Below are 71,670 nucleotides of genomic sequence, written 5' to 3'. Positions count from 1 at the left end.
AACATACCGCTGCCACGGTCCTCCTATTCGTTTTCACGTCCCAATCAGCAAGCTGCATTACATTGCCAATGAAATAGATGGGGTAACTGGCGGCGACAACACTGTCATAGTTGTTGGCATCTGGTCTCACTTCAGTACTTTCCCAGTTGAGCTCTACATCCGACGCCTTCAGAGCATCCGCAGGGCAGTGGTGCGTCTGCTGAACAGGGCTCCAGGCACACTGGTTGTCATCAGGACTCCAAACCTTAAAGCTCTGACGCTTTACGAGACCCTTACCAACAGTGACTGGTACTCTCTTCAGGAAAACAAGGTGCTCAGAGCCATGTTCAAGGGACTTGAGGTTCGTCTGGTGGATGCCTGGGAGATGACTCTGGCTCACCACCTGCCTCATAGCCTTCATCCACAACCTCCCATTATTAAGAATATGATTGACGTTCTCTTGTCCTACGTATGCCCCAAAAAGGGCAGCTAGATTTAGGTTCAAGGAGAGAGTTTGGGGAAATTCAAGCAAACATCCATTTCTTTAATTGAAAGTTTTTTTGTTCTCCTGTGTTTCTACTAAGTGCTAGATTTTCCTTCAGCAGTCCATACATAAACTAAGTAGGTATGAATATTTTATTCTATTTTTAACCAGTGAATGTTGAGCACAAAAGTGACAAGGGCTGAAGACAGCTACAAGTTAACTTGGTTTTCATAAAAAACACTGGTGAATGTGAAGGAAATTTTTATCTTAACCTGTTTGATCACGTGTTAAAATTTCTTTAATATTATAGAGTTAATAATCATGGTATAATCAGCTAAGGTTCATTTTAAGGATATGTATTGTCTGCTCCTCTCCAGGGTCTTGTGCATGATTTACTGTTGCTCCTTCTGTCTTAGAGAGATAGTTGGTGGCCTTGTCTGGGCTGAGAGCTCCAGGGCAAGGGGTAAACTCTAGATAGTCAGGCGCTTCAGCTAAAGTCATAACAATAACACCTTACTTTGTTTGTGTGAGAGGAGTTCTTTCTGTAATGTATAACATACTCTGTGAACCTTGAGTCTGTGTCAGTCAGTCAGACAGCTGCGTTCTGTGTAGTACTGGTCTGGCCCAGCTCGAGTTGTTAATTGCTTTTACTCATCTTTTAATATTCTTCAATTAAATGACATCAAAAGACAACTTTGTTTCCCTAAGAACTTTATTGGTCTCGTCATCAGAACATTGCCACCACAACTTGGCGACGAGGATGGGATTCGACGCCTGATCGGACTCCGTCGGACTGGCAGAAAAGCGCAGCTGACCGACCGGCGGAGCCCGGCCAGCGCTCGGATCCTATCAAAAGGGAAAAGAACCAACCCAAAACCCATGTGCAAAGAAACAATTCAACGGTGAGAGAAAATTTTAATTAAATTTGAAATTTTCCAATGATGTCTAGTTGTTGAGTATTGATTTTTGAGTAGGCTAAAGGTTTAACGGTAAAAGAAGAAAAAGCTTAAAATCCCACGGACCGTGTCGCCAAGGCGAGAGTCCGGCTGACTCGTAAATGACTGATACCAAGGTCGTTTATTAAAGTAGAGAGAGGGCTTCATGGGGTCGGTGATAGACGTGTCATAGTACTTAACAGTAGTTGGGAGTCCAGAGACTCATAGATAACTGATACCAAGGTTGTTTATTCAAAGAGGAGGTAAGTTAAGGCTAGGGATAGGATGGGTAGGGCTCAGAGCAAGCAGTCTCGCGAACCGGACCCAGGTCCGAAACCTAAATTCCAATCAGACATGATTAAAGTGATGGAGTCAAAGCACACAGGAAGTGGTGATCAGTTATCAAAACGGGTAGAATTGGGTTTCCCTCAACAGGGCAGTTTCAGTCTCCGCCAACTGGACCAGTTACGTGAAATATTAGAGAGAATATGTTCATGCCAAGAACAGGAGGACAGAAAGAAAGTAGAAAAAAGTCTAAATCTAAAAGAAAAAAGTTTTTGCCATTTCAGGCTAACTGAAGGCAACTAATGATTGGAGAACAGAAGCATGTAGATAAAGCTGAAAAAAGGAACAAGACAATTCAGAAAAACACACACTAACCCAACCCTTATATCCTGTGTTACATGGGCCCTCTGGGAGAGGAATGGATCACCACCTGGACTCCGCTCCACCACCAGCCTACAACCCAGCACCTCCAGGCCAGGCACCCCCTCCCCACCAAGACAGGATCACCTGGGGCCTCCGCCCCTACACCAACAGAGGATCGGACATATGACCTCAGTGGAAACACCCGGAGAACCAGTGGACACTTTCCTACAGCCCAGTTTGACCAACACAGCAGCATACAGAATCCAGGAGGAGGACTGGGCGAACATCCACTCCGCCCTGATAAATCGAACCTCATCACTCCTTGATGCTGTTTTGCTCCCCTCAGCAGTTTCTGTAATCAAGAGTGAAGCACACACACGACGTGATTATGCTGCTTCTCGTGGAAATGCGTCAGCGGACGCAGCTGCAAAGGCAGCAGCCCGCTCTGGTGATGTATTTAACATGTTCTCATCCTCACATTTGTCTGACACTCCACCTGATCTAACAGCCATCACTCACATGGCTACACAATCTGAAAAACACTTTGGTCAAAATCTGGTGCTAAATTCACAAATGACATTTGGATTGGTCCTGATGACAAACCCTGTTTACCACGTGCTCTTTTCACTTTGTATGCGCGCCTGGCTCACGGAAAAGATCACATGGGTGAAGGGGGGATGTGTGCTGCCATTAATTCATGCTGGTATACACAATGTTCTTCTGTTGTTGCTAAACATTTCTGCAAAAACTGTGTTATCTGTGCAGCTCACAATGCAGTGGGCGCTCCAAAAGTCCCACAGCACAGTCATCCGCCCCTACAGGCCCAGGACAACATTGGATGATGGATTTTATTGAACTCTCTGTCTGTGAAGGTAAAAAGTGCTGTTTGGTCATGGTGGACATGTTCAGTAAATGGGTTGAAGTTTTCCTCTCCAGCAAACAGGATTCAACAGCAGTGGCAAAAGCACTGTTAATGGAAATGATTCCCCGGTGGGGGATCCCTGGTACTATAAGCTGTGGTAATGGTCTTGCTGTCATTCATCAAGCCATCTGCGTCCATCTCCATCCACAATGTGTATTTTTATTACATTTATTAAGTATCTTTTAATGTGTCAGTTGTGATTTTTAGTTTTGTTTAGAAACAGATTTTGGTAATTTTATGTGCCTGATTGTGTTGTAGTGTTACATGTGGTGTCTTGACGGTGATTCAAGCTGCTGTAGCAGTGAAATTTCCTGTAAAGGATTAATAAAGTATCTAACTAATTTACTAACCAACTAACTAACATCAAAGAAATGTCTGAAGTTTTGGGGGTTTGATTTAGAACACCACTGCTCCTATCAGCCACAGAGTACAGGTGCAGTAGAGCGTGAAAATGGTTCCTTTAAAGCTAAAGCTAAATGCTAAAGCTGAGGATGCTGAACTTATATGGTTAAAGATGTATCTGCTCGTACTGTTTCACATGTGGACGTGCATGTGAGATAAGCGCGGGCTGAGCCCTTTCCAGATATTACTGGGTACACTTAACAGCTTCCCTTTCAGCCCTTCACCTCCAAGTGAAGGCTGCACTGCCTAAACAGGCCACTGGTCCTCAACACAACACCCAGCCTGGTGACTGGGTGCTCAAAGATTTCAGGAGGAAGCAATGGAAGCAAAGGTGTTTCACTGGCCCTTTCCAGGTCCTCCTAACACCACACAACCCTCTCAAAGTCCATGGGAGGGCCACTTGGGTCCACACCAGCCACTGCAAACTGGCTCCTTCTCCAACAGGGGAGCCTCTGAGGAAATGATTTACAACCTTTGGAATATACAAGTTTTGTCTCCCTTTGGAGAGAACCTGAAAGAAATAAAAAGGCTGAAAAGCCAAAATTTGAGACGCTGAGGAAGACAACTGGGAAGTGAGCCTAGCACCACCCTACCCTACAGCTGCGTTGGAACCTAAAGTAAGAGGCAGGGGTGAAATAAGCGCCCTCCTCCAACAGTAGCGTGCCAAGCGTGGTGACCATTCCGGCAGCCTGGATATGTTGTTTAACTTTAGTAACATTGATTGTCATTTTTCCTTTGTTATGGTTTGAAATGCAGCAGCAGACAACCAGAGTTGATAACCTGACTACCAGTGTGACCTACCAACATGATCTGATAAATAAAAAACACTCCACACAAACTTGACTTGACTAAACACCTGACATTTAAAGCGCTGATCCAAACTGTCGTGAGCTCTCCAAATCTGACCCGGCCTAAAAGATCTCTGGAAACAACCTTGGCTGATCTCCAAGCTTTGCAGCACAACAATTTGACGGGGTGGCTGGACAGAAATCTGTGGTTTGGTAAAGCTAATTTCACAGCAAGACAGCACACAAACAAATCCTGTTTTTTTTTTGTGTGTAGCAGCATAGAAATATATTTATTTCTTTATGCAGTGTGCGGTTGCAATTAATGGAGCGCCACTGTTGGCCAATCATTGAACTAGGGGGAAGCATTTAAGCAGCGACTTCCCCCCCTGCCTCTTTCTTTTGCACTCCTGTCTGTCACTTCCGGCTGCGACAGAGCGACTGGTGTGCCTCTGGCGCGTGCGTGTCTCTCTCCGGGTTGCTCATCTCTCTCTGCGTTATTGTGCATGCTCATAGCTGGCTAATGCTAGTGTGGTCGCAGGTGAGATGCCGGTAGCTGCCTGGGTCTCTCTCTTCTGCCCTCCTCTTGTGTGCGTGTGTGGGTCTGCTACTGCTGAGAGGTATGTAGATCCATCATTCTAGGTCGCAACCGCATCATTGTCAGCTAGATGGTAAATGTTAGTATTTCTGACAGGTGAAGTTGAATTGAGCAGCTGTAAATATTTCGCCACTATCCGTTACCATCAGCTGACGAGGAAACACTGCTGCTTTGTGTTCGAGGATCCTACTGACTGTTCGGAAGTTGTTTGGTTGTCTGTCTCTTGCCCTGCATGCTGCTTGTCACAACTGAACAAGGACTTGAACCCAAATGCACGACTCAGGAGGCAAAAGTAGAAAATAAACAAATCTTTAATTATTAAAGTGCAACAGAAAATCACTCACAAGGAGGAAAAAGATAACTATTAAAGTACAACAGAAAATCACTCACAAGGAGGAAAAACCTACTAACAAAACCAAGGGCTTGACAAAGTATCAAAATAAAAGTACAAAACCTGACAAGACGGGCATGGAGCAAATGCTGACAATTCCTGAAGTGATGACGGCACGGAGCTGGTTTACTGGCACACGAGACAAGACGAACTGGCAACAGACAAAGGGAGACACAGACCATATATACACAGGGTAATGGGGAACAGGTGGAAACAATCAGGGCAGGGAAGACAATCAGACTGGCGGGAAAAACACAAGGGGCAGGGCAAGTTACCTGAAACGAGAGGAGAGTAGAATTTCAAAATAAAGCAGGAAACCATAAGACAACATAGACACAAGACATTTAAACACCGCCAGCTTTCTTGGCCATGACACTGCTCGTCTGGCCACCTGCTAGAGTTGGCTGCTTCACCTCCTCCTGCAGAGGGAGACGGACGCCAGCCACACCGCTTTATATCAATTAATGGACATTTTAATGGTGTGATCGTGTGGTGGGAATTTATATCCCTTTTCGTTTAGATTAATTTGTATAAGTGTACTCCTGTTGTTTTGATTATTTTGATTTAGTTAGATTACCTGTTCCTTAGTTCCTTTATTTGAATTTGGGTAGTTTGTGGGTTTTCCTTTGGGTGTGAACTTAAGTTGTTTGTTTTGTTTCATTTGGGTAGTTAATTTGTATAGTTTGTGTAATTTGCAACCTACCGATTAGTTAGTATAGTTTTGTTATATTGTTTGTTTGTTGTTTTGTTTCAATTTCACTAAATGTGTTATTCCTTTTCAGTTGCTGAGGGCCGGTGGTGGTACTGGTGATCCGGGTGGCGATATTCCCCCCCTTTTTGTGTGCTGTGCTCCCCTGGGATTTAGTTACTTCACCATCGTGTGTGTGTCACGTGTGCCTGGGTGATTTGTTTGGTTTGTTTTGGTGGATCCCTCCCCCCTTCACTAGTCCCTCGTCCATCTGGTAAGCCTCAGCACCTGATTAGGTCTTTCTTTATTTTCCTCTCCCCCCCTTTTTGTGTGAATGGTGTGTTTTAAGTACTTTTAAAGAAACTGATTTAAAAATAAAGTATTTGTATTGTAAGTATTTGAACCACGTCTCTGGCCTCCTGAGTATCCGAATCTGTGTGTCCTAAGTGTGGGTAAACTAAATACTTCTCTGGGTGAAACTCCCAGAGTGGCGTTGTCTGGCAGCTAAATATTGATCTTCAAATATTGAACAATTGATCTGATAACCATAATATAATTAGACAGATATTGTTCCAATGCGCTTCCACTCGCTTTCACTGCCACATTTGCATGGGGGGAGGCTATAAATTGAAATTGGCCGTGCCTCTCCCTTTCACCCAACAGGGGTGTGACGCCTATCACAAAGCCGAATAGAAGCCGAGCAACCAGCAAGCAGTGATTACGGACAGATCTTCTGTCCCATAACTTGTCTTCTTGCCATGGCAAGCAGTCAGCTCAGAGATAAAATGCCTGCTGATGTTTGCCCACACCCATTCATGCGACAGATATTTCCAATAAAGGTTCAGACCCTTGTGTTCGACTACAAGCTCTCTAGTCCAGCACCATACCAGTGTACACTAGAACTAAAGAACATAAACTAAATGGTGCATTTGTGGGACATTTTCCAAACCGCTGCGATGTTACGTGGTACGTTACGGACGCCGACATGACTGACAATGACAATGACTGGGATTGGAAAACCGGTCCTAACCTGGTGACAGTGGGGGACACAGCTCTGTCAGACATCTGGTGGTGTTGCGGTAAGAAACACCTTTTCCAGAAGCTCCCTCAGGGCTGGTATGGTACGTGCGCAATGGTCATGTTAGTGGAGGACGTCTCCTATATCACACAGCATTCAGGTACTGACAGGATTAAGAGAGACCTTACTGATACAGATCCAAATGTCTACATTGATGCAATCGGAGTCCCCAGAGGGGTTCCCGAAGAGTTCAAAGCCCGCTATCAGATTGCTGCCGGGTTTGAGTCTTCACTTTTCTGGTGGGTAACAATAAGTAAGAATGTGGATTGCATAAATTATGTTTTTTACAATCAGCAGAGAATGGCAAACCTCACTAAAGGTGCACTCAGAGCCTTAGGCACACAGATACATGCTACATCTCAAATGGCCTGGCAGAATAGACTAGCACTGGACATGATGCTAGCTGACAGAGGAGGTGTGTGTACTATGTTTGGGGATGTTTGTTGTACCTTCATTCCTAACAATACATCTCCAGATGGCACTTTCACAAAGGCCCTCACAAGATTGGAAACACTAGCTGCAGAGTTGAAGGGAAATGCTGGTACTGACACCTGGATGGTGGACTGGTTTCAGTCCATGTTTGGCAAATGGAAAGGTATGATTGTGACAGCTTTCACTGTCATGTCAGTGGTACTGGTAATGCTTGTTGTTTTGGGCTGTTGCATCATTCCCTGTGTTAGAGGCCTCATTGTCCGTGCCATTGACAGGTCCGTTGCCTTTCAAATGACTGTCCTAGATAAGAATCCACTTTTGGCCTCTGACCCAAATTCCGACTTGAATCCTATTCATGACTGGATTCCCCCCTTTCATGACGAAGACATTGACATGCCTGTGTAAATAACCTAATCTTCTGCCCCACAGCAGGTATCACGATGATTTTTGCCATGATTCTTTTACTCCCCTTCTGTGTGACGAGTGTAATTAAACTGTAAAACAGGGTTTACATTCTGATGTTGCTGAAGGCTTATATACTCATATACTCAAATTTAATTATCAGTGAATGATAAAAAGTGGGGAGTTGTGAAGGAAATTTTTATGTTAACCTGTTTGATCATGTGTTTGTTTTCTTTATTACTCTTGAATCAATAATCATGGTATAATCAGCTAAGATTAATTTTAAGGATGTGTATTGTCTGCTCCTCTCCAGGGTCTTGTGCATGATTTACTGTTGCTCCTTCCGTCTTAGAGAGATAGTTGGTGGCCTTGTCTGGGCTGAGAGCTCCAGGGCAAGGGGTAAACTCTAGATAGTCAGGCGCCTCAGCTAATGTCATAACAATAACACCTTACTTTGTCTCTGTGAGAGGGAGTTCTTTCTGTAATGTATAACATACTCTGTGAACCTTGAGTCTGTGTCAGTCAGTCAGACAGCTGCGTTCTGTGTAGTACTGGTCTGGCCCAGCTCGAGTTGTTAATTGCTTTTACTCATCTTTTAATATTCTTCAATTAAATGGCATCAAAAGAGAACTTTGTTTCCGTAAGAACTTTATTGGTCTCGTCATCAGAAAATTGCCACCACAATGACCACATTGAACATGCACGGGATGAAATGTTCACATAATTTCAAAACAAACACTGAGAGAACCCAGGTAGTAGCAGTAAATAGGACCTGTGTCTATAACTAATAAAGCATGCTTTAAAATAGGTTAAAGGAGAAAGTGCTAAAGTCTAATACCACTCTCGCTGTGCTACAAGAAAAGCCAGCATGGAGTAAAACTTGGATCCTCTCACACAGACTTGATCGTCATTCTGGTGGCCTTCATGGAGTAAGGCGCAGGGGTTTTCCAGGTTTTCCAGTGGAGGCCTGACGCCCAACCCATGTGGTCACCTGCACGATGCCAGTCACCGTTCAGACTGGCAGAGCCACAGCGGATGTACCACCAACCACCACCTCCTGTAAGCATACACTCCATCTGAGCGATATCACCAAAGATGCATGGGGAGCAACCATCATTGTCACGGTCGCTGGTGCTGAAGCCGTAGTTGTTCTGGTCAGGGAGGGCATCACCTTTGGACAAATGTGTTAATATTTAAGGAAGTCTGACTTTAAGAAATCAGCGCTCATCATTGGCCAATGTGATTATATAGAATTTTAAAACAGAAAAAAACTACATGGTTGAAATTCATTCTCAAATTGTCAGAATTTCAGTGACACTGTTCTTTGCTTTTCAGGTTTGAAATCTTGTAGTTTTGAGTTTGAGTTTTGACAGGGTGAATCTTTTTCTGACCTGTAATCCCGGACTTCCACTGGTTGCGTGTCTGTTGCGTAACAGCTGCGCTGTGGTTTGACTCCGCCTCTGCAGCATCGCCAGACAGCTGGAGTACTTACAGAATCACGCGCGATTGTGCGAGATAATACGACATATGTGCTATAAAAACAATTACAAACAAAAATATAATACACACATGAGGTAATTGTTGGGGTATTACGGAGTAGGTTATATGTGTGCAGTACATGTATGCAGTATATGTACGGAGTATACTGTATATACAGAGTATTTTATTCTGAAAATTAACCAGATGTTTCAATGTGGTTTCGGTGTCTGATTTCCTGTCTCACTTGATCTGCTTCGTGCTAAATTGATGCGCAGTGCTCCGGGCAGCCGGAGCTGTGACGCAGCTGAGGTGCAGCGCAGTGGAGCAGGTGGAAGCACTCTCATTGACTAAAGTGAAACCTATCAGCTCCGCTGCCGTTACGGAGCGGTGACACACCGAACATGCATCTGGTGGAATTTACCAGTTAGGCAAGCAATGGACAACTCATTTCTTTGACATTCCATCTGTACACAAACATAATTTGCAGTAAAACAACAAGCTAGGCTAACTGAATTTTAGCTCCAACGCAAAATTTCATACACATACATTCATACAGATATGAGTGATATTAGTCTCATTATCAAACTGAAAAAAAGCAGATGAACATATTTCCCAAACTGTGAAACCACGATAACCATAAAAAACTGTAAAGTTGTAAAAGACTCGATGCAATATGAAACACCTCTTGCTCTTTAACCTTTACATTTATGAACCTTTAAATTCAGTTTGAGTAAAATAAACTTCCCGCCCTTTAGCATATGAGAGCCCTGAGCTGAGCTGGGTCACCATTCTGGAAGGCTTCATGAACCAGAAAAGAGCCTGCTGAGGACAAAATCGAAGGCCAGAGGCAAGCCGAGCTGGCTCATCAGTCTGCTGCTCTTTATGAAGCAGAGAGAGCAGCAAAGAGGGAACATTGCTCTTTGGTCTTCTGTCAGAGAGAAGCCGAGGAACCTTGTTGCCTGTTATAGAATAACTGCCCTTGGCCGCGTTTCCCAGATTCGATCGTTCTTAAGGACTTAAGAAGGCTCTTAAGAAGGGTTCGGCTAAGAAGGAGCGCTAAGATAGGGGTGTTTCCCAGACGCGTTCTTAACTGCCTTCTTAAGATCCCGCCAAAGAAGCTTCTTAAGAAGCTCTTAGTGGGAGCTGTCCACCGCTGTGGTGCTGAAACTAAATCAATCGATGCCAGGCAAATCGATCACCCACCACTTTATCAGCGCATAAATCACACACAACACCCTCTGGTCCCCACACACAGGTGCAATTAGGCTGCGCGCGCGCGTGTGTGTGTGTGTGATCACAGCTAACAGGTGTATCCAAGTAGTAATCAAGCCCATTAACGCATATATACCCCCCTGTGGCTAGGCACACATATGTGAGAATGGAAAAAGCAGCCAGCAAACGAAACAAGAGGTCACCCTCGTTTACTGCAGAGGAGATGGCCGTATTAGTGGACGAGGTCTGGCAGCACCTTGATGTGTTATTTGGGGGAACAAAGGGCAAAAAAAACATCGCATTAAAGAACCGAATTTGGCAGGCCATAGCCCAAAAGATGTCCCCCTCTAGTCCCTGTGGCCTGCGAGACTGGGGTGCTGTAAGAAAGAAGTGGCAGGAGTTCCAAAGCCAAACCAAAAAAAAAGTGCAAAGGTGAGGCGAGAGAGCATGGGCACGGGTGGTGGCGCACCTGGTGCTACAACCCTCACTCCGGACGAGAAAAAAGTCCTTTCCATAATTGGAAAGACGGCCTCTGAAGGCATTAGTGGGGGCATCGATCTTCTGGGGGACGAGGTCCTCTCAGAAAACAGCGAGGGCAAGGAGGAGGAGGAGGAGGAGGAGCCATCTGGGAGCAGAGCGGCGACATACACGTCCCCAGGAGAGGACGACCCCCCACAACCGAGCCCTGTCCCCGCGCGCCAACCAGCAGGGCCCGGTGTCCGCATGCGGGGAGGCTTAACAGGGCGGCCCCCCATAACGACCTGCACCTGCAGCGAGACGCCGGTGCGTCTCGAGAGGGAGAAACTGGCGGTGCTGCGGGGGATAGAGGGCCAACTGGAGAGACAGACTGCCCTCCAGGAGGAGATGGTGCAGATCCAACGCCAGAAGTTGGAGCTGCACCGGAGACAGCTGGCACTTGCCGAGGCACAGTTCAACTGTCCCTCCATCTCGGTCCCAATAATTCTCCCCCAGGATGGAGGTAAGGGGCATTTCTATTTTTTTTTCTCCGCATTGCACAATGTATCCCGTTCAATTTCACTAATCAATCTCCCTTCATTGCAGGTGATGCAGATGCAGACGCCCAGTAACGACAGCGGTGCCACTGCTTTTTGTTTCTCTTTGTTTTTTTTAATAAACTACTTTTCCTTTTCAACCATGTGTTGTGTGGATCATTTTGCGTCATTTCCTAGCTTTCAAGCCCTATACATGATAGTTGATATGGGTTGTGTGATGGTAGTGGGTTTAATGTTGGGAGTAGGGTGGTGCTGATATCAGTGCTTGGTGACTGGTGGTGACGGGGTAGGGGCTGATAGACATCAAAAGAGATTCACAAGCTCCTCTCTGGTCTGGACACCAGCTTGGTGGAGTGCTGCTCGGGATTCGCGGGGGGCGGGGTTGGGGGCTTCGTCTTCCGATGTTTCCCCATCTTCATCCACAGGAGGCGGCTCATCTGCTCCAACGCGCACTGCTATGTTGTGCAGCATGGCTCTGACAACAATCACGCGGCAACATTTCACAGGTGACAAGCGCAGCCCCCCCGACGAACGATGGATACATCGGTAACAAGACTTCCACCTGCCAAACACCCGTTCAATGTGGGTCCTGGTGTGTGTGTGGGCCTCATTGAACCTCTCCTCCTGTGGTGTTGCTGGGTTGGTTATCGGTGTCACGAGGTAACTCCGGAGAGGGTAGCCACTGTCCCCGAGGAAGATGCTCCTGCTGAACTCTCCTCTGCCAGCCTTCTGCCCCACAGCTGAGTTGGCCCACACGAAGCTGTCTTGTGTGCCTCCTGGCCACCTGGCAACGATGTCTGTGATGAGGCCATCGTGGTCCACCGCCACCTGAGTGTTGATGGCAGCGTAATGTTTCCTCCCAATCCAGCACGGATCCACCAGGGAGGGATTGTGGATTGGGATCAGTGTGCCATCCACGACACCAATCACCCGGGGGATCCCAGCCATGGCATGAAATCCACGGTGGACCTGGCGGACCTCGTCCCGTGTGGTGGGCATTCTGATGTGTGTCCGGGCATGGCGCAGGAAGATCGGTGTCACGGCTGCCACACTCCGTGAAACCGATGCCTTGCTGAGGCCGGTGCCGTCCCCCACCACCTCCAGGAAGTTCCCCACTGCGTAAAAACGCAGCGCGGCCAGAAGCTGCACCTCCGGGCTGAGGGAAAAATTGCAGCGGGTTGCCCTCTGGATGTGTGGTGACACTAGCGTGACGAGGCATTGGATCTCCACACAGGGAAGCCGGTACTTGGACTGGACAGCCCGGTCCGACAGCACATTAAGTGGGGAGAAGTGCTGACGCACATAGGCATTTATGTAAACCATCTGGCTTCGCGCACGGCGACGCTGTTGGTTAGCAGCGAGAATATGCTGTATTGCAGCCATGGTGTCTCACACGCGTGGACTTCAGCAACGCCTTTATATAGACTAGCAGGTGGAGCCTCTCTTGATGAGGTTCCAGCCGAGTTCAGTTACACCTGTCAGTTTCCCTGATATCTGTGAAATACCACAGGGTTGTTGATGTTTTTATAGCTAATGTAAACTCATATGCAGATGACGAATGTGTGTGAAAACGTAATGAGTGATAGTAATGATGATTCATTTTATTTATGTAGCTACAGGAACACATGGGCAATTCTTTATTTTTATATCGTTATTTTTCTTCTTATGCTATTATTTTTCTTGCGTCAGTGTTCTGCAGCTGTGGGCGCACATTCATCATTACGCATGGTTTTAGTATTCCTTTGAGTGTCAGATATAACTTTCCCTGACGCGGCTGCAGTGAGCGTTCTGTCGCTAAGAAGGCTGTTAAGAGTGGGTCAGGCTGATCTTACATTTCCTTCTTAGTGAAAGATCTTCTTAAGCTAAGAACGACTCTGGGAAACACGTCCTTCTTTCACAACGCTCTTAAGAGCGCTCCTAAGAAGCTCTTAGCGCTCAAGAGCTTCTTAACGAATCTGGGAAACGCGGCCCTTATTGTTTTCACCTGCTCCCTTGATTGTCTCACCTGTGCCCGATTAGTCTCACCTCCCCAGTGTATTTAGTCCGTGTCTTCCCATGTCCCTCTCCCAGTTCATTGCATCTATGCTCGTGGAACCCTGGTTACCTGTTGCCTGTGCTCTGTTAGATTTTCCTCATTGCTCCTATTTCTGTTGGATTATTGGTTGTACCTTTTGTTTCCTGGACTCTGGCAAGAGGGGGTCAGGTGACGTGGATAATTATTAAAGACAAACTACCTGTGAGGTGGCTGATCACAGCATCTATAGATAGATTCTTTTTTTATTTAGTTGTTTTTTTATCGTCTGCACAAAAATCCAGCACAGAGCTGCGAGTTTATTGATTTCATTGTAAAGTAAATAATAAATAATAAAATTATAGGCCTACTGCTGCTGTGTCTGATGCCTCTGTTGTGGCAAAAAAAGTTCCCCGAACCCTCTTGTCAGCCACTTAATTTCAATCTCCAATAGATAATAAAACTTGGTTAAAAAAAACTCTTAAAAATATAGTCAAAGTCTTCAAAAATTTCAGACAAGCAAACACTAGAGACTGGCAGAATCTGATGCAAAAAGAGTTTGTTCCCGTATAAATACAAACAAATAAACCTGAGTCCATCCGGATGAGACTGCACACAGGTTAGCCGCTTGGTCTTATATACTTTAAACCCCTCCCTCGCTGGGCTTCGGCAAGTTTTTTCCCATTTTCAGGTCTCCTAATTAGTTAAAGTGTGTCGCAAGTGGCAGACTTGTGCCACCACCTGCTGGAGCCCCCCTTCCCCCAACTCTGGCTCTCTGCCCTCAGCTTGTGTCCCTTCAGTTTCGTCCGACCCATTTCAAACTTTTCCATAGGACTCTTCCTCACTCCGGCCAATTAGGCACGCTCATGCACTGTACACCTGTGTTTTTTTCTACTAGATCAGATAAGGCGGCCAGTTTCCCACCCTTTGATTTGCACCTGGCTTTTATAATGAGCCCAGAGAGTTTCTCAGCTTAGGATTCTATTTTAGAGCTTTAAAGCATTGGATTATAAGAATTTACTTTAAAACATTTGACTGTAAAACCTTCACTATAAAACATTTGACTGTTGAACTTTAACTTTAAGACATTTGACAATAAAAACTTTAACTTTAAGACATTTCATTATAAGAACTTTAACTTTTAAACCATTTGACTATAAAATTTCAACAAAAACATTTCACTATGAAACTTTTGATTATATAACTTTAACTCTAAAACATTTAATTATAAAGTTTCACATTTTTTTCCAACACCTCAACACTTTGTAATATAATTATTCTGTATCTAGGTATGTAGCTGTAATATGTGATCATATATTTTGCCATCATGGCACATCAAACTGTTATATTTTCTGTAGATCTGCGCTGTGAGAATAAAGAGCGAACTGTGTGGAGATGCGGCATCTGAAATGCGGCACCGCTACACCAAACATGTCACGTCTTTGGTTAAAACATTTCAGCGTAGGATCCACCTGTGTATCCTCGCTCTGAGCTCCTTCTGAAGCCTCCTCTCTCCTCTGTCCTCCAAGTGCATTCAATACATTGGAAGATCCTCCATCATGGCCGAGGGGGAATGATTTCCGGGTCAGCTGAGGAGACAGGGTGTGATGATATGCAAATTCATGTAAAGAGAAGCGCCCACGCTTGTTTAATTTTCCACTCCGCCCTTGATGTTTTCACCTGCCTCTTGTTGTCTCACCTGTGTTTGATTAGCTTCACCTCCCCAGTGTATATAATCTTTGTCTTCCCATGTCTCTGTGCAAGTTTATCATAATTCTAATGTCTATCCTTCTGAAACTATTTGTCGCCTGTTAGCTGAAATTTGTTGGATTTTCTTCGTAGCTCCCTACGTGTTTCCCGTTTCTGTTGGATTTTTGGTTGCACCTTTTACCTGGACTGAACAGTAAGCCTTTGTCTATCTATCTATCCATCCATCCATCATTACACACTGTTGCTTTAGCTGAGCTTGCTACATTTCTCTGGGGGGTAGCTTCAGTGCTGCTAGATGTAATGTAGAGTAACTGGTGGCTTAGCTCACTACATTTATAGCTTGTCCAACACAGGTTGTTTCACAAGTTTTATCTTTCTTTGGTGTTATAAAAACCCAGCCCTCTGACTGACTCTGACACATAATATTCCTTTGAGTGTAATAGAAGTTTCATTTTATAGACATTGTGAAAACTAAAAGTTTCCAACAACCCTTCTCGTAAACTCTTCACGTATTTGTATTTCAGTTTTTCTGTACCAATTTGCTGCTTTGTACTGCTCCAATACATTTCAGAAGGAAAATTGTAATTTGTACTCCATTACATCTACAATATTTGAGTAAATGTAATTAGTGACCTTAATCCCTGTATTTGTAGAAGAAAACACAACTCTAACTCTTTTAAAACCTGTCATACAAACTACTATTAAAACACCTGGGTGTCACTTGACATACCAGTCTGACAAGTTTGTTTGTTTTTCTGCAAGTCAAGCAATCAAGCATGTCAAAGTTTCTTCGATTTACAGTCTTGTGCACACGAGATCATAAATTGTGGCCTCATTTTAAGAATTCATCCTCTCCTTTTAATTAATTGTCATAGATTCTCGAAGTTGCAGCTTCGCTCTCATCCTGACTGAGCTCAATTCTGTCACATAGGCAACAGATGATGAGCTGGATGGGGAGGGGGCACGTCTCACCAGTTTATTGTGAAGTCATAAAGACATTACTTTTACTGTTATTACTAGGGGTTAAATCAGTTTGGGGCTGTCTAAGGCTGAACCTCGGCATATAGGCTACTGGCACACTTTCACCTCAAGACGGTCTGGACCATTACACACGACGCAGAAGAGTGTCTGTATGAGGAGCTGTTCTTGCTAACTCACTCCAAGGAGGAAGCTTTGTCATAAATTAGGGGTGTCAAAGATACGGCTGAGGAGTTTGTGACGCTCCAGTGCGATGCTCTTTTATACGAATACAATATTATACAACATATTTATGCCCACAAAGAGGGGCGTTCATATGGACCTTAACAATTAAGTTAAAATTTTAGCAAATAAAAATCGTATTATTAGCTTAACAATGAGTGAGTTACCAAATGGTTTTTTGTTGTATGTTTTAATTCAGCCAGAGGAGGACTGATCCCCAAACATGGAGGTCAAAGGTTGTATAAGACACAAGTTCTGCAAAAACCTTCCAAAGTGCTGCTTCCTCTTCCTGGTTGTCTTTGTCTTCATCTCTATTCTTGGTTACCTGGACCTACTGAAGGTGAGAACTTGGTTTTCCTGGGAACACTTTAAAAGTGGACCCTGTATGAAATGTTGAATATTGGTCAGATTTCAGGCTACTCTTTTTAACTGTCTTTTAACGTGTCTCAGATAACGGTCACGTTTATGTTGCAAATAAATGCAATATGAGTTTCTGGGTAATTTTCTTTAAAAAAATCTTTTGTTGCAATTTTAAAACCATCGATGTGTTCCAAACTACTGGTTCCCATTTCTTCCCACTGAAGACACAAAATGAACAAATAGGTGACAAATATTGAAACTATTTACTAAAACCAAATGATGCCCAAAACACACTTCAGTCAAGTCAAGTCAAATGTATTTGTATAGCACATTAAAACAATGTGAGCTGACCAAAGTGCTTCACAGGCAGTGGCAGATAAAACTGTAAAAACACACAACAAATGATCACCAACAAATATAAAAATGAAATAAAAAATAAGAGTTCCGATAAATATGAGAGAGCCGATCCATGAAGTGACTTCATAACAAGAAATACAATTTTAAAAATGAATTCAAAAATTGACAGGGAGCCAGTAGAGGGAGGCGAGTATGGGGGAGTAATGCTCGCGCTTTTATGTACCTGTTAAAGATCTGGCAGGTTTTATGCAGAGGTTTTTACACATGTTGACAGTGGGCACAAGTTCATGACAGATCTGACTGGTGGAGTCAGAAGGGCCAAACAGAACTACTTCAGTAGTTTGGGATAACTAAATGTGATTTCTGTTGGACTTTAAGATACTCGTGAATTTGAATTTACTCTATTTGATAGAAATGATGAAATTGAACATAGTTCCAGTACAGAGCACGAAACTGATGTGTTGCATGAAGAGTTTATAGCTTTAGCTAATTTGAACTTTTGTCCCTAGTTGGGCCTTTACATATACAGTGTCATAAAAAAATAAAGCAGTCAGTATCATAAAAACACATAAAACTACGGATTTGAAAGTACAGTTAAAAGTATCTGGAGGATATATTTAAATATGACTTTTGACTCTGCATCTAACTGCCCTGTTGTATTCAAAGCTTATAATCCCTCCTGAACTATTTGCGTCACTTTACCTCAATCTCCCCCGCTGTGATCTGCAAAGATTCATTGGGGGAATCAGTGAGATGTACTGGCTTTACTTAATGCTCCCCTGATCGTCAGAAAAACAAAGTGACATGTAGGGGATCAGCTGGAGGTTATGATCAAAATATACGACTTCCAAGGTCAAGCCAAGAAGTCTGGAGGAGATGTCTTAATTGCACGGTTGCACAACAAGACACTTGGAGCAGGTGTGGCCGGGCAAGTGGTGGATCACCTCAATGGCTCCTACTCTGCTGTATTCTCTTTACTCTGGGAAGGAAGTGCACAGGTTGAGGTAATGCTAAAGGCTATCTCTTTAAATGTAATTGTTCTATAGGTGTTTAAAATATGTTATATAAACCTCTCCCCACTGACTTACTGTTGCTAACAAGTGTCAACTTCCAGAACCAATAAATTAAGTCATTGTGAAAATGCCAAAAACTGCAGTACCTCTAATGACCACTGGAGGCTGCCTCTACTAGCGAGCCAATCTCCACTGATCTCCATGTTAAATGCCCAACTTTACTACCCAATTAAATATGTTTACAGCTTGTTTCTTATGTTTTTAGACTCTTGACGATATTTCTTTAAACTATAGAGACTTAAAACAGGGTTTTAATATTTAGGCTTTAATTAAGCGTATTCTTGTTTTTTTTCATGCAAATATCAATCAATTAATTGGCTAGTTGTGTAGTTAATGCACTATATGACTGCCCAAGAAGTCCTTGCTCCATTTTTTTTGGTGAGTGAATATCTAGTATAATTTTATTCAACTGTTAGCACTTACTAGGAGGTAACTGTGTCTGCACTTGCTTTACCTGGCTTGTTAGCTAGTCGAGTGTTTGTCACTGATTGATTTGTGGTGCCCGTACATAAATGTCAGGATTGTTTTTTGTCACTTAGAATGGCTGGCTGTAGTGGTAAGAGGACCAATTGTACTCGCTAACAAGAGGGTGCCAGGTTCATTTCTGTTGTGTTTAAGAACGTGCGGACCGCATCTCCAATTCACACACTTTACTTTATTGTGCTCTGCACATCACAACTCTGAAAAACCATTTTTTTCAACACTTGTTTCTGGCAGACTGTTGTGACTGCCATTAAACTACAGCCACGACCGGTGCCAATGTGGCTCATACACAACAATTTCATTCTGTGCTTAACTATTTAGTTTGTTAATCTATGAATTATCCTTGGCCAGACAGTTTGTAATATAACTGTGATAACTCCTCGCTCCTCACTACTGACTCAAAAACAACAGCAACAAAAAACATTTATGCTATTTCTTCTTATTTCTAATCACCAGCTGTAGTTTTTCTCACCTTAAAACTGTCAGTAGCACGTTAACAACTGTTGCTAGCTTCATGTAGCTAATCAGTAAACATTTGCACTATGAAGTAAGCTGCCGGGTAACTTGACACGACTGAGTGAAAACTCTTGTTCTCTGTACTATCAGGTGACGCTGGTTCACCCTAGTGAGGCTGTCACAGTGCTGCGCAGGCTGACCAAAGAACAGCCTGACAGGATTTCCTTCAAGAGCCTCTTCCGCTCAGGCTCAATTTCTCAAACTACCACCTGTAACGTCTGCCTACATGAAACCGGGCAGCCGCTGTGCAACTTCACAGACCTCCATACGGGTGAGCCTTGGTTCTGCTACAAGCCAAAGAAGCTGAGCTGTGATGACAGTATTAGCCACACGTTTGGAGGATTCACCCAAAAACTCAAGGCCACAGAGGATAAGCTTTTCCAAAGGTGAGGGAGGAGAGAGAAAAAACTTTTGTTTAGTTTCAATTATAATAAATATGTATATAATATTTACCAGCGTAAGAATAACAAACAAAATATTGTGAATCAATTCGTTGACTGTCAGTAACAAAGTAGATAGCGAATCTTGAAAGTCCAACTAAGAAGCAGAATAATTGAATATTAAATAATTTTCTTTAGATTAATAACATGACGGTGGTTTTACATATTGAATGTGTGTATGAGATACTTTATTATGTGAGCTTTTCTTCAGGGGTGTCAACATGAAAGTCTTCATTCAGGCTTCAGGACCTGCTAACATCGCTGTTTTGCCACAAAGGAAAGGTAAAATAGGATCTTTCCTACCTTTACCTATGATAACAATTCAAAACCTTATGTGCTTAAGACCATGAAAGTAAAAGTGTCAGTGGAAAAATTGCATACAACCTATCTCTGTATTGACACCAGCGCAAAGTGTTGGCAGAAAAGAGTAGCTGTGTATCTAGTTACTCCGGAGTAATGATATCCCATAAAACCATAAAAACACAGCTCAAGAGCTATAACTTTTTAGTACAAGTTAACAACTGCCAATGTTCTGCTTAAATGATGAACATTTTCATGTTAGCTTCAGTGCAGTGGTAACCAACCTTTTCCAAGCCAAGATCACTTCTCGTGTCCAAATATAGAACAAGATGTACCGTTCAGAAATATAGGAAATAAAAGTCCACACGTTTAAGTGCTGAATAATACTGCCTCGTTTCTTTATTTATTTTACAACAACTAGCGCTCTGTAGTTGGGCTCATAGTTAGAGACACCTAGTCTCGCACAGTCATTAAGGTGTCTTTTTCCCTGCTCACAAGTTCCCAGAAGTTGCCGTGCTTTGCCCTGGCTGGCAATTTAATATCACTTCGCAGTTCAAATATTTACATATCCTCTCCATTCGCTAAGTAAAATGCATCCTGCAACTTCACAGACACCGTGTTGATGTCAACGGAAAGAAATAGATTCGTGATTAATCTGACAACGTCCTCCATGACATGCACTTCCTGAAAACACCTGTCAAATTCAGCTGTCACTTTATGTCACTTTATGTCACTTTATGGCCACAGAATTGTTCATGTTTAGCTTCTCTCACATTCCTTGACAGCCTTTCTAAGTTTGGGAAGTGTGTCAGTCTCACATCTCTAAACTGAGAGGTCCACAGACCAACTCTGGCTTTGAAAGTATTGAAACTGACACTTATCATGTGTAGCACCTTCTTGTCTTTACTCTGCAGTTCATAGTTAAGCTCATTTAGTTTGGTCATCAGGTCTGTCAGAAATCCCACATGTCGTCTGACAGTTCTTTGTGCTGCTCAATCCGTAACTCCAAAAAGGAGCGGATCTCTGGCAGCAGGTAAATAAGTCACTGACGTGCTTCACCGCGCCATCAGTTGTATGTTGTTGTCATGCACATACTGTTGGAACTCATTATAGATGTCCTCTCCTCTCCTCCTCCCCTTTAATGGCAAAAGTATGAGGAAATCTTCCTAAGATTCGTCAAATGGCAGTGAGAAGCATTTACACGTTTAAATCCTTGAGCACTTGTTGAGACACATCCTCCGATACCAATTCTATCCTTATGGCCACAGTAGCTGGGCCGAGAGGCACACTTGCGATCGCATTTTTAATACAATATGATGATCCCTCCACCTGGCCACTGGGTGTCTCTGTTTGGTGCTGGTTGTGTACGTGGCCTGTGTTGCAGGAGAGGTGTGTCCACTTTGGAGGGTTCATTAGCGTCATGAGTTGCAAGTGGGCCCGGTGCGCTCTGCCTGATAAAGACCTCCAAGATCTCTCTCTCGGTCTCTCTCTGGTTATCTGATGGGGCCGGTGGCAAGACACTGTTCCTTTGTCGTCTGGAGTTTTGTTTTGCATATCTACATTTACACGCATCCACAGACGCTCTACATACTGATAACACGTTATGTTATGTTTCTTCTCAGTAAAATATAAAATAACTCTTCCCACATCCTTTTCTCTCAGGTCAACCTGAGGTCAAGGAAAGCATTGGGAAGTCTGGAGTTTCTGGCTATTACTACCAGGGCGTGTGGAGAGCACTAGGTGGAATCAAAGTTCGCCAATTCAACACCACCTCTGCCGTCAATCAATGTCTGAAGGGCAAGATTGTCCACCTGTATGGAGACTCCACCATCAGGCAGTGGTTTGAATACCTCAATGCTTTCCTACCAGGTAGCTGATCCACAGAGATTTCTGGAAACAGTTTTATTTTGTTTAGACCTCTGCTTAACCTCTCCCCTCTGTACTACTTTCAGATGCCAAGGAGTTTAACCTGTACAGCATTAAGCAAGTAGGACCTTTCATGATGTTGGACAATGCAAACAAATTCTTGGTAACATACCGCTGCCACGGTCCTCCTATTCGTTTTCTCAACGTCCCAATCAGCAAGCTGCATTACATTGCCAATGAAATAGATGGGGTAACTGGTGGCGACAACACTGTCATAGTTGTTGGCATCTGGTCTCACTTCAGTACTTTCCCAGTTGAGCTCTACATCCGACGGCTTCAGAGCATCCGCAGGGCAGTGGTGCGTCTGCTGAACAGGGCTCCAGGCACACTGGTTGTCATCAGGACTCCAAACCTTAAAGCTCTGACGCTTTACGAGACGCTTACCAACAGTGACTGGTACTCGCTTCAGGAAAACAAGGTGCTCAGAGCCATGTTCAAGGGACTTGAGGTTCGTCTGGTGGATGCCTGGGAGATGACTCTGGCTCACCACCTGCCTCATAGCCTTCATCCACAACCTCCCATTATTAAGAATATGATTGACATTCTCTTGTCCTACGTATGCCCCAAAAAGGGCAGCTAGATTTAGGTTCAAGGAGAGAGTTTGGGGAAATTCAAGCAAACATCCATTTCTTTAATTGAAAGTTTTTTTGTTCTCCTGTGTTTCTACTAAGTGCTAGATTTATCTTCAGCAGTCCATGCATAGACTAAGTAGGTATGATTATTTTATTCTATTTTTAACCAGTGGATGTTGAGAACAAAAGTGACGAAACAGGGCTGAGACAGCTCCAAGTTAACTTGACTTTCATAAAAAACACTGGTGAATGCTTGTTGTGTGTGGCCCGTTTTGGTTTTGCCCTGTTCTCATTTTCCCTGTTTCTCTGGTCTCCCTCCTCCTTCTGACTGCTGCGCACCTGAGTACAATGAGCACTAGGGTTGGGTATCGTTTTGCTAGGGTATTGATTTTAACGATTCTGCTTCAGATTCTGCTTATCAATTCCGGTTCTTAAAGCCCCTGGAAACCCAAATCCGCAAAATCCTTCTCACTATGCAATTTAAAGTCTTATGTACATACTTGTAAGCATGTTAGAAGTTTTAGAAATGACTTTCAATCCAAACTGGAGTTATTGTCATTCTTACTTTGTGAACTTCCCTGACGCTGGGGTTAAATTGGGCGTGGTCAGTGAAGATATTTATGTCGTCATAAATTTTTCTCGAACCAATCGTGAAATAATCAACAGCAGTTGCCCCGCCCTCACAGGTGCAATAACACTTCTGGGCTCGCGATCAATCCCTCTCTCTGAGTCTGCATTAACTCGTGTCCACATACCTTGAACATCTCTGCACATACCTGTTGCAGTTACCTACCTAATGATCGCCTTTTTTCCCCATCATGCCTGTGTGTGCCGTCCCCAGGCGCACATCCACCACCTGAGATGACAGCGTGTCATTCTTTTATTTTCTAAATGCGGCGGACTTGGAGAAGCAGCAGTGTTTCTAACAGCAAAAGAGGGTCCGCTCCACATCGCTGACATCGGCATACATACGCAGTTCTAATACGCAATGTAAACAATCCACGTGCCCATATCAGCTGTGCGCTCAGTATCAAACTTTCAGCTCCCTGGCGATCTCCCTCCAGCAAGCTGCACAATATTATACTGAAATGAGGAGATATTGTCTGTCTAACTCCGTACGTCCCTACTGTAAATACATTGATTTTATAAAGCTTATAAAAGGAGATGTCATTTGGTAACGATCGATCGTTTAGATCACTCCGTCATTAATAACGTCCCTCGTGCACACGCGACTCACGTGCTGTGAGAACTGAATTGCAAAAGAGAAAATATGTAACTTTTGTGACTTAATTAAACAGACTGCTGATGAAGACAGTCAACACAGCAGACAGAGAGACAGACAGAAGCGGGGGGGTGGTGCGGGGCCAGTAGTGGTGCAGGGAGCGGAGGTGCAGGTGTGTTGGGGGACTGAAGTAAAGTGATCAGATTAAAGTAGTTTGTGAATTAAAACTTAATGAGGTGAAGAAGAAAGTACAATTAAAGTGTGGAAGTAAGAAATAACCATCTAGAAAGAGGGTAAGTCTACATGTGATGTGCTTCTCACAGAAATCATTGATATATGAGATTAATTGAAATCAATTAATTACAAAGCCTGTAATTAATTAGATTAATTTTTTGAATCACCTGACAGCAATAGTTTTGATATGATGTGCACATGCGCACCTGGGTGGTACAACACCCTCTACCCTGCTGCTGAAAAAAATCCTAGAGGAAACACTGCTTTCCCATGCGCCATTGTTGTGTTGACAGTTGCCATGAGAACTCAGACCCCGGCAGGTGTCAATCAACACGGGAGCTGCCACGCCTACACAGTCCTGAGAAATTGTCTGCACAGCCAAACGAGCTGTTTTTCCAAGAAGATTTTCTAGTGGTTCTGAACGTTTATTTGCACTCAGATTTTTGTGGATGCTTTATGACACACTCACAACTGATATCATATATGCATTTTTGCTATTTCAAGCTGAGTTTTCAGGGGCTTTAACGATTCTCGATTCCAATTCTTTGAAGTGCAGGTTCAAAACAGGTCACTTGAATATTTGAATGAGGCTTTGAATCCTGCATTTTTTTTTTTACTACATATAATATTTTCAAGACTGTGGTTGACTCAAATGATTCTGGAATGAAATTCCTGTTGGTCAATTCCATTATGCATCGTAATAAGACTTTAAAACACATCATACTATAATACAAAAAAATGTGAAGCAGACTCGCAGCACAAAGACGGGTAGAGTTGCTGCGCAAGAGCACAGAGGGAGGGAGGGAGGGAGGGATCGGGTGAGTACAGACTGAAGTGATGACATGATATAAAATTGCCTGATGCACCTCTACAGCTCTGTGTTTATCAGTGAAATTTATTAATTACACAGCATATGGACATATGACAGCATGTGGAGAGGTAGCTTATACTTTATAGTAACTGTGCACGGAATAGGTTAGGGTCGGGTCCGGCATTTCTCGGTTGTGCAAAGTTCAGGTCCCAGCTTTCAAATGATAGACATGTCCGGTTCGGTTCCGGATCGCACAATATCGGGTCTCTTAGGGTTCGGGCACGAAATTTTGGACCTGTGAAGACCTCTTCTTTAGAGGAGCGAGGCCTTGCACGTTTTTTTCTTCAAAGACTTGACTTGAGAATTGTTAAGAACCGGAATCAGTAAGCAGAATCAGAATCCATAAAATCCAAACGATACCCAACCCTAATAATAATCTCATTTACAGCATGTGGAGATGTAGTTTATCCTTTATAAAGCTGGTTCACAGAAATACAGGACAGATCGCAACCCTATTGAGTCAGGGGCAGAGCATGAGAAACACACACAGATAGGTGTCATCACTGCGCTGCATGATTACAGTATTGCCGCTGTCTCTCCCTCTAGTCCAGTGATCGTCAACTGGCGGCCCGCGGGCCACATCCGGCCTGCCAAAGCTTCCCATACGGCCCGCAAAATAATACCTGGGTTTCCGTTATCCGGTAATTGCCGTTTTTTTATTGGTTAGACTTAGATGAGACTTAAATAAAAGGGTGTTAAAATGAGAGTGTCATCCGTGATCAGGCAGTAAGTTGATCGACAGGTTTCGTTCTGTCAGACAAGTCCTGTTGGAAAGAATTAAAGAGCTCTCCCCTCAGCTGCAGCATGTGTTGGACAGAAATGCGGCGCTGTCCCCGCCCTGCAGGTGCTGATTGAGCTCAGATTTTGTGCCAGTAGGGCCTTTGAAAAACAAAAGAGGGAGATAAGAAAAATGTACATTGGACAACTGCATGCTTAATTATTTATGTTGCCTCATCTTCATTGCTTGGTAACAGTCACCGCTTTTCGAGTGTTCACGTGGACGCACATCATGAGACCGGGCGCAGCTACGATCGGCGCCAGTTAGACTTGCTGCACTCCATATGAATTCCAATCAAGAAGTTGGTCATAGCTATGTCTGACGTAAGAGATTAGACCTATTTTTTACGCCCAGCTGGTGCACTGGGCTCCTGTGAACTGTAGACGGGAGTCCTTGTTAACAGTGACGGACAGACAGAGTGATGGCTGTCTCATGCACGACTCCTCCGCAGGTTGAAAGTGCAACATTAGGCGTATCATATATTAATTTTTGAACAAAATTATAGTTCAGTCAAACAACTCACGTTGTTTTAGTTTGAAATGTTTATTGCAGCAGAACATAGCTTGTTTGGCGTCTAGGCTCCGACCTCATCACTCCTCGCTGATTTATTCTACATGCAGAAATTGAGGAGTGATGAGATAATATCTTAAACCCCCCAAAACTGCAGATATGCGGAGCCTGACACTAAAGCTGTGAGGATCTTCTATGTGCTGGCCTAGGCACCCCGCCTTGTGGCCATTCCTCATAAGCACCGCGGCTACATGAGAAATATACTACCTAGTGAACCTCTATGTGTGAGACTAGGCACCTGCCTTGTGGCCATTCCCCATAAGCACCGCGGCTACATGAGGAATATACTACCTAGTGACAGTGCTAAGTTTGGGCCTCAGACCCCGCCTAGTGGCAATTCTCATGAGCACCGCGCTGCATGATAAATATAATTCCTAGAGAAAATTGTTATCCTACCAGCATATTAGCAATTGTTAGTAAAGATATGACTGCTCTAAACCCAGCAAACCACCTGAAATGCAATGACTGAATTATGCAGCAAAGCTGTTACAGATATTAGTCAAGCATCAAGGACTGTAGGAACTTTGGGCAGCCAAGATTTCCTTATTGGGGCAGGCCACAGCTCAGGTATAGATCGTACAGCTTTCGGGGGAACCAGGATCTCGTCGTTTCTTTGCAACCATCAATGAAGGGGGTAGCCAACCCAAGGGTCAGGGAGCGGTGACATTGGAATTTCATCATGGAAGAAAAGGTCAGAAAGAGGCGTTAAACGACAAAGCACAGAAGAAAAAGGGGCTCCTGAGGAATTAAGGTATTTACACATACCCTTTAGTAACCTCTTGCTAGGAACTCATCTACGACTTCTAGGTCTTTAGACTGCAGGTTTGACAGCATAGACTTGCTAAAATCCTTACTCTAAGCCAGTGATGATGAGCAGATAATATTTGACCGTAATTTCACCCATTTGTCAGGAACATTGAAAACTTCCAGGACACGTGGACCGGCACAGATTCATTTCTAACGGAAACCCTGCTAATTAGGCCTAAATATTATTTTTTTTATTTTTTGAGAGTTTGGCCCCCACAGTGTCTGTTTAGAAAAAATCTGGCCATTGGACAAATCTAGTTGATGACCCCTGCCCTAGTCGTTTCAGGATTGTCCCGTATTAAAAACTTAGATACAGTTTGCTTACCACCCACTTAATTTCTCTGTAAAGAAACAGAGAGATAGAGAAAGAGACATATTGAATTGAAGGTGGCTTAGGGCTGACCCGCATGCTTCAAAGCTTCAGTCGTTGCCATGGTAATAGACGGTAAAAATCAGAATTCAGTTATTTTTTTCCTTTTTAACCACAGACGTCAGAGCATGAGAAACACACAGATCTGTGTTAGCTCTGCTCCTCTTCTGTCTTTGGCTCAATAAGATCGAATCAATAATATAAAAATAAATCCGTATAGCAACCAGACATGGAGGCTATGGTTATTTCAGAAGGTTAACTTGGGCGGGGGGGTGGGACATTCAACTGTTTTGAGCACCCACCGGTAGAAACATAAATCGGCGCCTATGCGCACAGGGCCTCACACACCCCCTGCGACTGCTCGGCCTGAGTGAAATTTGTTTGATTGCTTGGTTTTGTTGTGGGTGTTTGTTGTTTTAGTTTGGGCTGAAGATCTCTGGTAGTCCTGTCATGAGTTTCTAGTTTAGTTCTGGTTTTGTCTTGTATTTCTGTGTTCAGTTATTATTGTTTCACATTGTCACTTTGTCTAATGTCATGAGTTCTCGTCGTTTAGTTTTGTATTTAGTTTATTCTGTGTTCTTGTCAGTAGTTAGTCTTGTTTAGTTTAGTATTTCACTTGTGTCTCTTTGGTTAGATCATTTCCTGTTTTACTTTGTCACCTTGTCTCTCGTGTTGATCCACTTCCTGCCTTTGTGTTTCCTGCTTGTTTGATTGTTTTCACCTGCCCTTGATTGTCTCACCTGTGTCTGATTAGCCTCACCTCCTAGGTTTATTTAGTCTTTGTGCTCCCCTGTCTCTGTGCTGGTTCATTGTCTTTGTCTGTGAAAACGCTACACATGTCTTCCTGTGTTTGCCGATGTATCATTTGGGATTTGGGATTTTGGATTACCCGGCTCCTTGTGGTTTTGCCTGTTTTTGTTGGCTCTTCAGTTGGATTTTTGTTTTATTAAATCATTTAATTCTGGGTCCTCACCTTTTTGGGAACAATGAACCCTGACAAGTCCAGTTTTTCGTCTTTTGTTTTATGTTAGTCTTCCTGGTTATAGTTAGTTTAGGGGGATGTGCTGGGAGCGACAGTCCATCGCATGGCTGACCCAGCATCTTCCCATCTTTTGTTCATTTCCACGTTTGTTTTTCATTAGTTCATTCATGATATTATTGAACATTTTTGGGTTGAATAAAGCCTGTGGGTTTAAATGTTTATTATACTGTTTTATTTTAATTCTTATGAGAAATTGTCCCCACCAGTAAACTCACACCACTCCACTTGTTATGTAAATGTGGTTCTGTTTTAAGAAATTAAAGAATAACAGTGTACGCTTAATTACACATCCATTGACATCAGTTATTACAAGGTGTATCAAGAATCAAACAACAATCTCTACGCTTGCCAGTTACATATCCATCTTAGTCTTAATGAATAGGCTTAGGCTATACAGTGGCTAAACAGTAGGTGGCTGCATATGACCAGAAACAAGGGAAATAGCATGAAGCCAATTTGCTTGCTAGCATGTGGAAACATCCACTGGAACAAGCAGCAACTAATAACTTGACTGGAAGAGAAAGCTCCAAAGCTCAACTCATACTGTAGTCATTCCCTCTAGTCCTCTGACGATCTCTGGTCTTCACTCTGCAGTCGTCGAGTGGAGAGAGCGGGAAAAACTATTAGTCCCGAAAATGTAGCGACATGATTGGTCATCAGGGTGCTTGACTGGCACGTGAATGGGCCAATCAGCATAGGAGATATCAGCAACAGGACATGCAGGCGGGACATATCATTAGAGGGATTTGATTTGATTGTTGAGAAGTGGGCGTAGACAGACGTTCTCCACAGCGCAGTAGCTAGCTAACTGACCGAATGTTCTTGGTGCTCTGCGGCTAGAGTTGCAGATTGATTGGTTGAAATTGTTTGGTGCTAGCTTACGTGAGCACGCATAAAATTTAGTTTTACCGGAAGAAAAAATGATCTGATTTTGATATAAGAATACGAAGAAATTGATTTTCTGTATTTTTTTTGCCCTATATTGTCAAATAGATGCACAATATGACCGGGGATGTGATCGAAAAGGATTAAAATGACATTTTTCATTTCACCTCGACTCACCATGTTATGTTCATAATGGCAGATCTTAGTATGTTAATTTTATGCATAAATTCCATTTATGTATTATTCTTAAATGTAATCATTGAATACATTTTGTGGTTTTACAAAACGCAGCCTTGAGGGGAGCCGGTGCTGATGGTCCTGGCGTCAGAGACAGGAGAGGGTCCAGGAGAGGGTCTGGGATGTCTTTGAGGTGTGAGAGCACCAGGCGCTCAAAGGACTTCATTACCACAGAGGTCAGGGCGACGGGTCTGTAGTCATTAAGTCCTGTGGTCCTTGGCTTTTTGGGGACAGGAATGACGGTGGAGGCCTTGAAGCAGGCTGGCACGTGGCAGGTCTCTAATGAGGTGTTGAAGATGTTTGTGAACACTGGAGACAGCTGATCGGCACAGTGCTTTAGGGTGGAGTGGGAGACAGAGTCCGGTCCGGCTGCTTTGCGGGGGTTCTGTCTCTTAAAAATCCTGTTAACATCTCTCTCCATGACAGAGAGAGTTGTTGCTGTGGTGTGAGGGGAGGGGGCTGTGGAGGTGTTGGGGGAGAAGGAGGTGATAAGCTGTGATAAAGCTTGTCCAACAGGATGTTTCACAAGTTTTAGCTTTCTTTGGTAGCCCAGCCCTCTGACTACGACTTTAAACAATTTGACCAATGTACACTTTTCTTCACTACTACTACAGTGTCTGACTACGAAGGAATTAAATGAAGAGACAAAAAACTCTCTTCTCTCTCAATAAATCACTGCTGAGGTAAGACACATAATATTCCTTTGAGTGTAATAGAAGTTTCATTTTATAGACATTGTGAAAACTAAAAGTTTCCAACAACCCTTCTCGTATACTCTTCACGTATTTGTATTTCAGTTTTTCTGTACCGATTTGCTGCTTTGTACTGCTCCAATACATTTCAGAAGGAAATTGTAATTTGTACTCTATTACATCTACTTGGTATCATCATCCAAAATGTTACTTAAGTTAAGAAGTAATGGCATCAAAATATACTTAAAATACCAAAATTAAAAGCAGTCATAAAACAAAATTGTTAGTTTCAACAGTTTACATCATATTTCTATATTTTATTGAGGCATTGATATGACTTTTTGTTGAAGCTGATAACCCGGGCTAATTAGAACTACTTAATGTATATGATCTTAGACATCATCATTTATATGTTAATTGTATTTATCTTAATCTGTATAGTTACTGAAACTTACAGATTAATTTTGATGAATAAAAAGTAGTTTCTGAATCTGGAATGTAGAGTAGAAGTATAGAGAACAGGGTCAGTGTACTTTTTGGTCTTTGAATTTTAGAAACAGAAATCAAAAACCAAAAACCAAATAGTTATTTGATTTTCATTTCAAAATGAAAAACAAGTCATTTTCAGTTTTCCTGGTCAGAATTGGCAGATACATAATTGAAATACCACTAAATTTCTTTTTCTCCTTTTATAAAGCAGAAACATTTGTTTTCTGTTTCTAAAGGAAAATTCAAAGGCCCAAAAGTTCACTGACCACAGTAACACCTAAAGAACCAGTGCTTCAAAACTGTACAATATTTGAGTAAATGTAATTAGTGACCTTAATCCCTGTATTTGTAGAAGAAAACACAACTCTAACTCTTTTAAAACCTGTCATACAAACTACTATTAAAACACCTGGGTGTCACTTGACATACCAGTCTGACAAGTTTGTTTGTTTTTCTGCAAGTCAAGCAGTCAAGCATGTCAAAGTTTCTTCGATTTACAATCTTGTGCACACGAGATCATAAATTGTGGCCTCATGTATACAATATTATACAATATATTTATGCCCACAAAGAGGGGCATTCATATGGACCTTAACGATTAAGTTAAAATTTTAGCTAATAAAATCATATTATTAGCTTAACAATGATTGAGTTACCAATTGTTTTTTTGTTGTATGTATTAATTCAGAACCAGAGGAGGACTGATCCCCAAACATGGAGGTCAAAGGTTGTATAAGACACAAGTTCTGCAAAAACCTTCCAAAGTGCTGCTTCCTCTTCCTGGTTGTGTTTGTCTTCATCTTTATTCTTGGTTACCTGGACCTACTGAAGGTGAGAACTTGGTTTTCCTGGGAACACTTTAAAAGTGGACCCTGTATGAAATGTTGAATATTGGTCGGATTTCAGGCTACTCTTTTTAACTGTCTTTTAATGTGTCTCAGATAACGGTCACGTTTATGTTGCAAATGAATGCAATATGAGTTTCTGGGTAATTTTCTTTACAAAAATCTTTTGTTGCAATTTTAAAACCATCGCTGTGTTCCAAACTACTGGTTCCCATTTCTTCCCACTGAAGACACAAAATGAACAAATAGGTGACAAATATTGAAACTATTTCCTAAAACCAAATGATGCCCAACAAAATGATGCCCAAAACACACTTCAGTCAAGTCAAGTCAAATGTATTTGTATAGCACATTAAAACAATGTGAGCTTACCAAAGTGCTTCGCAGGCAGTGGCAGATAAAACTGTAAAAACACACAACAAATGATCACCAACAAATATAAAAATGAAATAAAAAATAAGAGTTCTGATAAATATGAGAGAGCCGATCCATGAAGTGACTTCATAACAAGAAATACAATTTTAAAAATGAATTCAAAAATTGACAGGGAGCCAGTAGAGGGAGGCGAGTACGGGGGAGTAATGCTCAGGCTTTTATGTACCTGTTAAAGATCTGGCAGGTTTTATGCAGAGGTTTTTACACATGTTGATAGTGGGCACAAGTTCATGACAGATCTGACTGGTGGAGTCAGAAGGGCCAAACAGAACTACTTCAGTAGTTTGGGATAACTAAATGTGATTTCTGTTGGACTTTAAGATACTCGTGAATTTGAATTTACTCTATTTGATAGAAACAATAAAATTTAACATAGTTCCAGTACAGAGCACGAAACTGATGTGTTGCAAGAAGAGTTTAGAGCTTTAGCTAATTTGAACTTTTTCCCTAGTTGGGCCTTTACATATACAGTGTAATAAAAAAATAAAGCAGTCAGTATCATAAAAACACATAAAACTACGGATTTGAAAGTACAGTTAAAAGTATCTGGAGGATATATTTAAATATGACTTTTGACTCAGCATCTAACTGCCCTGTTGTGTTCAAAGCTTATAATCCCTCCTGAACTATTTGCGTCACTTTACCTCAATCTCCCCCGCTGTGATCTGCAAAGATTCATTGGGGGAATCAGTGAGATGTACTGGCTTTACTTAATGCTCCCCTGATCGTCACAAAAACAAAGTGCCCAGTCTTTCTGCAGTGCAAAAAGGTGCAAAGTGCAAATAGCAGATTTGTTCACACCTAGCGTCCATACTGTATTAGTAGCACTTGTGGGCCTCTAGGACTTAAAATGGGGTGTGGTAAGATGCACCAACCACTGTTGGTGCTATGCCATAAGAAAGCGATTATATATGATTCATGTTATACGCAAAATACATCTTTGATTAATTAAGAGACTAAATATGTGCTTTACTGTGTGCCCAGATTTTGCGCCATTTAACAAACAAAAGTGGAGCGGGTCCTAAATGCACTTGCGCCATGACCTACAAAGAACAAGAACTATTTAAGAGTGAATTCCAGCAGCTTACAACTAACAGATCAACGATTGTTACCATCCATGAATATTGTGTCATTTTGTTGTGTAGAGCAGAAAAAAATGTCCTTCTTGCCCTTTTTGTTTTATTTAGTTCATTTGCTTTTCTTACATTTGTTTAAGGCATCTTTGTCACAATCTTTCTGTCTCAACCCCCTGCCAGTTAAAGTATGAAGAAATCTCCACCATCAACCTCCAGGGAGCTACCACTGATCCTCAGAAGCATCATGGCTTCTGCACCTTCCAGCCACTGTCCTCTACAGACGCTCTAGAGGAACGCCTCATATTAGACTCGATTGCTTGGCCAGAAACTCCACTTTTGCCAGCTCCTCTTCCACTGAATCAGACAAGTGATCCTGCCCACAGCACCTTCACCATTCTCCCAGGGAAGAGGGAGGGGGGGCAGTGGCATGTAGGGGATCAGCTGGAGGTTATGATCAAAATATACGACTTCCAAGGTCAAGCCAAGAAGTCTGGAGGAGATGTCTTAATTGCACGGTTGCACAACAAGACACTTGGAGCAGGTGTGGCCGGGCAAGTGGTGGATCACCTCAATGGCTCCTACTCTGCTGTATTCTCTTTACTCTGGGAAGGAAGTGCACAGGTTGAGGTAATGCTAAAGGCTATCTCTTTAAATGTAATTGTTCTATAGGTGTTTAAAATATGTTATATAAACCTCTCCCCACTGACTTACTGTTGCTAACAAGTGTCAACTTCCAGAACCAATAAATTAAGTCCTTGTGGAAGTGCCAAAAACTGCAGTACCTCTAATGACCACTGGAGGCTGCCTCTACTAGTGAGCCAATCTCCACTGATCTCCATGTTAAATGCCCAACGTTACTACCCAATTAAATATGTTTACAGCTTGGTTCTTGTGTTTTTAGACTCTTGAGGATATTTCTTTAAACTATAGAGACTAAAAACAGGGTTTATATACCTCAGTGTGAATATCTAGTATACTGTTATTTAACTGTTAGCACTTACAGCAGATATTTGTGTCTGCACTTGCCTTACCTGGCTTGTTAGCTTGTCGAGTGTTTGTCATTTCTCACTGATTGATTTGTGGTGCACATACATAAATGTCAGGATTGTTTTTTGTCACTTCGAAGATGGCTGGCTGTAGAAGTAAGAGGACCAATTGTACTCGCTAACAAGAGGGTGTCAGGTTCATTTCATTCTGTGGTTAACTATTTAGTTTGCTAATCTATGAATTAGCCTTGGGCAGACAGTTTATTATATAACTGTGATAACTCCTCGCTCCTCTCTACTGACTCAAAAAAACAACAAAAAAAACAATTCTTCTCCTTCTTATTTCTAATCACCAGCTGTCATTTTTGTCACCTTAAAACTGTCAGTAGCACGTTAACAACTGTTGCTAGCTTTATGTAGCTAACCAGTAAACATTTGCTCTATGACGTAAGCTGCCGGGTAACTTGACATGACTGATTGAAAACTGGTTCTCTGTACTATCAGGTGACGCTGGTTCACTCTAGTGAGGCTGTCACAGTGCTGCGCAGGCTGAACAAAGAACAGCCTGATAGGCTTTTCTGCACCAGCCTCTTCCGCTCAGGCTCAATTTCTCAAACTACCACCTGTAACGTCTGCCTACGTGAAACCAGGAAGCCGCTGTGCAACTTCACGGACATCCGTACGGGTGAGCCTTGGTTCTGCTACAAGCCAAAACAGCTGAGCTGTGATGACAGGATTAGCCACACGTTTGGAGGATTCACCCAAAAACTCAAGGCCACAGAGGATAAGCTTTTCCAAAGGTGAGGGAGGAGAGAGAAAAAACTTTTGTTTAGTTTCAATTATAATAAATATTTATATATATATATGCAGTAGAGCTAACTATGTTTCTTCTTGGTGTAATATGTCAAGTTTGTAACAACAGGCAGTAAAGATTGAGTCTAAAGATGTTACCAGAGTAAGAATAACAAAAAACTGTCTGAATCAATTCGTTGACTTATATTAACAAAGTAGACAGCGTATCTTCAAAGTCCAACTAAGGAAGCAGAATTATTGAATGTTAAAGCATTTTCTTCTGATAAATAACATGACGTTGGTTTTACATGTTGAATGTGTGTATGAGATACTTTATTATGTGAGCTTTTCTTCAGGGGTGTCAACATGAAAGTCTTCATTCAGGCTTCAGGACCTGCTAACGTCGCTGTTTTGCCTCAAAGGAAAGGTAAAGCAGGATCTTTCCTACCTTCACCGTTACCTATGATAACAATTCAAAACCTTATGTGCTGAAGACCATGAAAGTAAAAGTGTCTGGAAAAATTGCATACAACCTAGCTCTGTATTGACGCCAGAGCAAAGTGTTGGCAGAAAAGAGTCGCTGTCTATGTAGTTGCTCCGGAGTAATGATATCCCATAAAAGGCTCATTAAACCATAAAAACACAGCTCAAGAGCTAGAACTTTTTAGTACAAGTTAACAACTGCCAATGTTCTGCTTAAATGATGAACATTTTCATGTTAGTTTCAGTGGCTGCTATTAGTAGATACACTAGAATGCAAGGCAGTCAAAATGGATCTTATTTTAGCTTTTGCTTTGTTATTATTTCTGGAAGACCATACTCAAAGGTTGGTGTGTGATGTTAAGTCAGTTTAGGTTTTGATCCCTGTGTGGCAGGGACAGCGAGTGGAATTTGGAACAATATCTGTCCAATGATATTACTGTTATCAAATCAAATGAGAATTTAGGTTACCAGACAACACCACTCTAGGAGTTTCACCCGGAGAATTATTTATTGTCCCCACACTTAGGACACACAGATTCGTTATACTCCGAGGCCAGAGACATGGTTCCAATAATTAATTAATTCCAACAATATAAACTTTATTTTTAAATCAGTTTTTAAAAGTTATTCTAAAACACACTGTTACGGCCCTAACGTAAACAAAAGCAAAGACTCGAACACAACAAGGCCAGTAACATATTAAAGGACGCCGACTCAGCACAGTCAATAACAAAGGAGTATTTATTTGATGCAAACAAAACGAACGAAGCCAAACACAACCAAACCCCGATAATTAAGCAACCCAGAACCAAAACAAAAGAGGCAGGAGTTCCTGGCCAAAATGAACAAAAGGAGAGAAGAGACCCCAGACCAGCCTGCCACGACCGTCGCATCCGGGGTTCCTCCCGACTAAACTACCTAACCCAAAACTAATCTATAAAAGGAAAACAATAAGGACACGAAAACAGGACTACCAGGAACTCAAACCCAAATGAAAATAACAAAGCCCGGACGCTCTAACAGGCCGGGGAACTGACTTCAAATGCAAATCAGGGAAAACCACAAAAGACTGCGCGGCCAGCGCCACCTTCCCCCCTCCGGCACCACACCTGCAAATGAGAGAGAGAGAGAGAGAGCCGCCCCGCTGCTGTCTCCTTTTAACCTGCTCAGGTGATTGCCAGCATCTGAGCTCAGGCAGAGCAGGGCGGAGACACACACACACACACACACACACACACACACACATAGAGGGTACTGCTATTTGGCCACACGTAACACCCCCACCCTGAGCTTGTGAATACCGTGGAGGCGAACCTGAGGAAAACAAAAAGAGAAAAAAACAACACATTCACAAGCCTAACAGCGCGACAACGTGTCGGCCAGAACATTGTCCCGCCCCTTAACATGCCTGATCTCCACGTTAAATGACTGCAAGAAAAGGGCCCAGCGCATCAGCCTCTGGTTCGAGTTTCGCATCTGATTCACAAAAACCAAAGGATTGTGGTCCGTGTACACAACCGTCGGAAAACTCGCAGAACCAACATAAACTTCAAAGTGCGTGAGAGCCAGAACTAGGGCCAACGCCTCCTTCTCGATAGTAGAATACGCCCGTTGGTGCCTATTAAACTTTTTAGAGAAGTAGGAGACGGGATGCTCAACCCCATCCAAACCCTCCTGGAGCAAAACAGCCCCCGCACCAGCATCACTTGCATCAACAGATAGTTTAAATGAACGATCAAACATAGGGGCAGACAGGACCGGAGCATTCGTCATCAAAGCCTTAATGCACTCGAAAGCACGCTGACAACCCTCAGACCAACGGAAACCCCCCTTCGGGCTCAACAGATCAGTGAGAGGAGCCGCATAGGCAGAAAAATTCCTGCAGAAACCACGGTAGTAGCCAGCCATCCCCAGAAAACGACGCAATTCCCGCCGTGAACTGGGAACAGGAAAGGAGAGAATGGCCTCTACCTTTGAGTGCACAGGCCTAACCTGGCCCCGACCAACCACTTTACCTAAATAAGTGACCGTAGCCTGGCCAAACTCGCACTTAGCAAGGTTCAAAGTTAAATTGGTGTCACGCAAACGCCCAAACACAGAAAAGAGCTGCTGAATGTGCTCATCCCAGGACCCCGAGTATACGACGATGTCGTCTAAATACGCCTCACAACCAGAAAGACCTGCCAGCACAATGTTCACCAGCCGCTGGAAAGTTGCTGGCGCGTTGCGCATGCCGAACGGCATCACTGTGTACTGGAAGAAAGCGTCCGGAGTCACAAAAGCGGAAATTTCCTTCGCCTGAGGAGTCAGCGGCACCTGCCAGTATCCCTTTAACAGGTCCAGTTTCGTCACATACTTGGCACCGCCAACATGATCTACACAATCCTCAACTCGAGGAAGAGGAAAACAATCTGGCTTAGTGACTCCGTTCACTTTTCTAAAATCCGTACAGAATCTGTCAGAGCCGTCAGATTTTATAGCCAACAGGCAGGGGGAACTCCATGGACTACAGCTAGGTTCTGCGATGCCATGCCCCAACATGTAGTGCACCTGTTTCTGCAAACGGACGCGTTTATCTGGGTTCACCCTGTAAGCATGCTGTTTAAGAAGAATCTCCTACATCGACATCATGCTGCAACACATGGGTCTGGGAAGGCACATCAGAAAACAATGATGCATGCGAATCGATCAAACGGACCACATCCTCACGCTGAGATGGAGACAGATGCGAAACACAACCATTAAGGTTAGCCAACATTTCAGAGTTCTTTAAACGCCCATGAACAACAGCGCTGGACAAGGTCACCTCAACATCACAATCCGAACCCGGAGACTCCGGCAGATCAGCACTGGACAGCGCCACAGCGGCCCCAGCCTGATCGATAACTTCAACACCGGACAGCGCCACAACGGATTTCGTCACAACAGAGGATGGTGAAACAGACTCTCTCTGCAGGTAAGGCTTCAACATGTTAATATGACAAAGCCTATTCCGCCGTCTGCGGTCCGGGGTCGCGACCACATAGTCGCGTTCACTGACCCTCTCCCGGACAACATACAGCCCACTGTAACGTGCCTGCAACGATGAGCCAGGAATGGGCAACAACACCAACACTTTATCACCTGGGCTGAAACTACGGCTCTGCGCATCCTTATCAAACCAGCGTTTCATTTTACCTTGCGTAACTACCATGCTCGCTTTAGCCAGTTCACAGGCACGGCGAAGTTTTAAACGAAAATCACACACATAGTCGAGCAGATTCTGCGGCTCCGGATTACCAACCCACTTTTCATGAAGCAGTTTGAGCGGACCGCGCACCGTATGGGCAAACACAAGCTCTGCAGGGCTAAAAGCCAGTGATTCCTGCACCACCTCCCGCACAGCAAAAAGGAGCAGATGGACCCCCTCATCCCAGTCCTTACCACCCTCAAGGCAGTAAGTGCGGAGCATAGACTTTAAAGTCTGGTGAAAACGCTCAAGCGCACCCTGGCTTTCTGGATGGTACGCACTGGAGTAACAATGGGAAATGTCAAGCTGTTTCACGACCTGTGCAAAAACCTTAGACATAAAGTTTGACCCCTGGTCTGTCTGTACCACCCGCGGTAACCCAAACAAAGAAAAGAACTTAGTCAGCGCTTTAATGACTACGGGAGCGGTGATCTTACGCAGGGGAATAGCCTCGGGGAAACGAGTGGTGGAGCACATGATGGTTAGGAGAAACTGGTTACCAGCCTTTGTGCGGGGTAGAGGGCCTACACAGTCCACAATGACACGTTCAAAGGGCTCCCCTACAATAGGAATCGGATAAAGGGGAAACGGGGGAATCGTCTGATTGGGCTTACCGGACAGCTGACACACATGACAGGTCCGACAGTGGTGACGCACATCAGCTTTAAGACCTGGCCAAAAAAAACAACGCAACACTCTGTCATATGTTTTATTGACTCCAAGGTGGCCAGCAAGAGGATTATCATGTGCCTCCTGCACACACACAGGGTACTGCTATTTGACCACACGTAACACACACCATTCACACAAGGGAAGAAAAACCTAATCAGGTGCTGAGGCGTACCAGATGGACAGGGGGGGCAGTAAAGGGGGGAGGGATCCACCAAAACAAACCAAAAATCACCCAGGCACACGTGACACACACACGATGGTGAAGTAACCAAATCCCAGAGGAGCACAGCACACAAAGGGGGGGGGTATCCGCCACCCGGATCACCAGCACCACCACCGGCCCTCAGCCACTGAAAAGGAATAATACATTTAGTGGGGTCAAAACAATAAAACCAAAACAAATAAACAATATAACAAAAATATTCTCACTAATCTGCAGGTTACAAATTAAACAAACTATACACATTAACTGCCCAAATGAAACAAAAACAAACAACTTAAGTTCAAACAAAAAGGAAACTACCTACACACCCAAAGGAAAACCCACAAGCTACCCAAAATCAAATAAAGGAACTAAGGAACAGGTAATATATCTTCATCAAAATAATCATAAACAAAAGGAGTAAACTTATACAAATTAATCTAAACAAAAAAGGGGATATAAATCCCCACCACTCAATCACAACATTAAAATGTGCATTAATCGCCAATAAGAGTTATGGATGGCGTCCGTCTCTCTGAATGAGGAGGCGAAGCAGCCAGCTTTAGCAGGTAGCCAGACAAGCAGCACGCAGAGCAAGAGATGGACAACCAAACCATTTCAGAGGCAGCAGGAAAGGCTGGACAAACAGCAGGCTAACAGTCAGTCGAAGCCTCGAGACAAAGCAGCAGCGTTCCTTGTCAGCTGACAGTGACGTCACGTATAGCGGCGGTATTCACCGTCACTCGGTTAAATTTCACCTGTCAGAAATATTACCATTAACAACCTAGCTGACAATGATGCGGTTGCGACCTACGTTGATAGCTCTACATACCTCTCAGCAGCAGCAGACGCACACACACGAGAGGAGGGCAGGAGAGAGACCCAGGCGGCTACCGGCATCTCACCTGAGACCACACTAGCTTTAGCCAGCTACGAGCATGCACAATAACGCAGAGAGAGAGAGAACACTCACCACAGTAAACCGGAGAGAGGCATGACGAGAGGCATGACGTCTTGAGACAGCATCCAAGCGGCTCTGCAATATGATCAGAAGAAGGTAAAAAGGAAAACTTACCTCTAAAAAATGACCCTGAGACCTCAATGAACCTGCCTTGAGATTGAATAAACGAGAGACTTTAAGGAGAGACTTATTAGCCCTATGGAAGACAAGGACCAAACCGCAGAGGGACGCCTACTCCACGTGGGTTACAAACATTTTCTACGTTGGACTGGAATACCGGAGGAAGAGATAAGTAAGTCATTAAGACGCATTACATTGAAGAACATGGACACAAACTTTATAAACACGATGCACGCCTATGCGCGTAACTGCCTGGACGACCAACTTAAGGTCATGGACAGCCTCATGGATGAGGAAGGTGAACCAACCCCAGAGCTCTTACCTGAAGCTCCTGAAGGACCAAAATCAAAGAAAACAAAAAAACCAGTGAGTGATAAGCTGGAGGACTCTGACTTAAAGTCGTTAAGCATACTTGAGAGAATTGAGAAGTGGCAAGTTGAGTCTCTCAAGCGACTCCAATCCCTGGAAGATGCAGTAAAAGTCACAGACTCTCTGGAGGCTCTGTGGGGGCGGGTGTAGGACATGTCTGGCCAGGTGAACACTCTCCAGGCCGAAGCTGCAATCCTGGGGAAAGCGAGCACGGAGCTCCGGGACAAATACAACGATTTGGATGCCTATTGGAGACGATGGAACCTCTGAGTGGCCGGAATACCCGAGAAGATGGTGGAGGACATAAAGAAAATCATTATTGACCTGTTTGGCCGAATCTCCCCCGATATTGTGGACCAGTTGGCTCTCACAGTGGATATCGTGCACAGATTGGGACCTCACACTGGGCACGAGCGCTCCAGCCGCGACGTCATAGTACGCTTTCTGTCACGATCTCATCGAGACAAGATCTGGAAGGATGCCAGAACATCAGGGCTCCTTAAGGAGAAGAGAATAAGGATCCTGGAGGATCTGACACAAGAAAGCAAGGACTCCAGGAACCAGCTGTGGCTGCAGGTGGAGAAGGCGAGGAAAGAGGGAAAGAAAGCGGGCTTCAGAGGAGCGCACGCATATATCGACGGTAAAAGAATTACAGCCAAGGACACGTAAGTTACAGACTTTTGCTACCACAGGCCAAGAGACTATGAAGTTATGAGCTGCAGGCCGCAACAGTTAGGACTAAATCTGAATTTGCACTGAACACTGAAGTATCTGCTCTCAAACCAGAGAGGTTTTTTGAGTAGGTGCGTGGTTGTGTGTGTTTGCGACTGTCCAATTTAGTTCATGGCAACTTCTGTTTTTTCTGTCAATGTCAGGGGTGTCAAGAATGAGGTGAAAAGGAAGAGTTTATTCTTATTTCTTCAGAATAAAGGTGCAGATTTTTATTTAATCCAAGAAACACATTCTTCTGAAGCAGATGTGTCGCACTGGAGGAGTCAGTGGGGAAGAAAGGCTTGGTTTTCTCATGGCAGCAATAGCTCAGCAGGGGTCGCCATCCTACAGGGGAAATTTGGCGGGCAGATTATAAAGCATGATATGGCTAAAGATGGCAGATGGATCATTCTGTTGGCAGATATCAACCAATCTCTTGTTATCCTGATAAATATATACGCTTCCAACAGTAAAACTCTCAATAACATCATTTTTTCAACAGTAGAAAATAAGGCTAATCAATGGCTTGCACTGTTTCCCTCTGCTGAAATCTTATGGGGAGGAGATTTCAACACAGTGTTTGATGAAAGCGTGGACAGATGGCCTCCCAAAACCAAACAATTAACTGAATTAGAAAGTATTTGCCACAGAATGAACATGACTGACATATGGAGACAAAAACACCCACAGGAAAAAGTATACACTTGGAGCAATAAGAATAGATCCCTCCAATCCCGCATAGATTTTTTGGTTAACTTCAGCAGAACTAGGAAATAAGGTAGACTTAATCAAAATAGAACCCACAATACTGACAGATCACAAGGCTATAGCAATTAAATTCCACCTTGGATCTGATAGGCAGAAGTTGAATAGAGATTATTGGAAATTAAATAAAACTCAAGAATTTGTAAAGGAAAGCCAGAAAATCATTGATAAATGCTGGAGACAAGAAAACATGCTAAAGATATTTGGACTATACTGGGAATGAATGAAATCTGAAATTAGAAAGTTAGCCATACGATTAAGCAGAAGGATCAGCAGCTACAATAAAGAAAAAGAATGACAACTTATCACCCAAATCATTCCATTATCAGAGAAAACTGACCCGAGCAGCGATGAAGTGGAAGAGTTGGCTTACTTGCAGACTGAATTGGATAAAATCTATGAGGGAAAGGCTAGAGGTGCCTTCATCAGATCCAGAAGGAAATGGCTTGAACAGGGGGAAAAGTGCACAAAATACTTCTTCAATTTAGAAAAAAAGAATCATGAAATATCATCCTTGTGCAAACTTAAAATTAATGATACAGTATGTGAAGATGGAAAATTAATCTCACAATTTGTAGTGAGCTTTTATGAGAAGCTGCATCTGGCTGACCCCTTGAACCAAGACAAAATGGCATCATTCCTTCAAACCATACAACCGGATATTAGAAGAATAGATCAAGATTTCCAATCAATATGTGACCAGAAAATAACTATAACAGAGGCCCTTAAGGATTACAAGGCTCCCGGTAATGATGGGATAATAGGGGAATTTTATGAATGCTTTAAACAATCAATTGCTCCATTTTTAGCGGGACTGTTTGAAGAGGCTCTAGAAAAACAGGAACTGCCCCACACTCTGAGACAGGGATTGATAAAACTGATTCCAAAGCCAAAGAAAGACAAGTTAAGCATTGAAAACTAGAGAGACCGATTAGTCTATTAAATAATGATGCAAAACTTTTCGCTCTCATCTTTGCTAAAAGGTTAAAAATAGGATTAGCTGATATTATTGATGACGAACAATCTGGGTTTATGCCAGGAAGGAACATTGTAAGTAATATTCGCCTGATATTAGATATGATAGATTATAACGAATTTATACCAGATGAGAGTTTTATTCTATTTGTTGATTTGTATAAAGCAATTGACACAGTCAGTCACCAGTTTATGTTTAAAGCCATTCAGTGCTTTGGCTTTGGAAATAGGTTTCTGAGGGCAGTTCAAAGTCTTTATAAAGGAAGTAATAGCTCAATTAAGGTAACAAATGGTACAACGCCCAGGTTTAACATCAGTCGTGGAATCAGACAAGGATGCCCACTAAGTCCATTTTTGTTCCTGCTGGTCACACAGGTCATGGCAACACATATTAAAAGAAGCAACTTTCAGGGTATAAGGGCTTTCAAATTAGCTCAATTAGCGGATGACACAACAATTTTTCTGTCCAATCTAAATGAACTCCCTTGCATCAGGGAGTTTTCTGAGGCCGCTGGTTTGACAATGAACCTCAGCAAGTCAGTGCTGTTCCCCCTTAAACACTGTGATCTGGTAGAAATGAGTGAGATTCCTATGAAACAAACTGTGACATACCTGGGTGTAGTGCTTGACAAAAATGGCACTCAGAGGCAAATTTTGAACCAATAATTCAACAAATAGAAAGAAAATTCAATATGTGGTTAATGAGGGATCTATCCTTAAATGGCCGAACGCTGTTACCTAAAGCTGAAGGAATATCAAGGTCTGTATATTTGTCTCTAGCACTAGAAATGATCGCTGTAGTTTCTAAGAAACTAGATCAAAATGTATTTAACTTTATCTGGAAGAACAGATGTCACTACTTAAAAAAAGATACTTTGTGTAATGCCAGGAGGGATGGTGGCTTGGACGTATTAACCTTTGAAACTTTAAATAGCTCTTTTAAGATTAATTGGTTAATTAGCAGACAGAAGAACATTTTCTGGAACTCTTTTGCTACACGTGTATTTAATTTAACAGGTGGAATACGGTTTTTGTTGAAATGTAACTACAAAGTTGAAAAGCTCCCTGTCAAACTTTCATAAACAAGCTCTGCTGACCTGGAAACTGATCTACAAGCATAACTTCTCACCAACCAGTTATTATATTTGGAATAACCACGACATCCTATATAAAAACAAATCACTGTTTTTATAAGGAGTGGATGGAGCATGGAATTGTATTAGTTAACCAACTTATTAATGACCAAGGTTTGTTGCTTTTCTTATGAAGAATTTTTGTTAAAATTTCAGTTGCCGGTGACGCCGAAAAAATATGCTGTGATTTTTGATGCACTACCACAGGGTGTGCTGCAACTCCTTAAAGGGACCGAAAGAAATACTGCTGTTGTAGAGAATTATAAGTGTGAGATTTTTGTTGGCAATGTGGACATTACAAAAAAATCCTGCTCTAACAGATATTTGAGAAGCTGCTAACATTCAACGATTCGGCCGAGAGGTCAAATTTACTGGACTGCACAATTCGGAGAGGTTGACTGGCATAATTCGTGGCTGGTTGGTGACAAATTCTGTCTTAATAACAAGGTAAAGGAAGTCTCATTTAAAATTGTACATCATATCTACCCTGAAAAGAAAACACTTGAACGGTTTAAACTGGACATTGAATATCAAGAGAAAACAGGAAGGACGGTCAGTTTCCAGGAAAAAAACAGTTTTATTTACTTTGATGACCGGACGGAAGACAAAGATCTGTGCTTTTTCTGTCAGTTGATTATAAGTTTGGGGAAATTTCACATCCATAAAAACAAATGGGCCAAATCTAAACCTAACATCGTACTCTGCCGACAAGAACTGCACCGCTATGCTGCCACAATCAAGGACATTAGAAATAAGAAAGCGGCCAAAACTTATTCTATTATGGAGAGACTCTGTGGAAGTGATCTGTAAAGTTTTTTTGTTGTCTGTTTTTTTTGTTTTTTACTCCTGTACTCCTTTTTGTATTTTGAAGTATCCCTGCATGTATGGATGGGAATTTGTCTGTATGTATGGTATTGTATGACGCACAATAAAAAAAAACAACTTTTGTAACTGATAAGGCTGATAGTGTTCCATATTTTCCCTTTTGTCTAAACAAGTCACAGGAAAAGAAGAAATTAGAGTCGATCACAGTAAGAACCACGTAAATGTTTTTATCTGCAGCTGTACAAAGTCCTAAATGCACAATATTTGAGTATTGCTTAAAGTGAACCTCATTAGATAAATAAATGTATTTGTATTCGACCCATTTATAAAGATTGATGTTTTCTGTAGAAATTAAATGAATGGTGTGCCACAAATGGTTTAACTTTTATTGAAAGAAAGTCAAGATCGTGACCATTCTTTTCACTTTTCTCTGAGTCATTTGCTGGTTCTTGTCTTTTCATGGGATTTGTCTGCAATCAGTAAAATATAAAATAACTCTTCCCACATCCTTTTCTCTCAGGTCAACCTGAGGTCAAGGAAAGCATTGGGAAGTCTGGAGTTTCTGGCTATTACTACCAGGGTGCGTGGAGAGCACTTGGTGAAATCAAAGTTGGCCAATTCAACAGCCCCTCTGCCGTCAATCAGTGTCTGAAAGGCAAGATTGTCCACCTGTATGGAGACTCCACCATCAGGCAGTGGTTTGAATACCTCGATGCTTTCCTACCAGGTAGCTGATCCACAGGGATTTCTGGCAACAGTTTTATTTTGTTTAAACCTCTGCTTAACCTCTCCACTCTGTACTACTTTCAGATGCCAAGGAGTTCAACCTGTACAGCATTAAGCAAGCAGGACCTTTCATGATGTTGGACAATGCAAACAAATTCTTGGCAACATACCGCTGCCACGGTCCTCCTATTTCTTTTCGCAACGTCCCAATCAGCCAGTTGCGTTACATTGCCAATGAAATAGATGGGGAACCTGGTGGCGACAACACTGTCATAGTTTTTGGCATCTGGGCTCACTTCGCCAATTACCCCATGGAGCTCTTCATCCGACGGCTTCAGAGCATCCGCAGGGCAGTGGTGCGTCTGCTGAACAGGGCTCCAGGTACTCCGGTTGTCATCAGGACTCCAAGCCTTAGAGATTTGTCGCTTTATGCGGCGCTTACCAACAGTGACTGGTTCTCGCTTCAGCAAGACAAGGTGCTCAGAGCCATGTTTAAAGGACTTAATGTTCGTCTGGTGGACGCCTGGGAGATGACTGTGGCTCACCACCTGCCACATTTGCTTCATCCACCACCTCCCATCATTAAGAACATGATTGATGTTCTCTTGTCCTACGTGTGCCCCCAAAAGGGCAGCTAGATGTGGATTTGGACAAGAAGAGACTTTGGGGAAATTCAAGCACACATCCATTTACTTGAATTTTTCCCACACGTTTTTTTGTTCTCCTGTGTTTCTACTAGGTGCTGCATTTTCCTTCAGCAGTCCATGCATAGACTAAGTAGGTATGATTATTTTACTCTATTTTTAACCAGTGGATGTTGAGCACAAAAGTGACGGAACAGGGCTGAAAACAGCTCCAAGTTAACTTGACTTTCATAAAAAACACTGGTGGATGCTTGTTACGTGTGGCCTGTTTTGGTTTTGCCCTGTTCTCGCTCTCCCTGTTTCTCTGGTCTCCCTCCTCCTTCTGACTGCTGCGCACCTGAGCGCAATGAGCACAGTTGTTTATGCTTGCAACAGGTGTGTCAGGTATCCGGCAGAGTGTTTTCTTGTGCGTACTTGTTGTTGTAGTGGTGAGGAGTTTTCCCTTGTAGGCTGTAGCCGCGTTCCCCTTTGGGTTCGTCGGGTTGATGGGAATAGTGTTGCGGTGCACCCACATGTACACTACTGATAATACAGATTTCACACACCTCATAGAATTTGTTAACTCCTTAATTAATTTACGTTCTTTTTGTAATAAATTAATTCATTTACTTTTGGCAACTCGTGTCCCTCGAAGTTGTTTGTCATGGCCTTACGGGCCGGGTTATGACAAAATGGGGGCTCGTCCGGCCGTTTTGTTTCCGTTTAGGTCGCGCAATTTAGTTAAACATTTGTAGATTTGTTTGAAATGTAATTGTAGCTCCACAGGTGGTAACTTGTTGTGCGTTTTGATAAGTTGCAAGGTTCGATTTGGTTAAGTTTTGGCTTTGTTAAATGATTTAAAAAATGACTTGAAATTACCGTCGTTTCTTTTCGTGTTAGTCTGACTGTATGAGCTTTCATTCAGGTCAGAATTGGATTATTCGGTGCTCGGTGTCGCCGGAAAGGAGCGCGCGTAAAGTTACCTGGAGCGCGTGTGGCGCACCCCAGTTCCTTTGTCCCTTTGTTACGTTTGGCGCTAAACATTTGTTTGATCGGTTATACGGGTTTGTGTGGATTTAGGACGGAAGGGGCACAGTTCGTTCAGCTGGTATAACAGGGTAAGGTATGAGTTGTGTTAAAGTTTGAAAAAGTGCTTTGTGTGGGAAACTGTGTAAATTGTTTGCTTACCTCGGACTAGGGGAGGGAGAGCTTTAGTCCTCGGAGCAGTTGTTTATGCTTGCAACAGGTGAGTCAGGTATCCGGCAGAGTGTTTTCTTGTGCGTACTTGTTGTTGTAGTGGTGAGGAGTTTTCCCTTGTAGGCTGTAGCCGCGTTCCCCTTCGGGTTCGTCGGGTTGATGGGAATAGTGTTGCGGTGAAAGTGGCTGAAGCAAAGCTTGGGAGCACTCCGTGGCTTCGGATAGCATCCACCACCTCCCATCATTAAGAATATGATTGATGTTCTCTTGTCCTACGTGTGCCCCCAAAAGGGCAGCTAGATGTGGATTTGGACAAGAAGAGACTTTGGGGAAATTCAAGCAGACATCCATTTACTTGAATTTTTCCCACACGTTTTTTTGTTCTCCTGTGTTTCTACTAAGTGCTGCATTTTCCTTCAGCAGTCCATGCATAGACTAAGTAGGTATGATTATTTTACTCTATTTTTAACCAGTGGATGTTGAGCACAAAAGTGACGGAACAGGGCTGAAAACAGCTCCAAGTTAACTTGGCTTTCATAAAAAACACTGGTGGATGCTTGTTACGTGTGGCCTGTTTTGGTTTTTCCCTGTTCTCGCTCTCCCTGTTTCTCTGGTCTCCCTCCTCCTTCTGACTGCTGCCCACCTGAGCGCAATGAGCGCAGTTGTTTATGCTTGCAACAGGTGAGTCAGGTATCCGGCAGAGTGTTTTCTTGTGCGTACTTGTTGTTGTAGTGGTGAGGAGTTTTCCCTTGTAGGCTGTAGCCGCAACTAGCTGCATGAAGACTAGGGAGGAGTTTAGCTAGGGGGGTCTTTGTGTGTAGGTAGCGGGGAAAGTCCATACCGGTTGAGGGTCCTCTGTGTGCGCACGGGGAGGCTTTGCGGTGTCTGCCTGTTCCTGGTTGTGCGTAAAGTTGTTTAACTTGTGGTATTTTGTAAACATTTGTATTAAAAATGTCTGAGTGTGAGGCATTTATTGCTGCTCCATCCGAGGAGGCGTTAGAAAAATACACAAAAGAGCAATTGATTAAAATAGCCGAGTATTATTCTGTGGCCTTGGGAGACAAGCGTCTTAAAGAAACGGTGAAATTAACACTTAAAGCAAAATTAGTTGAAATGGGAGTTATGACTGCAGAGTTAAAGGAGATTCCTTCTGTTCCTGCCTCTTTATCGTTTCAGACACAGGGGCTAACGTTTGAACAACAAAAAGAGCTTCTCTTAATTCAAATGGAACATGAAAAAATGAAGCAGGAATTAGACATAAAAAACAAATTGAAGTGGAGCGTATCCGACAGCAAACCGAAAAGGCAAAATTGGAGCTGGAGGGATATCGTCTATCTTTGAGTAAGGAAAGTAAGGGGTCTGGGGATCAATGTGGTCAGGGTCCTTTATCTGGTGCGCGTCCCTTTGATATAAATAATTTGCGTTTATTGCCTCATTTTAATGAGAGGGATCCAGATGCGTTTTTTGTGTTATTTGAGCGTGTGGCCAAGGCCAGGGACTGGCCTGATGCAGACTGTGCGCTCATGCTGCAGTGCGTCCTCACAGGGAAAGCGCAGGAGGTTTATTCTTCATTAAGCCTAGAAGATTGCGTTAATTATGAGAAGATTAAAGTTGCTGTGCTGAAGGCTTATGAGCTCGTTCCGGAGGCATACCGTCAACGTTTTAGGTCTTGGGAGAGGCGTCATGGTCAAACCTATGTGGAGTTTGCCAGAGATTTAACCACCCACTTTAAACGCTGGTTAATGGCACTTGATGTGACAACTTTTGAGGGTTTGTGTGACGTGATTATTTTAGAGCAGTTTAAAAATGTTCTTCCTGAAATACCTCTTTTTATATGTTGCGGTCCCAACTTTGAGCCTTAGGTTCATTTCTTTCTTTTGTTAGGGAGGCTGTGACAATGCTTTACACATTCAACTCCTTGAGCTGTGTCTTGAGATTACAATGAGCTACAATGTTGCAATATTGTTTACGTCCGGCAGAAGGAGTCGCTAAGCAGCACACTCCATCTTGTGGCGAAGGAGGGTAATTACACATACTTGACTTTAACAGTGCTTTCTGCCTGTGTGTATGTCATTGGAGCCCATAAACTGATACATGAAACAAAAATATTCAAGAACACAGTATATGAAAATGAAACGACAGCAATAACGATATGTAGAAGAGGGGGGTGCCTTTTTTTATAAACCCAAATAACTCCCTGTCCTCACAAAAGCAACATTCCAGGAGCTGCAGGAAATCACACCCTATGGTAGAATCAGACAAGCAGATTAAGAAAATCCCAAAATTTCATTAAACGTCCGTCTAGAAGCCAATTTCTTAATAAGCCAACCTATGAAATCAAAAGCTCCATTACCTTCGTGGGAATGTAAATTTGTGGATCTGACAATTCATTGACTCATCTGGTCAATTTAGGATCGACATCTGGCCTGACTTAAGCAGTTGGACCATTTGCGAGTACAGGACAGGGCCGTGTCTTCAATCATCTTGAGCATAGGGCTGACCAGTTCAGGAACATGAAGCAGAAAGCTAGATCAGACACCCTGTTAACGCATGAAAGTTCGCCTGCGGGGTTTTCCTCATGACTGGCTGAGACTGGAAGTAGGCATTGCCAAAGGGTGCTAGAACAATGAACCTTCTCAACCATTCATCAGAGAAGTTCTGTCTGGTTACAGTGCTGGTGAGCAGCATCTTACAGGCAGTCATCACCGCTTGGATAACCTCACCATCCCAGCAAGTCAGTACCTGAAGAAAGGCGGATTTAGGAGGACTTGGTGGAACTTACTGTTCAGTTAAGAATAGTTCAGAATTATAGGGTCTTTATCTCAAATATTGGATGACATCAATCAATGGTACATAATGGTAAAAGTTATTTTTCTTAATATTCACATGAACCAGAATTACATTATTGTTGTGGCTTCTCTTCTCCCAATTCATATCTACTTCTTAGTTTAAATAGTGCTGTAAACCTTGGGGATGTAAGTAGTACCAGTTCAGTTTATTGTTCCTTACAGCCAAGGGTTTATTCTTTCTGAACGGAAGTGTAACATGGTTATCAGATGACTCCTGGGATGGTTTATATTCCAGATAATGTTGTTATCCAGCAGGGTGGGAGGTTCTCATATAGAAAGTCAATGGAGCAAAAATTGGAGTGAATTCACTTTGTAGTTTAAAGATGAACTCACTGGGAATTGAAAACAGTCAAGAAATCAGGTTGTGCAAATATAATCATTTAATGAAAATGTATTTTATGCTCAAGAAACAAAGTAACATGATAATATTACCTGCCTAATATTGCTTCTACATGTTTGTTAAATTTTCAGATTTAACACCCACATTTTTAGGAATGCAAAGATTCCACAGATGCCTGTTAACTGAATTATGGTCATCCATCATTCTTAATGATCTCTAAAAGGAGAACCTGAGTGATGACCACATTGAACATGCACGGGATGAAATGTTCACATAATTTCAAGACAAACACTGAGAGAACCCAGGTAGTAGCAGTAACTAGGACCTGTGTCTATAACTAATAAAGCATGCTTTAAAATAGGTTAAAGGAGAACGCAAACGTGGAAATATTTAAGGAAGTCTGACTTTAAGAAATCAGCGCTCATCATTGGCCAATGTGATTATATAGAATTTTAAAACAGAAAAAAACGACATGGTTGAAATTCTGTCTCAAATTGTCAGAATTTCAGTGACACTGTTCTTTGCTTTTCGGGTTTTCTTCAGGAAACTCAGAGTTTCGCTCCGTCTCCTCCCTCTAGAATATAAAACCCTCATTCGACTTCTTCATTCATTCAGCCCGTCTCACGCGTGTGTTTGAGCGGTTACCGAATTAAAAGAAGAAACGTTGCGTCTTTGTGCTGCTCTGACCCCTTTGCAAAAGTCTTTTATATTTATGGTAAAAAAAAAATCAATAGACAAATCTGTGTCAAAGTCATCATTTTTAGATTTTCCACCACCACTGCCGAGAGCACTCAAATAAGACGCCGTAAGTTATTGGATTTTTTTTTTTTAAACTAACACAATTCAGTTTAATCAACATAAATTATAATGTATGTGAAGTCAGCATCATGTTAGGGATAAAGCTAATGCACATTAAAACAGCCACTGAATGATATTTCATTAGTTTAATATTTAAAAGATGATTGAAGTGCTTCCATGTATGTTTTTTTCTCCCGCTGCATTGCTCCTAAATTAATATAAATTGTAGCTTCCGATCGTGATTAAGTATTAAATAAATAGACCAGTTTAAACTTGCAAATTTACTCTAGCAGCAGTTTCTTCCCACGCCGCTTCTCTCTCTTTTGCAGCTGCAGCCGTGTTACTTTATTTTTCTAAAAACATGCTCGTATTCACTGAACGTCCGCGTGAGGATTTCGAGCTCCATTGGTGTGACGTAGGAGGACCTCTTTTTGTGTACTGTTGCCATGGTGAATCGTGGTGTCGGGGCTCCATTAATGCTGGCTTTTTACAGTCAGCGTGCACGCACTTAACTCCGGGTGAACCTACTCAGAGTTGATTGAACTAACTCTGATCAGCTGTTCTGGACCCGAAAACTCAGAGTTTCCTATCTCAGAGTAGATCGACTCAGAGTTCAGGGTTAGACTCAGAGTTTGTTGAACCTTCTTTGTGAAACGGACCCCTGGACCCAGCAGTTTTTTTTTGTCATAATATAATTTACTTTAAATGGAATATGCTGAGTAACATGATATGATTGATAACTCTCTAATGTTTGTGCATAGTATTTAGCTAGAGTCAGAGGCAGGGTTGGTGCAGCTTTAGCAGTATTGCAGGCATAGTACAGGCCCGCCGGGGTGAAGAAGGAGCTGACCTGTAATCCCAGACTTCCACTGGTGGCGTAACAGCTGCGCTGTGGTTTGACTCCGCCTCTGCAGCATCGCCAGACAGCTGGAGTACTTACAGAATCACGCGTGATTGTGCGAGATAATACGACATATGTGCTATAAAAACAATTACAAACATAAATATAATACACACGTGAGGTAATTGTTGGGGTATTACGGAGTAGGTTATATGTATGCAGTACATGTACGGAGTATACTGTATATACAGAGTATTTTATTCTGAAAATTAACCAGATGTTTCAATGTGGTTTCGGTGTCTGATTTCCTGTCTCACTCGATCTGCTTCGTGCTAAATTGATGCGCAGTGCTCCGGGCAGCCGGAGCTGTGACGCAGCTGAGGTGCAGCGCAGTGGAGCAGGTGGAAGCACTCTCATTGACTAAAGTGAAACCTATCAGCTCCGCTGCCGTTACGGAGCGGAGACACACCGAACATGCATCTGGTGGAATTTACCAGTTAGGCAAGCAATGGACAACTCATTTCTTTGACATTCCATCTGTACACAAACATAATTTGCAGTAAAACAACAAGCTAGGCTAACTGAATTTTAGCTCCAACGCAAAATTTCATACACATACATTCATACAGATATGAGTGATATTAGTCTCATTATCAAACTGAAAAAAAGCAGATGAACATATTTCCCAAACTGTGAAACCACGATAACCATAAAAAACTGTAAAGTTGTAAAAGACTCGATGCAATATGAAACACCTCTTGCTCTTTAACCTTTACATTTATGAACCTTTAAATTCAGTTTGAGTAAAATAAACTTTCTGCCCTTTAGCATATGAGAGCCCTGAGCTGAGCTGGGTCACCATTCTGGAAGGCTTCATGAACCAGAAAAGAGCCTGCTGAGGACAAAATCGAAGGCCAGAGGCAAGCCGAGCTGGCTCATCAGTCTGCTGCTCTTTATGAAGCAGAGAGAGCAGCAAAGAGGGAACGTTGCTCTTTGGTCTTCTGTCAGAGAGAAGCCGAGGAACCTTGTTGCCTGTTATAGAATAACTGCCCTTATTGTTTTCACCTGCTCCCTTGATTGTCTCACCTGTGCCCGATTAGTCTCACCTCCCCAGTGTATTTAGTCCGTGTCTTCCCATGTCCCTGTCCCAGTTCATTGCATCTATGCTCGTGGAACCCTGGTTACCTGTTGCCTGTGCTCTGTTAGATTTTCCTCATGGTTCCCATTTCTGTTGGATTATTGGTTGTACCTTTTGTTTCCTGGACTCTGGCAAGAGGGGGTCAGGTGACGTGGATAATCATTTAAGACAAACTACCTGTGAGGTGGCTGATCACAGCATTCATAGATAGATTCTTTTTTTTATTTAGTTGTTTTTTTATCGTCTGCACAAAAATCCAGCACAGAGCTGCGAGTTTATTGATTTCATTGTAAAGTAAATAATAAATAATAAAATTATAGACCTACTGCTGCTGTGTCTGATGCCTCTGTTGTGGCAAAAAAAGTTCCCCGAACCCTCTTGTCAGCCACTTAATTTCAATCTCCAATAGATAATAAAACTTGGTTAAAAAAAACATAAATACAAACAAATAAACCCGAGTCCATCCGGATGAGACTGCACACAGGTTAGCTGCTTGGTCTTATATACTTTAAACCCCTCCCTCGCTGGGCTTCGGCAAGTTTTTTCCCATTTTCAGGTCTCCTAATTAGTTAAAGTGTGTCGCAAGTGGCAGACTTGTGCCACCACCTGCTGGAGCCCCCCTTCCCCCAACTCTGGCTCTCTGCCCTCAGCTTGTGTCCCTTCAGTTTCGTCCGACCCATTTCAAACTTTTCCATAGGACTCTTCCTCACTCCGGCCAATTAGGCACGCTCATGCACTGTACACCTGTGTTTTTTTCTACTAGATCAGATAAGGCGGCCAGTTTCCCACCCTTTGATTTGCACCTGGCTTTTATAATGAGACCAGAGAGTTTCTCAGTTTAGGATTCTATTTTAGAGCTTTAAAGCATTGGATTATAAGAATTTACTTTAAAACATTTGACTGTAAAACCTTCACTATAAAACATTTGACTGTTGAACTTTAACTTTAAGACATTTGACAATAAAAACTTTAACTTTAAGACATTTTATTATAAGAACTTTAACTTGTAGTAGAACATTTGACTATAAAATTTCAACAAAAACATTTCATTATAAAACTTTTGATTATATAACTTTAACTCTAAAACATTTAATTATAAAGTTTCACATTTTTTTCCAACACCTCAACACTTTGTAATATAATTATTCTGTATCTAGGTATGTAGCTGCAATATGTGATCATATATTTTGCCATCATGGCACATTAAACTGTTATATTTTCTGTAGATCTGCGCTGTGAGAATAAAGAGCGAACTGTGTGGAGATGCGGCATCTGAAATGCGGCACCGCTACACCAAACATGTCACGTCTTTGGTTAAAACATTTCAGCGTAGGATCCACCTGTGTATCCTCGCTCTGAGCTCCTTCTGAAGCCTCCTCTCTCCTCTGTCCTCCAAGTGCATTCAATACATTGGAAGATCCTCCATCATGGCCGAGGGGGAATGATTTCCGGGTCAGCTGAGGAGACAGGGTGTGATGATATGCAAATTCATGTAAAGAGAAGCGCCCACGCTTGTTTAATTTTCCACTTCGCCCTTGATGTTTTCACCTGCCTCTTGTTGTCTCACCTGTGTTTGATTAGCTTCACCTCCCAAGTGTATTTAGTCTTTGTCTTCCCATGTCTCTGTGCCAGTTTATCATATGTCTAATGTCTATCCTTCTGAAACTCTTTGTCGCCTGTTAGCTGACATTTGATGGATTTTTGGTTGCACCTTTTACCTGGACTGAACAGTAAGCCTTTGTCTATCTATCTATCCATCCATCATTACACACTGTTGCTTTAGCTTAGCTTGCTACATTTCTCTGGGGGGTAGCTTCAGTGCAGCTAGATGTAATGTAGAGTAACTGGTGGCTTAGCTCACTACATTTATAGCTTGTCCAACACAGGTTGTTTCACAAGTTTTATCTTTCTTTGGTGTTATAAAAACCCAGCCCTCTGACTGACTCTGACACATAATATTCCTTTGAGTGTAATAGAAGTTTCATTTTATAGACATTGTGAAAACTAAAAGTTTTCAACAACCCTTCTCGTAAACTCTTCACGTATTCGTATTTCAGTTTTTCTGTACCAATTTGCTGCTTTGTACTGCTCCAATACATTTCAGAAGGAAATTGTAATTTGTACTCCATTACATCTACTTGGTATCATCATCATGTTAATTAAATTAAGAAGTAATGGCATCAAAATATACTTAAAAGACCAAAATTAAAAGCAGTCATAAAACAAAATCGTTAGTTTCAACAGTTTACATCATATTTCTATATTTTATTGAGGCATTGATATGAATTTTTGTTGAAGCTGATAACCCGGGCTAATTGGAACTACTTAATGTATATGATCTTAGACATCATCATTTATATGTTGATTGTTGTTTGTATTTATCTTAATCTATATAGTTACTGAAACTTACAGATTAATTTTGATGAATAAAAAGTAGTTTCTGAATCTGGAATGTAGAGTAGAAGTATAGAGAACAGGGTCTTTGAATTTTAGAAACAGAAATCAAAAACCAAAAACCAAATAGTTATTTGATTTTCATTTCAAAATGAAAAACAAGTCATTTTCAGTTTTCCTGGTCAGAATTGGCAGATACATAATTGAAATACCACTAAATTTCTTTTTCTCCTTTTATAAAGCAGAAACATTTGTTTTCTGTTTCTAAAGGAAAATTCAAAGGCCCAAAAGTTCACTGACCACAGTAACACCTAAAGAACCAGTGCTTCAAAACTGCACAATATTTGAGTAAATGTAATTAGTGACCTTAATCCCTGTATTTGTAGAAGAAAACACAACTCTAACTCTTTTAAAACCTGTCATACAAACTACTATTAAAACACCTGGGTGTCACTTGACATACCAGTCTGACAAGTTTGTTTGTTTTTCTGCAAGTCAAGCAGTCAAGCATGTCAAAGTTTCTTCGATTTACAATCTTGTGCACACGAGATCATAAATTGTGGCCTCATTTATACAATATTATACAACATATTTATGCCCACAAAGAGCGGCATTCATATGGACCTTAACAATTAAGTTAAAATTTTAGCAAATAAAAATCGTATTATTAGCTTAACAATGAGTGAGTTACCAATTGTTTTTTTGTTGTATGTTTTAATTCAGAACCAGAGGAGGACTGATCCCCAAACATGGAGGTCAAAGGTTGTATAAGACACAAGTTCTGCAAAAACCTTCCAAAGTGCTGCTTCCTCTTCCTGGCTGTGTTTGTCTTCATCGCTATTCTTGGTTACCTGGACCTACTGAAGGTGAGAACTTGGTTTTCCTGGGAACACTTTAAAAGTGGACCCTGTATGAAATGTTGAATATTGGTCAGATTTCAGGCTACTCTTTTTAACTGTCTTTTAATGTGTCTCAGATTACGGTCACGTTTATGTTGCAAATGAATGCAATATGAGTTTCTGGGTAATTTTCTTTAAAAAAATCTTTTGTTGCAATTTTAAAACCATCGCTGTGTTCCAAACTACTGGTTCCCATTTCTTCCCACTGAAGACACAAAATGAACAAATAGGTGACAAATATTGAAACTATTTACTAAAACAAAATGATGCCCAAAACACACTTCAGTCAAGTCAAATGTATTTGTATAGCACATTAAAACAATGTGAGCTGACCAAAGTGCTTCGCAGGCAGTGGCAGATAAAACTGTAAAAACACACAACAAATGATCACAAACAAATATAAAAATGGAATAAAAAATAAGAGTTCTGATAAATATGAGAGAGCCGATCCATGAAGTGACTTCATAACAAGAAATACAATTTTAAAAATGAATTCAAAAATTGACAAGGAGCTAGTAGAGGGAGGCGAGTACGGGGGAGTAATGCTCGCGCTTTTATGTACCTGTTAAAGATCTGGCAGGTTTTATGCAGAGGTTTTTACACATGTTGACAGTGGGCACAAGTTCATGACAGATCTGACTGGTGGAGTCAGAAGGGCCAAACAGAACTACTTCAGTAGTTTGGGATAACTAAATGCGATTTCTGTTGGACTTTAAGATACTCGTGAATTTGAATTTACTCTATTTGATAGAAACAATAAAATTTAACATAGTTCCAGTACAGAGCACGAAACTGATGTGTTGCATGAAGAGTTTATAGCTTTCGCTAATTTGAACTTTTTCCCTAGTTGGGCCTTTACATATACAGTGTCATAAAAAAATAAAGCAGTCAGTATCATAAAAACACATAAAACTACGGATTTGAAAGTACAGTTAAAAGTATCTGGAAGATATATTTAAATATGACTTTTGACTCTGCATCTAACTGCCCTATTGTGTTCAAAGCTTATAATCCCTCCTGAACTATTTGCGTCACTTTACCTCAATCTCCCCCGCTGTGATCTGCAAAGATTCATTGGGGGAATCAGTGAGATGTACTGGCTTTACTTAATGCTCCCCTGATCGTCAGAAAAACAAAGTGCCCAGTCTTTCTGCAGTGCAAAAAGGTACGTAATGCAAATAGCAGATTTGTTCACACCTGGCGTCCATATTGTATTAGTAGCACTTTTTGGCCTCTAGGACTTAAAATGGGGTGTGGTAAGATGCACCAACCACTGTTGGTGCTATGCCATAAGAAAGCGATTATATATGATTCATGTTATACGCAAAATACATCTTTGATTAATTAAGAGACTAAATATGTGCTTTACTGTGTAACCCCCTGCCAGTTGAAGTATGAAGAAATCTCCCCCGTCAACCTCCAGGGAGCTACCACTGATCCTCAGAAGCATCATGGCTTCTGCACCTTCCAGCCACTGTCCTCTACAGACGCTGTAGAGGAACGCCTCATATTAGACTTGATTGCTTGGCCAGAAACTCCACTTATGCCAGCTCCTCTTCCACTGAAGCAGACAAGTGATCCTGCCCACAGCACCTTCACCATTCTCCCAGGGAAGAGGGAGGGGGGGCAGTGGCATGTAGGGGATCAGCTGGAGGTTATGATCAAAATATACGACTTTCAAGGTCAAGCCAAGAAGTCTGGAGGAGATGTCTTAATTGCACGGTTGCACAGCAAGACAGTTGGAGCAGGTGTGGCCGGGCAAGTGGTGGATCACCTCAATGGCTCCTACTCTGCTGTATTCTCTTTACTCTGGGAAGGAAGTGCACAGGTTGAGGTAATGCTAAAGGCTATCTCTTTAAATGTAATTGTTCTATAGGTGTTTAAAATATGTTATATAAACCTCTCCCCACTGACTTACTGTTGCTAACAAGTGTCAACTTCCAGAACCAATAAATTAAGTCATTGTGAAAATGCCAAAAACTGCAGTACCTCTAATAACCACTGGAGGCTGCCTCTACTAGCGAGCCAATCTCCACTGATCTCCATGTTAAATGCCCAACTTTACTACCCAAATAAACATGTTTACAGCTTGGTTCTTATGTTTTTAGACTCTTGAGGATATTTCTTTGAACTATAGAGACTAAAAACAGGGTTTTAATATTTAGGCTTTAATTAAGAGTATTCTTGTTTTTATTTTTTTCAATCAATTAATTGGCTAGTTGTGTAGTAAATGCACTATATGACTGCCCAAGAAGTCCTTGCTCCATTTTTTTTGGTGAGTGAATATCTGGTATAATTTTATTCAACTGTTAGCACTTACTAGCAGGTAACTGTCTGCACTTGCGGACCGCATCTCCAATTTACACACTTTACTTTATTGTGCTCTGCAAATCACAACTCTGAAAAACCTCCTGATTTTTACAACAAGAAACAACAAAAAAAACAATTCTTCTCCTTCTTATTTCTAATCACCAGCTGTAGTTTTTCTCACCTTAAAACTGTCAGTAGCATGTAAACAACTGTTGCTAGCTTCATGTAGCTAATCAGTAAACATTTGCTCTATGAAGTAAGCTGCCGGGTAACTTGACATGACTGAGTGAAAACTCTGGTTCTCTGTACTATCAGGTGACGCTGGTTCACTCTAGTGAGGCTGTCACAGTGCTGCGCAGGCTGAACAAAGAACAGCCTGATAGGATTTCCTTCAAGAGCGTCTTCCGCTCAGGCTCAATTTCTCAAACTACCATCTGTAACGTCTGCCTACGTGAAACCGGGCAGCCGCTGTGCAACTTCACGGACCTCCGGACGGGTGAGCCTTGGTTCTGCTACAAGCCAGAAGAGCTGAGCTGTGATGACAGGATTAGCCACATGATAGGAAACTCCAAAGAACTCCAAACACTCAAGGCCACAGAGGATAAGCTTTTCCAAAGGTGAGGGAGGAGAGAGAAAAAAGTTAATTTAGTTTCAATTATAATAAATATATATATATATATACATGCAGTAGAGCTAACTATGTTTCTTCTTGGTGTAATATGTCAAGTTTGTAACAACAGGCAGTAAAGATCAAGTCTAAAGATGTTACCAGAGTAAGAATAACAAAAAACAGTCTGAATCAATTCGTTGACTTATATTAACAAAGTAGATAGCGTATCTTCAAAGTCCAACTAAGGAAGCAGAATTATTGAATGTTAAAGCATTTTCTTCTGATAAATAACATGACGTTGGTTTTACATGTTGAATGTGTGTATGAGATACTTTATTATGTGAGCTTTTCTTCAGGGGTGTCAACATGAAAGTCTTCATTCAGGCTTCAGGACCTGCTAACGTCGCTGTTTTGCCTCAAAGGAAAGGTAAAGCAGGATCTTTCCTACCTTCACCGTTGCCTATGATAACAATTCAAAACCTTATGTGCTTAAGACCATGAAAGTAAAAGTGTCTGCAAAAATTGCACACAACCTAGCTCTGTATTGACGCCAGAGCAAAGTGTTGGCAGAAAAGAGTCGCTGTGTATGTAGTTGCTCCGGAGTAATGATATCCCATAAAAGGCTCATGAAACCATAAAAACACAGCTCAAGAGCTAGAACTTTTTAGTACAAGTTAACCATTATAATAAACAACACCTTAACAACTGCCAATGTTCTGCTTAAATGATGAACATTTTCATGTTAGCTTCAGTGGCTGTTTTTAGTAGATACACTAGAATCCAAGGCAGTCAAAATGGATCTCTTATTTTAGCTTTTGCATTATTATTATTTCTGGAAGACCATACTCAAAGGTTGGTGTGCGATGTTAAGTCAGTTTAGGTTTTGATCCCTGAAAAGGCAACTTTTGTAACTTATAAGGCTGATAGTGTTCCATGTTTTCCCTTTTGTCTAAACAAGTCACAGGAAAAGAAGAAAACCAAGAATGGGCTGATTGTACTTTGCATTGCCTTTGTAGCCAAAGTGCTTATTTATTTCAAAACTACTAATTTAGAGTCGATCACAGTAAGAAGCACAAATGTTTTTATCTGCAGCTGTACAAAGTCCTAAATGCACAATATTTGAGTATTGCTAAAACTGAACCTCATTAGATCAATAAATGTATTTGTATTCGACCCATTTATAAAGATTTATGTTTTCTATAGAAATTAAATGAATGGTGTGCAACAGACAGGCATTTACAATCAGTAAAATATAAAATAACTCTTCCCACATCCTTTTCTCTCAGGTCAACCTGAGGTCAAGGAAAACATTGGGAAGTCTGGAGTTTCTGGCTATTACTACCAGGGTGTGTGGAGAGCACTTGGTGAAATCAAAGTTCGCCAATTCAACACCACCTCTGCCGTCAATCAGTGTCTGAAAGGCAAGATTGTCCACCTGTATGGAGACTCCACCATCAGGCAGTGGTTTGAATACCTCGATGCTTTCCTACCAGGTAGCTGATCCACAGGGATTTCTGGCAACAGTTTTATTTTGTTTACACCTCTGCTTAACCTCTCCCCTCTGTACTTTTTTCAGATGCCAAGGAGTTCAACCTGTACAGCACGAGACAAGCAGGACCTTTGATGATGTTGGACAAAGCAAACCAATTCTTGGCAACATACCGCTGCCACGGTCTTCCTCTTCGTTCTTACACCATGTCAAGCAGCGCGCTGCATTACATTGCCAATGAAATAGATGGGTTAACTGGCGGCGACAACACTGTCATAGTTTTTGGCGTCTGGGCTCACTTTGGTACTTTCCCAGTTGAGCTCTACATCCGACGGCTTCAGAGCATCCGCAGGGCAGTGGTGCGTTTGCTGAACAGGTCTCCAGGTACTCTGGTTGTCATCAGGACTCCAAACCTTAAAACTTTGACACTTAGATCGGCCCTTACCAACAGTGACTGGTACGCGCTTCAAGAAGACAAGGTCCTCAGAGCCATGTTTAAAGGACTTAATGTTCGTCTGGTGGACGCCTGGGAGATGACTCTGGCTCACCACCTGCCACATTTGCTTCATCCACAACCTCCCATCATTAAGAATATGATTGATGTTCTCTTGTCCTACGTGTGCCCCCAAAAAGGCAGCTAGATGTGGATTTGGACAAGAAGAGACTTTGGGGAAATTCAAGCACACATCCATTTACTTGAATTTCTCCCACACTATTTTTGTTCTCCTGTGTTTCTACTAAGTGCTGCATTTTCCTTCAGCAGTCCATGCATAGACTAAGTAGGTATGATTATTTTACTCTATTTTTAACCAGTGGATGTTGAGCACAAAAGCGACGGAACAGGGCTGAGACAGCTCCAAGTTAACTTGGCTTTCATAAAAAACACTGTTGAATGCTTGTTACGTGTGGCCCATTTTGGTTTTGCCCTGTTATTGCTCTCCATGTTTCTCGCGCTCAGGGAGAAGGTACAAGGAGTGCAGAGTGGGGGAAGGTACACACACACTGAAAGTTTTATTTTTTTGTGTCCTCTAATATAATTTTCCCAAGCAGGTCTTTCCCCAGCATGTTTTGTTTGCTGTTCGGGTTTGTTGTGCTAGTTTGCTGTTTTAGTTTGGGCTGGAGATCTCCGATAGTCCAGTTATTCGTCTTTTGTTTTATGCTAGTTTTCCTGGTTATAGTTAGTTTAGGGGGAGGTGCTGAGAACGACTGTCCATCGCGTGGCTGACGCAACATCTTCCCATCATTAATTAATTTTGGCTGGGGTCTCCAGCCCCTTTTGTTTTCCATTAGTGTATTCATGACATTTTTGGGTTGAATAAAGCCTGTGGGTTTAAACTTGTACCTCTTTTTATATGTTGCGGTCCCAACTTTGAGCCTTAGGTTCATTTCTTTCTTTAGTTAGGGAGGCAGTGACAATGCTTTACACATTCAACTCTTTGAGCTGTGTCTTGAGATTATAAAGCAACTTTCCAGGCGCTGCAGGAAATCACACCCTAAGGTAGAATCAGACAAGCAAATAAAGAAAATCCCAAAATTTCATTAAACGTCAGTCTCGAAGCCAATTTCTTAATAAGCCAACCTATGAAATCAAAAGCTCCATTACCTTCATGGGAATGTAAATTTCTGGATCTGACAATTCATTGACTCATCTGGTCAATTTAGGATCGACATCTGGCCTGACTTAAGCAGTTGGACCATTTGCGAGTACAGGAATTTCAGCAGACATTGGAAAAGGTCAGGGCCGTGTCTTCAATCATCTTGAGCATAGGGCTGACCAGTTCAGGAACATGAAGCAGAAAGCTAGATCAGACACCCTGTTAACGCATGAAAGTTCGCCTGCGGGGCTTTCCTCATGACTGGCTGAGACTGGAAGTAGGCATTGCCAAAGGGTGCTAGAACAATGAACCTTCTCAACCATTCATCAGAGAAGTTCTGTCTGGTTACAGTGCTGGTGAGCAGCATCTTACAGGCAGTCATCACCGCTTGGATAACCTCACCATCCCAGCAAGTCAGTACCTGAAGAAAGGTGGATTTAGGAGGACTTGGTGGAACTTACTGTTCAGTTAAGAATAGTTCAGAATTATAGGGTCTTTATCTCAAATATTGGATGACATCAATCAATGGTACATAATGGTAAAAGTTATTTTTCTTAATATTCACATGAACCAGAATTACATTATTGTTGTGGCTTCTCTTCTCCCAATTCATATCTACTTCTTAGTTTAAATAGTGCTGTAAACCTTGGGGATGTAAGTAGTACCAGTTCAGTTTATTGTTCCTTACAGCCAAGGGTTTATTCTTTCTGAACTGAAGCGTAACATGGTTATCAGATGACTCCTGGGATGGTTTATATTCCAGATAATGTTATTATCCAGCAGGGTGGGAGGTTCTCATATAGAAAGTCAATGGAGCAAAAATTGGAGTGAATTCACTTTGTAGGAACAGCAACAGCAACATATTGATCAAAATTCTCCCAAGAGACGTGAATATGTTTCATGGATCACTCCAATACAAACTGCTTGCTTCTACATTATACTACTTAACTACTATATGCATTAAACAATAATATATTTACTGAGCGATTACTTGTAATTTAAACTATCCAAATAATCTATAGAAAATAAAATTATAACTGGGTCATGCTTTTGGTTGTGGATGATGGAAAGTGGGGACATGTGATATCTCTGTATATTGCACTTTTTTACATTTTAAATATCATGCATACAGAACCTGTGAGCATATGAAATAGGGAGTATCCTTTAATGTGCTTATACAATCTGATAGTAGTTTAAAGATGAACTCACTGGGAATTGAAAACAGTCAAGAAATCAGGTTGTACGCATATAATCATTTAATGAAAATGTATTTTATGCTCAAGAAACAAAGTAACATGATAATATTACCTGCCTAATGTTGCTTCTACATGTTTTTTAAATTTTCAGATTTAACACCCACATTTTTAGGAATGCAAAGATTTCACAGATGCCTGTTAATTGAATTATGGTCATCCATCATTCTTAATGATCTCTAAAAGGAGAACCTTAGTGATGACCACATTGAACATGCACGGGATGAAATGTTCACATAATTTCAAGACAAACACTGAGAGAACCCAGGTAGTAGCAGTAACTAGGACCTGTGTCTATAACTAATAAAGCATGCTTTAAAATAGGTTAAAGGAGAAAGTGCTAAAGTCTAATACCACTCTCGCTGTGCTACAAGAAAAGCCAGCATGGAGTAAAACTTGGATCCTCTCACACAGACTTGATCGTCATTCTGGTGGCCTTCATGGAGTAAGGCGCAAGGGTTTTCCAGGTTTTCCAGTGGAGGCCTGACGCCCAACCCATGTGGTCACCTGCGCGATGCCAGTCACCATTCAGACTGGCAGAGCCACAGCGGCTGTACCACCAACCACCACCACCTACATGGTTGAAATTCAGTCTCAAATTGTCAGAATTTCAGCGACACTGTTCTTTGCTTTTCAGGTTTGAAATCTTGTAGTTTTGAGTTTGAGTTTTGACAGGGTGAATCTTTTTATTGCAAAAGTTTTGTGGATGTACATTTGCATGCGTATCTATGACTCGTCCATCAGAGCTAAGTTAACAACACCCACTTTAACATCCTGGTTGCATATCCGTACCGTGTCATTAATTGGTGGAGGAGTCTGCCCTCTTTCTAAATGCTGAATACAAATACAAAATATTTGATTGCACTTTACTTCAGCAATGAGCAGACAAACCTTTCAGAGCGAATACCTTTGCTTCCAGGACCCAGCAGTTTTTTTTTGTCATAAAATAATTTACTTTAAATGGAATATGCTGAGTAACATGATACGATTGATAACTCTCATGTTTGTGCAAAGTATTTAGCTAGAGTCAGAGGCAGGGTTGGTGCAGCTTTAGCAGTATTGCAGGCATCGTACCGGCCCGCCGGGGTGAAGAAGGAGCTGACCTGTAATCCCGGACTTCCTCTGGTTGCGTGTCTGTTGCGTAACAGCTGTGCTGTGGTTTGACTCTGCCTCTGGGCAGCCGGAGCTGTGACGCAGCTGAGGTGCAGCGCAGTGGAGCAGGTGGAAGCACTCTCATTGACTAAAGTGAAACCTATCAGCTCCGCTGCTGTTACCGAGCGGTGACACACCGAACACGCATCTGGTGGAATTTACCAGTTAGGCAAGCAATGGACAACTAATTTCTTTGACATTCCATCTGTACACAAACATAATTTGCAGTAAAACAACAAGCTAGGCTAACTGAATTTTAGCTCCAACGCAAAATTTCATACACATACATTCATACAGATATGAGTGATATTAGTCTCATTATCAAACTGAAAAAAAGCAGTTGAACATATTTCCCAAACTGTGAAACCACGATAACCATAAAAAACTGTAAAGTTGTAAAAGACTCGATGCAATATGAAACACCTCTTGCTCTTTAACCTTTACATTTATGAACCTTTAAATTCAGTTTGAGTAAAATAAACTTTCTGCCCTTTAGCAAGTGAGAGCCCTGAGCTGAGCTGGGTCACCATTCTGGAAGGCTTCATGAACCAGAAAAGAGCCTGCTGAGGACAAAATCGAAGGCCAGAGGCAAGCCGAGCTGGCTCATCAGTCTGCTGCTCTTTATGAAGCAGAGAGAGCAGCAAAGAGGGAACGTTGCTCTTTGGTCTTCTGTCAGAGAGAAGCCGAGGAACCTTGTTGCCTGTTATAGAATAACTGCCCTTATTGTTTTCACCTGCTCCCTTGATTGTCTCACCTGTGTCCGATTAGTCTCACCTCCCCAGTGTATTTAGTCCGTGTCTTCCCATGTCCCTGTCCCAGTTCATTGCGTCTATGCTCGTGGAACCCTGGTTACCTGTTGCCTGTGCTCTGTTAGATTTTCCTCATGGCTCCCATTTCTGTTGGATTAGTGGTTGTACCTTTTGTTTCCTGGACTCTGGCAAGAGGGGGTCAGGTGACGTGGATAATTATTTAAGACAAACTACCTGTGAGGTGGCTGATCACAGCATTCATAGATAGATTCTTTTTTTATCTAGTTGTTTTTTTATCGTCTGCACAAAAATCCAGCACAGAGCTGCGAGTTTATTGATTTCATTGTAAAGTAAATAATAAATAATAAAATTATAGACCTACTGCTGCTGTGTCTGATGCCTCTGTTCCCCGAACCCTCTTGTCAGCCACTTAATTTCAATCTCCAATAGATAATAAAACTTGGTTAAAAAAAACATAAATACAAAAAAATAAACCCGAGTCCATCCGGATGAGACTGCACACAGGTTAGCTGCTTGGTCTTATATACTTTAAACCCCTCCCTCGCTGGGCTTCGGCAAGTTTTTTCCCATTTTCAGGTCTCCTAATTAGTTAAAGTGTGTCGCGAGTGGCAGACTTGTGCCACCACCTGCTGGAGCCCCCCTTCCCCCAACTCTGGCTCTCTGCCCTCAGCTTGTGTCCCTTCAGTTTCGTCCGACCCATTTCAAACTTTTCCATAGGACTCTTCCTCACTCCGGCCAATTAGGCACGCTCATGCACTGTACACCTGTGTTTTTTTCTACTAGATCAGATAAGGCGGCCAGTTTCCCACCCTTTGATTTGCACCTGGCTTTTATAATGAGCCCAGAGAGTTTCTCAGCTTAGGATTCTATTTTAGAGCTTTAAAGCATTGGATTATAAGAATTTACTTTAAAACATTTGACTGTAAAACCTTCACTATAAAACATTTGACTGTTAAACTTTATCTTTAAGACATTTGACAATAAAAACTTTAACTTTAAGACATTTTATTATAAGAACTTTAACTTTTAAAACATTTGACTATAAAGTTTCAACAAAAACATTTCACTATGAAACTTTTGATTATATAACTTTAACTCTAAAACATTTAATTATAAAGTTTCACATTTTTTTCCAACACCTCAACACTTTGTAATATAATTATTCTGTATCTAGGTATGTAGCTGTAATATGTGATCATATATTTTGCCATCATGGCACATTAAACTGTTATATTTTCTGTAGATCTGCGCTGTGAGAATAAAGAGCGAACTGTGTGGAGATGCGGCATCTGAAATGAGGCACCGCTACACCAAACATGTCACGTCTTTGGTTAAAACATTTCAGCTTGTTTGATTATCCACTTCGCCCTTGTTGTTTTCACCTGCCTTTTGTTGTCTCACCTGTGTTTGATTAGCTTCACCTCCCCAGTGTATTTAGTCTTGTTGTCTTCCCATGTCTCTGTGCAAGTTTATCATAATTCTAATGTCTATCCTTCTGAAACTATTTGTCGCCTGTTAGCTGAAATTTGTTGGATTTTCTTCGCAGCTCCCTACGTGTTTCCCGTTTCTGTTGGATTTTTGGTTGCACCTTTTACCTGGACTGAACAGTAAGCCTTTGTCTATCTATCTATCCATCCATCCATCATTACACACTGTTGCTTTAGCTGAGCTTGCTACATTTCTCTGGGGGGTAGCTTCAGTGCTGCTAGATGTAATGTCGAGTAACTGGTGGCTTAGCTCACTACATTTATAGCTTGTCCAACACAGGTTGTTTCACAAGTTTTATCTTTCTTTGGTGTTATAAAAACCCAGCCCTCTGACTGACTCTGACACATAATATTCCTTTGAGTGTAAAAGAAGTTTCATTTTATAGACGTTGTGAAAACTAAAAGTTTTCAACAACCCTTCTCGTAAACTCTTCACTTATTCGTATTTCAGTTTTTCTGTACCAATTTGCTGCTTTGTACTGCTCCAATACATTTCAGAAGGAAATTGTAATTTGTACTCCATTACATCTACTTGGTATCATCATCCAAGAAGTAATGGCATCAAAATATACTTAAAAGACCAAAATGAAAAGCAGTCATAAAACAAAATTGTTAGTTTCAACAGTTTACATCATATTTCTATATTTTATTGAGGCATTGATATGACTTTTTGTTGAAGCTGATAACCCGGGCTAATTAGAACTACTTAATGTATATGATCTTAGACATCATCATTTATATGTTGATTGTATTTATCTTAATCTGTATAGTTACTGAAACTTACATTTGATTAATTTTGATGAATAAAAAGTAGTTTCTGAATCTGGAATGTAGAGTAGAAGTATAGAGAACAGGGTCAGTGTACTTTTTGGTCTTTGAATTTTAGAAACAGAAATCAAAAACCAAAAACCAAATAGTTATTTGATTTTCATTTCAAAATGAAAAACAAGTCATTTTCAGTTTTCCTGGTCAGAATTGGCAGATACATAATTGAAATACCACTAAATTTCTTTTTCTCCTTTTATAAAGCAGAAACATTTGTTTTCTGTTTCTAAAGGAAAATTCAAAGGCCCAAAAGTTCACTGACCACAGTAACACCTAAAGAACCAGTGCTTCAAAACTGTACAATATTTGAGTAAATGTAATTAGTGACCTTAATCCCTGTATTTGTAGAAGAAAACACAACTCTAACTCTTTTAAAACCTGTCATACAAACTACTATTAAAACACCTGGGTGTCACTTGACATACCAGTCTGACAAGTTTGTTTGTTTTTCTGCAAGTCAAGCAGTCAAGCATGTCAAAGTTTCTTCGATTTACAATCTTGTGCACACGAGATCATAAATTGTGGCCTCATTTATACAATATTATACAACATATTTATGCCCACAAAGAGGGGCGTTCATATGGACCTTAACAATTAAGTTAAAATTTTAGCAAATAAAAATCGTATTATTAGCTTAACAATGATTGAGTTACCAATTGTTTTTTTGTTGTATGTTTTAATTCAGAACCAGAGGAGGACTGATCCCCAAACATGGAGGTCAAAGGTTGTATAAGACACAAGTTCTGCAAAAACCTTCCAAAGTGCTGCTTCCTCTTCCTGGTTGTGTTTGTCTTCATCGCTATTCTTGGTTACCTGGACCTACTGAAGGTGAGAGCTTGGTTTTCCTGGGAACACTTTAAAAGTGGACCCTGTATGAAATGTTGAATATTGGTCAGATTTCAGGCTACTCTTTTTAACTGTCTTTTAATGTGTCTCAGATAACGGTCACGTTTATGTTGCAAATGAATGCAATATGAGTTTCTGGGTAATTTTCTAAAAAAAACCTTTTGTTGCAATTTTAAAACCATCGCTGTGTTCCAAACTACTGGTTCCCATTTCTTCCCACTGAAGACACAAAATGAACAAATAGGTGACAAATATTGAAACTATTTACTAAAACAAAATGATGCCCAAAACACACTTCAGTCAAGTCAAGTCAAATGTATTTGTATAGCACATTAAAACAATGTGAGCTGACCAAAGTGCTTCGCAGGCAGTGGCAGATAAAACTGTAAAAACACACAACAAATGATCACCAACAAATATAAAAATGAAATAATAAATAAGAGTTCTGATAAATATGAGAGAACCGATCCATGAAGTGACTTCATAACAAGAAATACAATTTTAAAAATGAATTCAAAAATTGACAGGGAGCCAGTAGAGGGAGGCGAGTACGGGGGAGTAATGCTCGCGCTTTTATGTACCTGTTAAAGATCTGGCAGGTTTTATGCAGAGGTTTTTACACATGTTGACAGTGGGCACAAGTTCATGACAGATCTGACTGGTGGAGTCAGAAGGGCCAAACAGAACTACTTCAGTAGTTTGGGATAACTAAATGTGATTTCTGTTGGACTTTAAGATACTCGTGAATTTGAATTTACTCTATTTGATAGAAACGATAAAATTTAACATAGTTCCAGTACAGAGCACGAAACTGATGTGTTGCATGAAGAGTTTATAGCTTTAGCTAATTTGAACTTTTTCCCTAGTTGGGCCTTTACGTATACAGTGTCATAAAAAAATAAAGCAGTCAATATCATAAAAACACATAAAACTACGGATTTGAAAGTACAGTTAAAAGTATCTGGAGGATATATTTAAATATGACTTTTGACTCAGCATCTAACTGCCCTGTTGTGTTCAAAGCTTATAATCCCTCCTGAACTATTTGCGTCACTTTACCTCAATCTCCCCCGCTGTGATCTGCAAAGATTCATTGGGGGAATCAGTGAGATGTACTGGCTTTACTTAATGCTCCCCTGATCGTCAGAAAAACAAAGTGCCCAGTCTTTCTGCAGTGCAAAAAGGTACGTAATGCAAATAGCAGATTTCTTCACACCTGGCGTCCATATTGTATGAGTAGCCCTTGTGGGCCTCTTGGACTTAAAATGGGGTGTGGTAAGATGCACCAACCACTGTTGGTGCTATGCCATAAGAAAGCGATTATATATGATTCATGTTATACGCAAAATACATCTTTGATTAATTAAGAGACTAAATATGTGCTTTACTGTGTGCCCAGATTTTGCACCATATAACAAGCAAAAGTGGAGCGGGTCCTAAATGCACTTGCGCCATGACCTACAAAGAACAAGAACTATTTAAGAGTGAATTCCAGCAGCTTACAACTAACAGATCAACGATTGTTACCATCCATAAATATTGTGTCATTTTGTTGTGTAGAGCAGAAAAAAATGTCCTTCTTGCCCTTTTTGTTTTATTTAGTTCATTTGCTTTTCTTACATTTGTTTAAGGCATCTTTGTCACAATCTTTCTGTCTCAACCCCCTGCCAGTTAAAGTATGAAGAAATCTCCACCATCAACCTCCAGGGAGCTACCACTGATCCTCAGAAGCATCATGGCTTCTGCACCTTCCAACCACTGTCCTCTACAGACGCTCTAGAGGAACGCCTCATATTAGACTCGATTGCTTGGCCAGAAACTCCACTTTTGCCAGCTCCTCTTCCACTGAAGCAGACAAGTGATCCTGCCCACAGCACCTTCACCATTCTCCCAGGGAAGAGGGAGGGGGGGCAGTGGCATGTAGGGGATCAGCTGGAGGTTATGATCAAAATATACGACTTCCAAGGTCAAGCCAAGAAGTCTGGAGGAGATGTCTTAATTGCACGGTTGCACAACAAGACACTTGGAGCAGGTGTGGCCGGGAAAGTGGTGGATCACCTCAATGGCTCCTACTCTGCTGTATTCTCTTTACTCTGGGAAGGAAGTGCACAGGTTGAGGTAATGCTAAAGGCTATCTCTTTAAATGTAATTGTTCTATAGGTGTTTAAAATATGTTATATAAACCTCTCCCCACTGACTTACTGTTGCTAACAAGTGTCAACTTCCAGAACCAATAAATTAAGTCATTGTGAAAATGCCAAAAACTGCAGTACCTTTAATAACCACTGGAGGCTGCCTCTAATAGCGAGCCAATCTCCACTGATCTCCATGTTAAATGCCCAACTTTACTACCCAA

General features: G+C 41.9%; 5 protein-coding genes across 5 annotated transcripts in view; 4 read left to right on the top strand and 1 right to left on the bottom strand.

Moving 5' to 3' along the window:
* Positions 1-11,751: 11,751 nt before the first annotated feature.
* On the bottom strand, positions 11,752-12,831 carry LOC138599854 (putative nuclease HARBI1). Its single transcript, XM_069671609.1, has one exon. The coding sequence runs from the start codon at positions 12,829-12,831 to the stop codon at positions 11,752-11,754; it is 1,080 nt and encodes a 359-aa protein (XP_069527710.1).
* A 5,082-nt stretch (positions 12,832-17,913) lies between these two features.
* On the top strand, positions 17,914-22,404 carry LOC138599853 (NXPE family member 3-like). Its single transcript, XM_069671608.1, has 5 exons — positions 17,914-18,090; positions 19,249-19,544; positions 19,810-19,880; positions 21,561-21,767; positions 21,851-22,404. The coding sequence occupies exons 1-5, from the start codon at positions 17,914-17,916 to the stop codon at positions 22,402-22,404; spliced, it is 1,305 nt and encodes a 434-aa protein (XP_069527709.1).
* Positions 22,405-31,307: 8,903 nt separating this feature from the next.
* LOC138599852 (NXPE family member 3-like) lies at positions 31,308-46,536 on the top strand. Its single transcript, XM_069671607.1, has 7 exons — positions 31,308-31,424; positions 33,130-33,576; positions 34,440-34,735; positions 35,084-35,154; positions 43,279-43,293; positions 45,693-45,899; positions 45,983-46,536. The coding sequence occupies exons 1-7, from the start codon at positions 31,308-31,310 to the stop codon at positions 46,534-46,536; spliced, it is 1,707 nt and encodes a 568-aa protein (XP_069527708.1).
* Positions 46,537-58,505: 11,969 nt separating this feature from the next.
* LOC138599851 (NXPE family member 3-like) lies at positions 58,506-62,027 on the top strand. Its single transcript, XM_069671606.1, has 5 exons — positions 58,506-58,811; positions 59,603-59,904; positions 60,254-60,324; positions 61,184-61,390; positions 61,474-62,027. Exons 1-5 carry the CDS (start codon positions 58,521-58,523, stop codon positions 62,025-62,027), a joined length of 1,425 nt encoding a protein of 474 aa, XP_069527707.1. The 5' UTR covers positions 58,506-58,520.
* A 7,152-nt stretch (positions 62,028-69,179) lies between these two features.
* Positions 69,180-71,670, top strand: part of LOC138599850 (NXPE family member 3-like) — a 5,740-nt gene continuing 3,249 nt past the window's right edge. The window contains exons 1-2 of the mRNA XM_069671605.1: positions 69,180-69,296; positions 70,986-71,432. Of these exons, the coding sequence (XP_069527706.1) occupies positions 69,180-69,296; positions 70,986-71,432 (564 nt within the window). The remainder of the gene's footprint in view (positions 69,297-70,985; positions 71,433-71,670) is intronic.

Source organism: Semicossyphus pulcher, unplaced genomic scaffold, assembly GCF_022749685.1.
Source record: "Semicossyphus pulcher isolate SPU_LCO1_2020_fin unplaced genomic scaffold, fSemPul1.0.p SCAF_20, whole genome shotgun sequence".
Taxonomy (NCBI): domain Eukaryota; kingdom Metazoa; phylum Chordata; class Actinopteri; order Labriformes; family Labridae; genus Semicossyphus; species Semicossyphus pulcher.
The sequence above is the reverse complement of the archived record's forward strand: the minus strand, read 5'-3'. Positions and strand labels throughout refer to the sequence as shown.

Coding starts and splice junctions, on each gene's coding strand:
- LOC138599852 (XM_069671607.1), top strand. CDS start 31,308: ATGGAGGTCAAAGGTTGTATAAGACACAAGTTCTGCAAAAACCTTCCA. Junction 31,425..33,129: donor GTTACCTGGACCTACTGAAG/GTGAGAACTTGG, acceptor ACCCCCTGCCAG/TTAAAGTATGAAGAAATCTC. Junction 34,736..35,083: donor GAGGATAAGCTTTTCCAAAG/GTGAGGGAGGAG, acceptor GCTTTTCTTCAG/GGGTGTCAACATGAAAGTCT.
- LOC138599851 (XM_069671606.1), top strand. CDS start 58,521: ATGCCAGCTCCTCTTCCACTGAAGCAGACAAGTGATCCTGCCCACAGC. Junction 59,905..60,253: donor GAGGATAAGCTTTTCCAAAG/GTGAGGGAGGAG, acceptor GCTTTTCTTCAG/GGGTGTCAACATGAAAGTCT. Junction 61,391..61,473: donor CCTCGATGCTTTCCTACCAG/GTAGCTGATCCA, acceptor TACTTTTTTCAG/ATGCCAAGGAGTTCAACCTG.
- LOC138599853 (XM_069671608.1), top strand. CDS start 17,914: ATGATCAAAATATACGACTTCCAAGGTCAAGCCAAGAAGTCTGGAGGA. Junction 19,545..19,809: donor GAGGATAAGCTTTTCCAAAG/GTGAGGGAGGAG, acceptor GCTTTTCTTCAG/GGGTGTCAACATGAAAGTCT. Junction 21,768..21,850: donor CCTCAATGCTTTCCTACCAG/GTAGCTGATCCA, acceptor TACTACTTTCAG/ATGCCAAGGAGTTTAACCTG.
- LOC138599854 (XM_069671609.1), bottom strand. CDS start 12,831: ATGGCTGCAATACAGCATATTCTCGCTGCTAACCAACAGCGTCGCCGT.